Consider the following 72089-nt stretch of genomic DNA (forward strand, 5'->3'; position numbering starts at 1 on the left):
ATTTTCCTCCATCTTACAGCTGAAGAACTTATCGGAGACTTCATATCTCTCGATCCGGGCATGAGCTTGAAAAACCATTTTCAGCTCTTCGAACATCTCATATGCTCCATGTCTCTCAAAACGCTTTTGGAGCCCCGGCTCTAAGCTGTAAAGCATGCCGCACTAAACAAGGGAGTAGTCGTCAACACGTGTCTGCCAAGCGTTCATAACGTCTTGGTTCTGTGGGACGGGAGCTTCACCTAGCGGTGCTTGTAGGACATAATCTTTCTTGGCAGCTATGAGGATGATCCTCAGGTTCCGGACCTAGTCCGTATAGTTGCTGCCATCGTCTTTCAGCTTGGTTTTCTCTAGGAACGCGTTGAAGTTGAGGACTACGTTGGCCATTTGATCTACAAGACATATTGCAAAGATTTTAGACTAAGTTCATGATAATTAAGTTCATCTAATCAAATTATTAATGAACTCCAACTTAGATTAGACATCCCTCTAGTCATCTAAGTATTACATGATCCGAGTTGACTAGGCCGTGTCCGATCATCACGTGAGACGGACTAGTCAACATCGGTGAACATCTTCATGTTGATCGTATCTTCTATACGACTCATGCTCGACCTTTCGGTCTTCTGTGTTCCGAGGTCATGTCTGTACATGCTAGGCTCGTCAAGTCAACCTAAGTGTTTGCATGTGTAAATCTGTCTTACACCCGTTGTATGTGAACGTCTGAATAAAACACCCGATCATCATGTGATGTTTTGAAACAGCGAACTGTCGCAACGGTGCATAGTTAGGGGGAACACTTCTTGAAATTAGTATGAGGGATCATCTTATTTACTACCGTCGTTCTAAGTAAACAAGATGCAAAACATGATAAACATCACATGCAATCAAATAATGAACGTGACATGATATGGCCAATATCACATAGCTCCTTTGATCTCCATCTGGGGCTCCATGATCATCTTGTCACCGGCTTGACACCATGATCTCCATCATCATGATCTCCATCATCGTGTCTCCATGAAGTTGCTCGCCAACTATTACTTCTACTACTATGGCTAACGCGTTTAGCAATAAAGTAAAGTAATTTACATGGCGTTTCTCAATGACACGCAGGTCATATAAAAGAATAAAGACAACTCCTATGGCTCCTGCCGGTTGTCATACTCATCGACATGCAAGTCGTGATCCCTATTACAATAGCATGAACATCTCATACATCACATATAGATCATTCATCATTCATCACAACTTTGGCCATATCATATCACAAACCACTTGCTGCAAAAACAAGTTAGACGTCCTCTAATTGTTGTTGCAAGTTTTACGTGGCTGAATTAGGGTTCTAGCAAGAACGTCTTCTTACCTACGTTAAAGCCACAACGTGATTTGTCAACTTCTATTTACCCTTCATAAGGACCCTGTTCATCGAATCCGCTCCAACTAAAGTGGGAGAGACAGACACCCGCCAGCCACCTTATGCAACTAGTGCATGTTAGTCGGTGGAACCGGTCTCACGTAAGCGTACGTGTAAGGTTGGTCTGGGCCGCTTCATCCCACAATACCGCTAAAGCAAGAAAAGACTAGTAGCGGCAAGAAAGTTGACAAATCTACGCCCACAACAAATTGTGTTCTACTCGTGCAAGAAGAACTACGCATAGACCTAGCTCATGATGCCACTGTTGGGGAACGTTGCAGAAAACAAAAATTTTCCTACTCGTTTCACCAAGATCCATCTAGGAGTTCATCTAGCAACGAGTCATCGGATGCATCTACATACCTTTGTAGATCATGTGCGGAAGCGTTCAAAGAACGGGGATGAGGAAGGCGTACTCGACGTGATCCAAATCACCGATGACCAAGCGCCAAACGGACGGCACCTCCGCGTTCAACACACGTACGGGACGGGAGACGTCTCCTCCTTCTTGATCCAGCAAGGGGGGAGGAGAGGTTGATGAAGATCCAGCAGCACGACGGCGTGGTGGTGGATGCAGGGCGTCACAGTAGGAGGGCTTCGCCTATACTACGAAGGAGAGACGTAACGGGGAGAGAGGGAGGCGCCAGGGGCTGGGGTATGAAGTCCCTCCTCTCCCCCACTATATATAGGAGGGCCAAGGGGGGGTGCGCAGCCTAGGAGATCCAATCTCCTAGGTGCGGCTGCCAAGGGGAGGTTTCCCTCCCCCCCAAGGCACCTACTTCCACTAGTGGGACTCCTCCCCCATGGAAACCCTAGGCGCATGGGCCTAGTGGGGCTGATGCCCTTGGCCCATCTAGGCCAAGGCGCACCCCCTACAGCCCATGTGGCCCCCCGGGACAGGTGGCCCCACCCGGTGGGCCCCCGGGACCCCTCCGGTGGTCCCGGTACAATACCGATAACCCCGAAACTTGTCCCGATGGACAAAACAGCACTTCCTATATATAATTCTTTACCTCCGGACCATTCCGGAACTCCTCGTGACGTCTGGGATCTCATCCAGGACTCCGAACAACATTCGGGTTACTGCATATACATATCTTCACAACCCTAGCGTCACCGAACCTTAAGTGTGTAGACCCTACGGGTTCGGGAGACAAGCAGACATGACCGAGACGACTCTCCGGTCAATAACCAACAGCGGGATCTGGATACCCATGTTGGCTCCCACATGCTCCACGATGATCTCATCGGATGAACCACGATGTCGAGGATTCAATCAACCCCGTATGCAATTCCCTTTGTCAATCGATATGTTACTTGCCCGAGATTCGATCGTCGGTATCCCAATACCTCGTTCAATCTCGTTACCGGCAAGTCACTTTACTCGTACCGTAATGCATGATCCCATGACCAGACACTTGGTCACTTTGAGCTCATTATGATGATGCATTACCGAGTGGGCCCAGTGATACCTCTCCGTCATACGGAGTGACAAATCCCAGTCTTGATACATGTCAACCCAACAGACACTTTCGGAGATACCCGTAGTGTACCTTTATAGTCACCCAGTTACGTTGTGACGTTTGGTATACCCAAAGCACTCCTACGGTATCCGGGAGTTACACGATCTCATGGTCTAAGGAAAAGATACTTGATATTGGAAAACTCTAGCAAACGAACTATACGATCTTGTGCTATGTTTAGGATTGGGTCTCGTCCATCACATCATTCTCCTAATGATGTGATCTCGTTATCAATGACATCCAATGTCCATAGTCAGGAAACCATGACTATCTGTTGATCAACGAGCTAGTCAACTAGAGGCTTACTAGGGACATGTTGGTGTCTGTTATTCACACATGTATTACGATTTCTGGATAATACAATTATAGCATGAATAAAGACAATTATCATGAACAAGGAAATATAATAATAAAGCTTTTATTATTGCCTCTAGGGCATATTTCCAACAGTCTCCCACTTGCACTAGAGTCAATAATCTAGTTACATTGTGATGAATCGAACACCCATGGAATTCTGGTGTTGATCATGTTTTGCTCTAGGGAGAGGTTTAGTCAACGGATCCGCTACATTCAGGTCCGTATGTACTTTACAAATCTCTATGTCTCCATCTTGAACATTTTCACGAATGGAGTTGAAGCGACGCTTGATGTGCCTTGTCCTTTTGTGAAACCTGGGCTCCTTGGCAAGAGCAATAGCTCCAGTGTTGTCACAGAAGAGCTTGATCGGCCCCGACGCATTGGGTATGACTCCTAGGTCGGTGATGAACTCCTTCACCCATATTGCTTCATGTGCTGCCTCCGAGGCTGCCATGTACTCCGCTTCACATGTAGATCCCGCCACGACGCTTTGCTTGCAACTGCACCAGCTTACTGCCCCACCATTCAAAATATACACGTATCCGGTTTGTGACTTTGAGTCATCCAGATCTGTGTTGAAGCTAGCGTCGACGTAACCCTTTACGACGAGCTCTTCGTCACCTCCATAAACGAGAAACATTTCCTTAGTCCTTTTCAGGTACTTCAGAATATTCTTGACCGCTATCCAGTGTTCCTTGCCGGGATTACTTTGGTACCTTCCTACCAAACTTACGGCAAGGTTTACATCAGGTCTGGTACACAGCATGGCATACATAATAGAACCTATGGCTGACACATAGGGGATGACGCTCATCTCTTCTATATCTTCTGCCATGGTCGGACATTGAGCTGAGCTCAATTTCATACCTTGTAACACAGGCAAGAACCCCTTCTTAGATTGATCCATATTGAACTTCTTCAATATCTTATCAAGGTATGTACTTTGTGAAAGACCTATGAGGCGTCTCGATCTATCTCTATAGATTTTGATGCCTAATATATAAGCAGCTTCTCCAAGGTCCTTCATTGAAAAACTCTTATTCAAGTAGGCCTTGATGCTGTCCAAGAGTTCTATATCATTTCCCATCAAAAGTATGTCATCTACATATAATATGAGAAATGCTACAGAGCTCCCACTCACTTTCTTGTAAACGCAGGCTTCTCCATAAGTCTGTGTAAACCCAAACGCTTTGATCATCTCATCAAAGCGAATGTTCCAACTCCGAGATGCTTGCACCAGCCCATAAATCGAGCGTTGGAGCTTGCACACCTTGTCAGCATTTTTAGGATCGACAAAACCTTCCGGCTGCATCATATACAATTCTTCCTTAAGGAAACCATTAAGGAATGCCGTTTTGACGTCCATTTGCCATATCTCATAATCGTAGAATGCGGCAATTGCTAACATGATTCGGACGGACTTTAGCTTCGCTACCGGTGAGAAAGTCTCATCGTAGTCAACCCCTTGAACTTGTCGATAACCCTTAGCGACAAGTCGAGCTTTATAGATGGTCACATTACCATCCGCGCCTATCTTCTTCTTAAAGATCCATTTATTTTCTATGGCTCGCCGTTCAACGGGCAAGTCAGTCAAAGTCCATACTTCATTTTCATACATGGATCCTATCTCGGATTTCATGGCTTCTAGCCATTTGTCGGAATCCGGGCCCGCCATCGCTTCTTCATAGTTCGAAGGTTCACCGTTGTCTAACAACATGATTTCCAAGACAGGGTTGCCATACCACTCTAGTGCGGAACGTGTCCTTGTGGACCTTCGAATTTCAGTAGGAGCTTGATCAGAAGTATCTTGATCATTATCATTAACTTCCTCTCTAGTCGGTGCAGGCACCTCAGGAACATTTTCTTGAGTTGCGCCATTTGCCGGTTCAAGAGGTAATACTTCATCAAGCTCTACTTTCCTCCCACTTACTTCTTTCGAGAGAAACTCTTTCTCTAGAAAGGACCCATTCTTGGCAACAAAGATCTTCCCTTCGGATCTGAGGTAGAAGGTATACCCAATAGTTTCTTTTGGGTATCCTATGAAGACGCATTTTTCTGACTTGGGTTCGAGCTTTTCAGGTTGAAGTTTCTTGACATAAGCATCGCATCCCCAAACTTTTAGAAACGACAGCTTAGGTTTCTTCCCAAACCATAATTCATACGGTGTCGTCTCAACGGATTTCGACGGAGCCCTATTTAAAGTGAATGCGGCAGTCTCTAAAGCATAGCCCCAAAAAGATAGCGGTAAATCGGTAAGAGACATCATAGATCGCACCATATCTAATAGAGTGTGATTACGACGTTCGGACACACCGTTACGCTGAGGTGTTCCAGGCGGCGTGAGTTGTGAAACTATTCCACATTTTCTTAAGTGTGTGCCAAACTCGTGACTCAAGTATTCTCCTCCACGATCTAATCGTAGAAACTTGATTTTCCTGTCACGTTGATTCTCAACCTCACTCTGAAATTCCTTGAACTTTTCAAAGGTTTCAGACTTGTGTTTCATTAAGTAGATATACCCATATCTACTTAAATCATCAGTGAGCGTGAGAACATAACGATAGCCACCGCGAGCCTCAACACTCATTGGACCGCACACATCAGTATGTATGATTTCCAATAAGTTGGTTGCTCGCTCCATTGTTCCTGAGAACGGAGTCTTGGTCATCTTACCCATGAGGCATGGTTCGCACGTGTCAAATGATTCATAATCAAGAGACTCCAAAAGTCCATCTGCATGGAGTTTCTTCATGCGTTTGACACCTATGTGACCAAGGCGGCAGTGCCACAAGTATGTGGGACTATCATTATCAACCTTACATCTTTTGGTACTCACATTATGAACATGTGTAGTATCACGTTCGAGATTCATAAAGAATAAACCATTCACCATAGGAGCATGATCATAAAACATATCTCTCATATAAATAGAACAACCATTATTCTCGGATTTAAATGAGTAGCCATCTCGAATTAAACGAGATCCCGATACAATGTCCATGCTCAAAGCTGGCACTAAATAACAATTATTAAGGTTTAAAACTAATCCCGAAGGTAGATGTAGAGGTAGCGTGCCGACGGTGATCACATTGACCTTGGAACCATTCCCGACGTGCATCGTCACCTCGTCCTTTACCAGTTTCCGCTTATTCCGCAGCCCCTGCTTTGAGTTACAAATGTGAGCAACTGCACCGGTATCAAATACCCAGGAGCTACTACGGGCACTAGTAAGGTACACATCAATTACATGTATATCACATATACCTTTTGTTTTGCCGGCCTTCTTGTCTGCTAAGTATTTAGGGCAGTTCCGCTTCCAGTGACCGCTTCCCTTGCAATAAAAGCACTCAGTCTCGGGCTTGGGTCCATTCTTTGGCTTCTTCCCGGCAGCTTGCTTGCCGGGCGCGGCAACCTCCTTGCCGTCCTTCTTGAAGTTCTTTTTACCCTTGCCTTTCTTGAACTTAGTGGTTTTATTGACCATCAACACTTGATGTTCCTTCTTGACTTCTACCTCCGCTGATTTCAGCATTGAGAACAACTCAGGAATGGTCTTTTGCATCCCCTGCATGTTGAAGTTCATCACAAAGCTCTTGTAGCTTGGTGGAAGCGACTGGAGGATTCTGTCAATGACCGCATCATCCGGGAGATTAACTCCCAGCTGAGACAAGCGGTTATGCAACCCAGACATAGTGAGTATGTGCTCACTGACAGAACTATTTTCCTCCATCTTACAGCTGAAGAACTTATCGGAGACTTCATATCTCTCGATCCGGGCATGAGCTTGAAAAACCATTTTCAGCTCTTCGAACATCTCATATGCTCCATGTCTCTCAAAACGCTTTTGGAGCCCCGGCTCTAAGCTGTAAAGCATGCCGCACTAAACAAGGGAGTAGTCGTCAACACGTGTCTGCCAAGCGTTCATAACGTCTTGGTTCTGTGGGACGGGAGCTTCACCTAGCGGTGCTTGTAGGACATAATCTTTCTTGGCAGCTATGAGGATGATCCTCAGGTTCCGGACCTAGTCCGTATAGTTGCTGCCATCGTCTTTCAGCTTGGTTTTCTCTAGGAACGCGTTGAAGTTGAGGACTACGTTGGCCATTTGATCTACAAGACATATTGCAAAGATTTTAGACTAAGTTCATGATAATTAAGTTCATCTAATCAAATTATTAATGAACTCCAACTTAGATTAGACATCCCTCTAGTCATCTAAGTATTACATGATCCGAGTTGACTAGGCCGTGTCCGATCATCACGTGAGACGGACTAGTCAACATCGGTGAACATCTTCATGTTGATCGTATCTTCTATACGACTCATGCTCGACCTTTCGGTCTTCTGTGTTCCGAGGCCATGTTTGTACATGCTAGGCTCGTCAAGTCAACCTAAGTGTTTGCATGTGTAAATCTGTCTTACACCCGTTGTATGTGAACGTCTGAATAAAACACCCGATCATCATGTGATGTTTTGAAACAGCGAACTATCGCAACGGTGCACAGTTTGGGGGAACACTTCTTGAAATTAGTATGAGGGATCATCTTATTTACTACCGTCGTTCTAAGTAAACAAGATGCAAAACATGATAAACATCACATGCAATCAAATAATGAACGTGACATGATATGGCCAATATCACATAGCTCCTTTGATCTCCATCTGGGGCTCCATGATCATCTTGTCACCGGCTTGACACCATGATCTCCATCATCATGATCTCCATCATCGTGTCTCCATGAAGTTGCTCGCCAACTATTACTTCTACTACTATGGCTAACGCGTTTAGCAATAAAGTAAAGTAATTTACATGGCGTTTCTCAATGACACGCAGGTCATATAAAAGAATAAAGACAACTCCTATGGCTCCTGCCGGTTGTCATACTCATCGACATGCAAGTCGTGATCCCTATTACAATAGCATGAACATCTCATACATCACATATAGATCATTCATCATTCATCACAACTTTGGCCATATCATATCACAAACCACTTGCTGCAAAAACAAGTTAGACGTCCTCTAATTGTTGTTGCAAGTTTTACGTGGCTGAATTAGGGTTCTAGCAAGAACGTCTTCTTACCTACGTTAAAGCCACAACGTGATTTGTCAACTTCTATTTACCCTTCATAAGGACCCTGTTCATCGAATCCGCTCCAACTAAAGTGGGAGAGACAGACACCCGCCAGCCACCTTATGCAACTAGTGCATGTTAGTCGGTGGAACCGGTCTCACGTAAGCGTACGTGTAAGGTTGGTCTGGGCCGCTTCATCCCACAATACCGCTAAAGCAAGAAAAGACTAGTAGCGGCAAGAAAGTTGACAAATCTACGCCCACAACAAATTGTGTTCTACTCGTGCAAGAAGAACTACGCATAGACCTAGCTCATGATGCCACTGTTGGGAAACATTGCAGAAAACAAAATTTTTCCTACTCGTTTCACCAAGATCCATCTAGGAGTTCATCTAGCAACGAGTCATCGGATGCATCTACATACCTTTGTAGATCATGCGCGGAAGCGTTCAAAGAATGGGGATGAGGAAGGCGTACTCGATGTGATCCAAATCACCGATGACCAAGCACCGAACGGACGGCACCTCCGCGTTCAACACACGTACGGGACGGGAGACGTCTCCTCCTTCTTGATCCAGCAAGGGGGGAGGAGAGGTTGATGAAGATCCAGCAGCACGACGGCGTGGTGGTGGATGCAGGGCGTCACAGTAGGAGGGCTTCGCCTATACTACGAAGGAGAGACGTAACGGGGAGAGAGGGAGGCGCCAGGGGCTGGGGTATGAAGTCCCTCCTCTCCCCCACTATATATAGGAGGGCCAAGGGGGGGGGTGCGCAGCCTAGGAGATCCAATCTCCTAGGTGCGGCTGCCAAGGGGAGGTTTCCCTCCCCCCCAAGGCACCTACTTCCACTAGTGGGACTCCTCCCCCATGGAAACCCTAGGCGCATGGGCCTAGTGGGGCTGATGCCCCTTGGCCCATCTAGGCCAAGGCGCACCCCCTACAGCCCATGTGGCCCCCCGGGACAGGTGGCCCCACCCGGTGGGCCCCCGGGACCCCTCGGTGGTCCCGGTACAATACCGATACCGAAACTTGTCCCGATGGCCGAAAACAGCACTTCCTATATATAATTCTTTACCTCCGGACCATTCCGGAACTCCTCGTGACGTCCGGGATCTCATCCGGGACTCCGAACAACTTTCGGGTTACTGCATATTATATCTCTACAACCCTAGCGTCACCGAACCTTAAGTGTGTAGACCCTACGGGTTCGGGAGACATGTAGACATGACCGAGACGACTCTCCGGTCAATAACCAACAGCGGGATCTGGATACCCATGTTGGCTCCCACATGTTCCATGATGATCTCATCGGATGAACCACGATGTCGAGGATTCAATCATCCCCGTATGCAATTCCCTTTGTCAATCGATATGTTACTTGCCCGAGATTCGATCGTCGGTATCCCAATACCTCGTTCAATCTCGTTACCGGCAAGTCACTTTACTCGTACCGTAATGCATGATCCCGTGACCAGACACTTGGTCACTTTGAGCTCATTATGATGATGCATTACCGAGTGGGCCCAGTGATACCTCTCCGTCATACGGAGTGACAAATCCCAGTCTTGATACATGTCAACCCAACAGACACTTTCGGAGATACCCGTAGTCTACCTTTATAGTCACCCAGTTACGTTGTGACGTTTGGTATACCCAAAGCACTCCTACGGTATCCGGGAGTTACACGATCTCATGGTCTAAGGAAAAGATACTTGACATTGGAAAACTCTAGCAAACGAACTATACGATCTTGTGCTATGTTTAGGATTGGGTCTCGTCCATCACATCATTCTCCTAATGATGTGATCTCGTTATCAATGACATCCAATGTCCATAGTCAGGAAACCATGACTATCTGTTGATCAACGAGCTAGTCAACTAGAGGCTTACTAGGGACATGTTGGTGTCTGTTATTCACACATATATTACGATTTCCGGATAATACAATTATAGCATGAATAAAGACAATTATCATGAACAAGGAAATATAATAATAAAGCTTTTATTATTGCCTCTAGGGCATATTTCCAACAAATATTATCCCAAAAAACAGTAGAGTTGAAGTAAAAGCATGTCTAACCAACTTGTCGCGCTGTCGACGACAAGGCGGAGTGCGGCGCACCGATGGTCCTGTAGAGGGGAGGGACAACGCCCGCGAGCCTATGAGCTAGGGCATGTCTCTCTCTCTCTCTCCGCGTTTGTGCGGGGAAAGAATGAAGGAGTCGACAAATCAGACGGTCACATGGTGCAGGATCAACAATGGAGAAGGTGACTGATCTGGGCACCCCATCGATGGCTCTCTCTTTTTTGAAAATGCTGCTCTTTTTGTTTATGATGCCACTCCGTATACTCGTCGTTGTTTCCTAATTACGGATGAACACGAGGAATTGCAGAACGGGCAGGAAGCTGAAAATAGCTAGATGTTCAAATCTGACCGGGTTTAAATCGAAAAAGGTACTGCTGTGTCCGAATCGGAAAAAGCCACGCGCAATAATAAGTACAGGAGCCCTCCAAGTAGTACGTACAAAGCAGAAGCCCCACACGAATCGTCAAATCCTAACAGCTCAAACAAAACAAAACAACTCACGAATCGCCTCGCCGCGCCGCCGTTCCCCTCCTCCCGAATCGCCTCGTCCCCGTTCTCCTTCCCCGCTGCGCCAGTCGAACAATGTCGGCATCCCGGATCCCACCACGGACGATGTCGGCGTCGGCCTGCGCCCGGAGACCGCGCAGGGCACACACCTGTTCAAGATCGATGGCTACAGCCTGTGCAGGGGCCTCGGCGTCGGCAAGTCCATCCGGTCCACCACCTTCCGCGTCGGCGGCCACGACTGGTGCGTCTACTTCTACCCCGACGGCGTCAACGAGGACAGCAAGGACTACGTCTCAGTCTTCCTCGAGCTCAAGACCCAGAACGCAGAGGCGAGGGCGCTCCACCATATGAGGGTGGTCGACCAAGCCTGGCCGCCGCCGCCTTTCACGTGGCCGATCCCTAGCCAGTACGAACCGCTGGTGTTTAACTCTACTGATAACTATCACCGCTGCTCGGGCTACACCCATTTCATGAGGAGGACGGAGCTGTGGTCGTACATTCTGGAGGACACCCTTATCCTCGAGTGCAATCTTGCCGTCATCGAGTTGAAGGACGCACAAGAGGCTGATGTCAAGGTTAACTTTGAGGCCCAGGCGCCGCCGTCCGAATTGGTTGATAACCTTAGCAGCTTGCTGGAGGCTACGGAGGGATCCGATGTGTCTTTCAAGGTCAAGGAGGAGGTTTTCCCAGCTCATAAGATCATCCTCGCAATGCGGTCGCCGGTCTTCAGGGTGAAGTTCTACGGCCCGATGAGGGACGAGAATAGCCGCAGCATAACTGTCGAAGACATGCAGCCCGATGTTTTCAGAGGACTGCTTCACTTCATCTACACTGATTCGTTGCCTCCATTGGATTACCTGGATGACGATGAGTATGAAGAAATGCTTAGGCATTTGCTAGTGGCCGCAGATAGGTACGCCATGGAAAGGATGAAGTACATGTGCGAGATCAAACTTTGTGAGGTTCTTCATACCGGGACTGTTGCGACCACCTTAGCTTTAGCCGACCAGCATCATTGCAGCAAGCTCAAAGATGCATGCATTGGATTCATCAACTCTTCAAATAGAATGGTTGGTGTGATGGCAAGTAAGGGGTATGAGTCCCTGAAAAGGACATGTCCTTCTCTCATTGCTGATATATTGGAGAAAGCAGCTAAGACTCGCAGAATTTAGTATGCTGACCGTAGATTAACTTGAGAGTATAATTAGTTCAGTTGAGACCGTAGCAATCTGGGATTAGTCTGCCTATTTCTTGTGTTCTTATAGATCTTTTGTAAAAGGGTAAGTTTCTCAAAGTGTATGTCTTCGATGTCATTGGGCCACCCTATATATGAATCTATGCTAGATCAGTAGCGTTGTTCTACTGTGTTGACTTGACTAGCAGCAGATTTATTGTTTTTCGAAATTCCTTTTATGCAGTCATTCCATTTCTCTAAGTAGAACTAGCCACCATGACCACATCTATTTTGAAATCTTGTGAAACGTTGGAAATAGAAATAATAAGTTACTCCCTCCGTATAAAAATATAAGACATTTTTTGATACTTCGTGGGAGTATTTGGCAAAATAAGTGATCAATGCTGAATGTTCATTTTATATGGAACTTCATAACACCATATTCCTCATGTGTCTCTTATACAATACCAATATCTTTTTAAAAAATCGTCCTTCCCCAACAGAGGCATTGCCTACACCCATTACCTGCCATCGTGTTGTTTGTAACATAATGCCACAAAGCCTAGGCAGGAAGATGGGCTGCCCTTCGATTGTATTTAAAGAAGTATTGATCTCCCATTAGAGTGTAAATCATTTTTTTTGGTGTATCATTTCAAGATTTTGCCTCCAATTTTTTTATTTTTTTGAAACTGCCGGGGGGGGGGGGTTGCTCCCCAACTGAATTCATTTAATTTTTTTACTCCAGTTTATAAGGAAAACCAGATAAAAAACTGAACATAATGGCCTAAGTTTATGAGGAAATCAAGCCGAAAAACCGCGCAAGCAACTAAGCCTCGTCAAGCACAGACAGAAGACCAAAGTCGCGCCAAACACACATCGCCGAATTCAGAACTGCCGCTCCAACTTGGTCCGCACGTACTCGAGCTGCATCGCCGCACAAACAGACGCCTTGTAGCCCATGCTACCCAAGACGACCACCATAGACCACGAATGATGCGCCAAAGATGTCCAAGGCCGCCGCCTTGGCATACCAGCCCGACCAATCCCACGGATTGCGTCAACTGGGCAGACGAACTCGCTAACCACGTAGCACCAAGTCGCCACCCACCCATCGTTCGGAGCCGCCGCTCCAACGCCCACCACTTGCACATGATCCACAACGTATAACTCGGACGCAAGTAGGCCACACCGCACGACTTGGATATGCATAGGAAGGTGGCGTTGTCTGGCGTCGTGGTGGTATCGACAGCGGGTCTGGCAAGGTCGATGCATCGGTACCTGCTCTAAATATGGATCGATAGAACATGGTGGCGGCGAACTCTGCAGCGGGTGCATGTGATGCCCGCTGAGAGTGCGCTGGACCGGTGTGTGCCCCAGACCTGGCGATTGCGGCTTGGTTGAGGTCTTCGATTCTAGATGTTGAGTTTGGTGTGAGGTCCGGCCAGTCGGCCCCAGCAATACGCACCCCATCATCAATTAAATAGGAGTAATGACAGATGTTGTCAAGATAATGGCTTCAGACTTATTGATGTATTATTTTGTAAGATTTTGATGAATAATTAATAAAATGGCTGTATGCATTGCCCTGATGCAGAGACCGGAGATAATCTTCCTTTTCGAAAAAAGTTGTCTTGTTATGTTGCACCTCGCCTTGTTAGCCATAAAATGTCTTCGTTTTATTTTTACAAACAAGAGGGCTTCCCGCTTTGCAGGGGCTCTGAGACCGAGTAGGGTGGTGATTTGGTGAGACAAGCCGATAGGCCAGTCCATGCATGCTATCATCCTTGTAACCTAGCATTCTTGCACTTGGGCTGAGCAACCCCTCCTCTGCTCGTTTGTCTCTCTCCGTTGCGCCTCTTGGCATACATAGTGTGAGATTCATCGTAATCCCTATTATTCTATTTCACATATCAATGAAATGATACGCATCTGATGCGTATTTGTAAAAAAAACTGGTGATGGGTGATTTTGTACAATCACGTTGATTGTGTTTTTCAAGATTGAAACACACGGTAGAAACGGTGCTATAAAAATAGCACCAACAGGGAGAACCAGGCTAGTGGAGGTTCAAAGCTAGGACGAAATGGGCCACACCCATTGTCCTCGCATCCTGCTCAATTGGTGTCGGGCCATTCTCCCAATGTTTACAAAATTGCCTCGAAGGTGGTGGCAAATAGATTGAAACTAGTACTGCCAGACATTATCTCTGAAAAACAGTCTGCTTTCATACCGGGAAGATTGATAACGGACAACATTATTTGTGCCTATGAGTGCTTACATTTTATGAAGCGTAATAGGTCGAGAAACAATAACCATTGTGCTTTGAAGTTAGACATGATGAAGGCCTATGATAGGCTCGAATGGCCGTACCTGAAAGCTATTATGGAGAAGTTGGGGTTTGCGCTGTCATGGATAGATACAGTGATGGCAATGATCTCGAGTGTTTCTTTTTCAGTCCTATTCAATGGAGAAAAGCTTGAAAGTTTTGAACCATCCAGAGGAATTCGGCAGGGAGATCCTTTCTCCCCTTACCTTTTCTTGATCGCAGCAGAGGGCCTTTCGTGCCTCCTGAAATCCAGTTCTCAGTCATCGTTGTTGGCAGGTATTAAGGTGGCCGCCGACGACCCCAGCCGTTAACCACCTTTTGTTTGCAGATGACAACCTGTTGCTTTTCAAGACTAGTGTGGAGGGTGCAGAGCGAGTTTCCAACCTGTTGGAAGTATATTGCAATGCGTCCGGCCAAAGAATTAACAATGCAAAATCTACCATATTTTTCAGCAAAGGGTGTTCTCAGATCGTAAGAGATGGAGTAAAAAATCAGCTCCAAGTGCAGAACGAATCCTTCAGCGAGAAATATTTGGGCATGCCAACTGATGTGGGACATTCGAAGAATGGAACATTCAAGTATTTGAGAGACAGGGTGTGGGAGAAAGTGAAAGGCTGGATGGAAAAGTTGTTATCTGCTGCTGGGAAGGAGGTTCTTATAAAAAGTGTGGCTCAGGCAATTCCAGTTTACTCGATGTCTTGTTTCAGACTACCGAGAGGGCTTTGTGACAGTGTAACATTTATTATCAGGCAATTTTGATGGGGAAGCAAGCAAGGAAAACGCAAGCCAACATGGGTGGCATGGGACGTTATGAGTCAACCGAAGTTTATAGGAGGTATGTGATTCAGAGATCTTGAACTTTTCAATCTTGCACTTCTAGCAAGGCAAGCATGGAGGTTGCTGCATGATCCATCTTCTTTAAGCTCGAGAATTTTGAAAGTTGTCTACTATCCAACTTGCTCATTGTTGGAAGCAGAGTTGGGGTCACACCCATCTCAAATATGGAGAGCTATCCTGGATGGCAGGGACGTCATGGCCCAAGGCATCATTCGGAGGATTGGGCATGGTGAGTCAACACACATTTGGGAGCAAAACTGGATACCTAGGGACAGCTACAGAAGGCCGTTACACTCGTTGATCCCGAATCCGCCACGGAGGGTTGCCGATCTCATTCATATAGTTACTGCCTCCTGGAACGAGGAGCTGATATGGTCTGTGTTCATCCCGTTGGACGTGGAAGCCATTCTTAAAATTCCACTTTGCACGAGGCGGATAGACGACTTCTGGGCCTGGAGTGAGGAACCCCGTGGGAACTTTACTGTCAGCTCCGCTTACATAATGCTTGTCCGAACAAAGATGAACCGGGAAGACTGGTTAGAGGGGAGACATGAATCTTCTCATGTAGCGGCAGAAGGGAAGACATGGATGGAACTGTGGAAACTTCAGGTACCATCGAAGCTTAGGGTTTTTATCTGGCGTTTGGCAAGGAACTCTGTACCAGTGGGAGAGCTATTGAATCATCGTAACATGTCAACAACGGCAGCCTGTTATCTTTGTGGAGCTCATGACACTTGGAAACATGCCTTACCGGAGTGTCCTGTATCAAGGAGCACCTGGGCGTTGTCTTCTGAACCAATCATTGATCAACTCAGCATAAACCGGGAGGAGTGCCCAAAGAAGTGGATCTTTCCTATGCATGATGCACTGAGCTCACATGAATTCATTAGATTTGCAATTTCATTATGGCAATTTGGGGCGCTCGCAGAAAAGCTATCTATGAGGATATATACAAGAGCCCACATGCAACACACATTTTCATCAACACTTACCTGACGGAGATTCAAACAACAACACAAGATAGCCATGGTAGTGAGCCAGTCCAATCGCCCCCTGCTAGATGGATAGCACCGCCGGAGAACCATGCAAAGCTAAATGTCGATGCATCAGTAAGCAGAGGAGGCAGCTTTGGAGCAGTTGGAGCAATATGCGGAGATCATGCGGGGATGTTCTTGGGTGCGTCGACAATGCGTTTCAGACTGGGAGACCCAGCTACCCTTGAGGCTCTAGCCATTAGAGAAGGACTGGACTTGTGCAGGGACTTGAACTTGCATCATATTCATGCTGCGTCTGATTGTCAAGGAGTAGTCCAAGAGGTACAAAAGGGCAGTGGAGCGACTTATGGAGCGATTATCCAAGAAATCAAGCAACAATTCTCTTTTTTCACTTCATGTAATTTAGTTCATGAGTCTAGGAGATCGAATGTCGATGCTCACAACTTAGTGAAACATGCACTGTCACTAGCATCGGGACGCCATGTGTGGTTTGGCCAGCCCGACAGGATTCCTTTCGTCCTTGTAAATAGTGTGACGAGTTAAATAAAAATTTCGCGAGGTTGTCTAAAAAAATAGAAAGACAATTTCAAATGTTTAATATTTTCGAAAAAATTGTGAATGTTCCCAAGACATGTGGCCATGACCTCTAAAAGTTCAGATATAAACTCGAAACAAACATTGAGAAACAAAATAGAAACAAATTCAGCATGAATAATGTCACAAAAGACAAAAGCAAAAAAGGACACACTATTCACATGAAGATTTCTCTTTTTGTTTCTCGATGCTTATTTTGATTTTGGATTTGAATTTTCTAGCGGTTGACACAATTTTGCCCGGCAGTTGTTCGGCTGCATGCCTGCATCACGAGTAATGGACATAAATTCAAGTCCATCACTCCCCCGCAAAAAAAAAAATTCAAGTTCATCACTAGAGGAGGGTTGGATGGGTCTCCACCAACAGATCATCGATGGACGTCAGTGGTATCCCTTGTACTAACGGTTGTGCCTTCGCCCATTGGTGGAGACCGATCACCAAATAAGGTGTATTCTCGCGCAGTGCCACGTCCAATTTTCCTTCCAAAACATGCAGAGATGAGCAATCACGCTGCAGAAGTCTAATTGCAACTACATCAAGTCTCACCTGTAGCTCAAGGAACGCACACATGACTACTTAAACTAATCTAAGATATAGAGTTGTGGATCAGTAATTACATAGGTTCATATCGCCCCATACGACAGCCAACGCAGTGGCCACGCTACTAGTACCCCAGCTAATACCAGCTACGAGAGCATCGACGATCGGTCTCATCCGCACGCGGTGAAGCAGAGCAGCAGGGCGGGGTGGTCGTATGACTCCAAGGTGGCGGTGGTGATCGGTGACTCCATCTCCCTCAGTTTGCAGCAGCGCTCACTTGCTGACCTGCTTCATTTGTTTCGCATCGGGGCAAGGCACAAATTAGACCGAGCTCAACAACAAAATTGGATGACATTCTGATTGACAGTAATGTAGGGTAGATTGATTTTGGGAAAGGCAGAAACGCACCTGATGCTGCTGCTGGTGGCTGCGGCAGCTACGCGTTCCCGGTGCCCCTCTTCTTCCTCCCACGGACGCACGCGATTACCGCGGCGACCAGCGCGAGCAGCATGCCGGCGCACAAGGTTATCAGGACGGGATCCTCTGCAGCCATTTTATGAGACCCACTTTATTTAGCAGGCTGCTCTGCGGCGCGTCGATCAAAATCACAAGCAACAGACTGGGGCTCGATGCCACTAACTAGCAAGAAGTACATCAACGTCCAAGAATTAGGAAGGGGAAGGGCTATACTCACTCATATATTTCGCCACGGGCATGGGCCAACCCGTCGGAACTGAGGTCTCGATCCGTAGGAAGCAGTTGTAGCCGAGCACGTCGGCCACGCGCTCGTGCTCGCCGTCGAGGCCCCAGCCGCACGCCCGCACCTCTCGCGCCGAGCCCCCCAGGCACCGGGCGCAGTCCGCCGCCGCGGCGCGGTCCCTCGCGCACTGCGCCCGCAACGTCACCGTGGTCTTCCCAGTGGCGTTGCTCGAGAGCGCGGCCGCGTCGGTGACGACGCGCGCCCCCGAGCTGTTGGCCGCGCCGCGCCCCGCCAGCGACTGCGCGAGCGCGACGAGCGCCCGCGTGTCGAAGCACTTGGGGTTGGAGGGCGGCTTGCCGTCGTCGAAGGAGATGACGGCGGGGAAGACGTCTTCGCCGAAGGAGACGACGTCGCGGAAGACGTCCTCGTGCGGAGAGGAAGCGTTGCCGTCCGCGTAGCCCATGAAGCAGCCCTCGCCCCTCCAGACGCCGGCGCGCCTGCTCGCGCCGCAGCCGGTGAGGTTCTTGGCGGCCGCGGCGAGGCACGCGAGGCACTCCTTGAGCGCGGAGCCGCCCAGGCAGACGCCGCGGGTGAACGCCCCGCCGCTGGACTGCAGGGACGCGAACCCCGTCGGCGCGGCGGCAGCGGGCAGCGCGGCCAGGAGCGGCAGGAGGCTGTCGAGGAAGGCAGCAGCGGCGGCGTCCGAGGGCGGGGGCGGGGCGCAGTCGACCACCACGTAGCCGGTCGGGACACGCAGCTGCAATGCACCAGCGATCAGCAGGAGGAGCGTGAAGAGGATGGTGGCGAGGATGGCTAAGGTGCTGAGCGCGCAGGTGAGCCTCATGGACGCGGCAACAGCGCGCGCCGTGGCCATGGCGGTGAGCCGGTGGAGGAGACGCTGCGCAAGGGAGCCACGAGCACCAGACTCAGTTCATATGCACTGCACCGGGTCGGGCTGGCTGCGTGGAGGAGACGCTGAGCAAGGGAACTACGCTCTTTCCTCTGCCATGCAATACGGTGTGGATGTGTTCCATCGATTGCTAAACTCTGAAAACTGTGATCGCTGCGTGGTTGGTACTGAAATAGAATGTGTTCTCCTTTCCCACCACCTTTCTTTTTCTCTTCGGAAATATGCTTTCACCCCACTTTATAAATAAAACCAACAACAGGTTCATACAATAAATTCAAAGGCTACAAAATAAAATAGTCTGTTGGAACAAAGACAAAAGAAAAAGGGTAAATAAGACCACCAAGTGGTAGCAAGGGGAGGGAGCAGTATACAATTATCCACCGTTGATTTTGTGAGGGTGGTTTGGTCATCTTTCTGGTGATTTCAGCCCATCAGGAATGGATCCATTTGTTGTTACTTATTAGAAGAGGAAAATCGATCGCTCTGTTTGGGCTGTCATTCTGCTTTGACACCCCCCTAAACCCCCCCCCTCCCCCCCCCCCAGCACCCGCTTGTTGGCACATCGCCCTCGGTTCTGGGGACGGTTTTTCGCCCAGTCGTCGCCCCCATCTCGCCCCCAGGCGCCGAAATTGGCCCACTTTGCAACCCAATTTCGGCGAATAAAGGGCCCATATGGGCGAGAATAGGCCCATATTCGGCGTGATTACGCCGTGTCTCGACGTTCAATTATCAACACAATTATTTCTTATCACATATTTCATCACAGAAAAATCAAATACTTCAACAAAATAGTACAACAACAAATAGTTCAATACAAATTATATAGTTCAACAAATAAAAACTCGTATTTCATCACACGGCGTCCCCCTTGAGCCTCCATAGGTGCTCAATTAGATCTTTCTGCAGTTGATGATGCACTTCTGGGTCTCGGATCTCCTGACCCATACTGAGATAGGCAGTCCAAGTTGCCGGTAGCTGGTGATCAACTTCGGCTAGAGGACCCTACCTGTAGTATGGTTCAGTGTCAAACACTGGATCTTCTTGCTCGCTCTCGATGATCATGTTGTGCAAGATGACACAGCAAATCATAATCTCCCACATTTGATCTTTGGACCAGGTCTGAGCGGGGTACCGAACAACAGCAAATCGAGATTGGAGCACACCAAATGCCCGCTCGACATCCTTCCTGCAAGCCTCTTGAAGCTTCGCAAACCAGGCGTTCTTGCCTCCTGCCAAAGGGTTTGAGATCGTCTTCACAAATGTCGACCATCTCGGATAGATGCCGTCAGCTAGATAGTACCCTTGTTGTATTGGTGCCCATTGATCTCGAAGTTCACCGGAGGAGAATGGCCCTCAACGAGCTTGGCAAAAACAGGAGAGCACTGCAGCACGTTGATGTCATTGTGAGTTCCTGGCATACCAAAGAAGGAGTGCCAAATCCAGAGGTCCTGTGTGGCTACCGCCTCAAGCACCACACTGCAATCGCCTTTGGCACCTTTGTACATCCCCTGCCAACCAAATGGGCAATTCTTCCATTTCCAATGCATGCAGTCGATGCTTCCAAGCATCCCAGGAAATCCTCTTGCTGCATTCTGGGCTAGGATCCGAGCAGTGTCTTCCGCATTGGGTGTTCTCAAGTATTGTGGTCCAAACACTGCCACCACTGCCCGACAGAACTTGTAGAAACACTCTATGTTGGTGGACTCGGCCATGCGCCCATAGTCGTCGAGTGAATCACTGGGAGCTCCATATGCAAGCATCCTCATCGCTGTCGTGCACTTCTGGATGGAGGTGAATCCAAGAGCGCCAGTGCAATCCATCTTGCACTTGAAGTAGTTGTCGAACTCCCGGATGGAATTCACAATCCTGAGGAAGAGCTTTCGGCTCATCCGATAACGGCGCCGAAATGTTCTCTCGCCATGAAGTGGAGCATCGGCGAAATAGTTGGAGTAGATCATGCAGTAGCCTTGGAGACGATGCCGGTTCTTTGCTTTCATCCGCCCCGGCGCCGAGCCACCTCGCCGCGGCTTTTCATTGCTCGCCAGCAGCTGGCCGAGGATGGCGAGCACCATGAGATGCTCTTCTTCCTGGATGTCGGCCGCGGCTTCCTCCTCCAGCAGCGCGGTGTAGGATCTAGAAGTAGATGTGTCTAGAGGGGGGGGTGATTAGACACTTCGTGCTAAAGTTGCAATTTTTAAGCCTTTTTGGTTAAGTGGAGTTTAGGCACAATTTCAGCGCACACAATACATATCAAGCAAGCAAGCAAAGAGTACATGAGCAGCAGAATGTAAAGCATTTAACTTGCAACAATGTAAAGGGAAGGGTTTGGAGATTTCAAACGCAATTGGAGACACGGATGTTTTTCCCGTGCTTCGGATAGGTGGTGCTATCCTACATCCACGTTGATGGAGACTTCAACCCACGAAGGGTAACGGTTGCGCGAGTCCACACAGGGCTCCACCCAAGGGCAACGGTTGCGCGAGTCCACGAAGGGCTCCACCCACGAAGGGTCCACGAAGAAGCAACCACCCACAAAGGGTCCACGAAGAAGCAACCTTGTCTATCCCACCATGGCCAACGCCCACGAAGGATTTGCCTCACTAGCGGTAGATCTTCACGAAGTAGGCGATCTCCTTGCCCTTACAAACTCCTTGGTTCAACTCCACAATCTTGTCGGAGGCTCCCAAGTGACACCTAGCCAATCTAGGAGACACCACTCTCCAAGAAGTAACAAATGGTGTGTAGGTAATGAAATCCTTGCTCTTGTGCTTCAAATGATAGTCTCCCCAACACTCAACTCTCTCTCATAGGATTTGGATTTGGTGGAAAGAAGATTTTAGTGGAAAGCAACTTGGGAAGGCTAGAAATCAAGATTCATATGGTATGAATGGAATGTCTTGATCTCAACACATGAGTAGGTGGTTTTCTCTCAGAACATATGAGTAGGAATGGTGTGTGTGTTCTGATGGCTCTCTCATCGAATGAGAAGGAGGTGGAGGGGTATATATAGCCTCCACACAAAATCCAACCGTTACATAGATTTCCAATCTCGGTGGGACCGAATGAATAATCTCGGTCTGACCGAAGTAGTAAACCTAGTGACCGTTAGGAATTTCGGTGGGACTGACATGCAACTCGGTAGGACCGATTCGGTTAGGGTTTGGGCATAACGTAATCTCGGTGAGACCGATTACACAAACTCGGTGGGGCCGAGAATAGTGCAATGGGTAACAGAGAGTTTGCAACCCCATCTCGGTGGGACCGAGATCCTTATCGGTAGAACCGAATTGCTAGGGTTTGGCAGTGGCTTATGACAAGTGAAACTCGGTGGCGCCGGATAGGAAAAATCAGTAGGGCCGAGTTTGGCTTAGAGTTTAGGTCATATGGGTTTAGGTCATATGTGGAAGTGGGAAAGTAGTTGAGGGTTTTGGAGCATATCATTAAGCACATGAAGCAAGAGGCTCATTAAGCAACACCTCATCCCTCCTTGATAGTATTGGCTTTTCCTATGGACTCAATGTGATCTTGGATCACTAAAATATAAAATGAAGAGTCTTGAGCTTTTGAGCTTGAGCCAATCCTTTGTCCTTAGCATTTTGAGGGTTCCTCTTTCACATCCATGCCATGCCATTGTTGAACTTATCTGAAACATGCTAGATAGAAGTGTTAGTCCAACACGAGATATGTTGTCATCAATTATCAAAACCACCTAGGGAGCACTTGTGCTTTCAATCTCCCCCTTTTTGGTAATTGATGGCAACATACATCAAAGCTTTAGATAAAGATATAAAGAACAACAAGTAAAGCTTTGGAAGGACATGTAACAAACATAAGCTCCCCCTACATGTATGCACTCATGCAAATATGGAATATAGAGGCATGTGAGAGCATAAACATGACAGAGTAGGCAATGTGTTACATGTATCTTGGCCATATGCATCAGAGCCAAAGATTATCAAGAAAAATACCTTCATGCTCATGAGTCCTTCTTGCAAACAGTATGTACATAAGCAAGAACTCCTCATACTCATGATCTTGATGCATATACTTACCTTGTGGTCTCGAGTTGGCTTAGGATGGAATGGACCTGCAAACAAGGTTAGATAACACAGGTACGTCCACTAGCCAGAGCAAACAAAAGAAACCACAAGAATGCCAAGACTGGGATGACATGTAGAGAGTGAGTACAAGGTACCACATTGGATTCAACATGTCCCCATGAATAAAGATATGCAATGAATTTGGCTGATTTCTTCTCCTTTAGGTGTCTTGCTCCCCCTGAATCTTACATGGGATATTGGGAGAAGATAGGAGACAGAAAATCAGAGCTGAATAGAAATTAATTCAAATGAGTTCATATGAACATGTCTTTCCCCCAAAAGACATGTGGCATCTCTCCTCTTGAACATCTAGCATCTGGGATCCTTGAGTATTTTTCTCTCCCCCTTAACAACATCTGGGATCCTTGAGACTTTCTCTCCCCCTTAACACTTTTTCTCTCTTGGTGTGATCTCTCTTTCCTACAGGCTTTGATGTGATCTCTCTCTCCCCCTTTGACATCAATTTCCAAGAAGCTTTTTTCTGGAATCCGTCGAAATAGGTTTGGTCCTTGAGATTCAGCACAAAGCAGAGGATAAAATTGTGATGCTTGTAGAGGACAAGATTCATTGAGTGGAGCTGGATCCGAAGAGATGTAGAATAAGTGGCAAATTGGTTTTCTGATTGCAAAGTCGGTGGCACCGAGTGGTATATTTCGGTGGTACCGAAAATATTCGGTTGGACCAAAATTTGCAAGTCGGTGGTACCGAGTTTACACATAGAAACACACTTGTCACCTCAGCTTACTAGACAAGTAAGATCTCACAAAGATTTGCAATGAATTACCTGAAGGATTTGCAAGGAATTAAATGCAGAAAATGCAGAACAAACACAAAGAGAAAAGAAGAAACTGAAAGATCTAGATGAAGTTTTTTTTTGTTAAATGACAGAAACTAAACATGCATGAGACAAATGCAATAACACAGAAAAGAACACAAGAGAACTTCATCTAGAGTTGGGCGGTGACACAGTCACCTATGTTAGAGTATATTGACTTAGGAGTCAAGTGAGAACACTTGATCATAGGTCATACTCATCGTTTTAAGCTCAAAATGGGGTTACCATTTTTCGTTTAAGCATCTTGATGTATTCACATCTTGTTGAGTTGCTTTGACTCATGTCTTGGAGTAAAGCTTCTCTAAGATGGAATAACATACCTTGGGTGGTGGTGTGATTCTTGCTCATGTAGTTGAACTTGTGTGGGTGCTCAAGGTTGATGTAGCTCATCAAGAGTTGGGAGCACCACTTGGAGTTTGAGTTCATCTACCTACATGGGTTAGTTCTTGCAAGGAAGAGCACTTGTGTATCCAAAAATGACACTCATGAAGCTCATCATAGAATTTGTCAAAGGATATGTTTGAATGGTTTTGTGCTTCCTTGTCTTCAACCACCATTGTGTAGAGTCTTGGTGATGTAGAGATTGCTCAAGATGTGAGTGAGTCGCAATCTCATGGAATTAGATTCAACCAAGAACCTACATGGGTTAGACAACATGCAAGGTACAAATATATCCAAGACATAAGATAGTCATCATAAGAGATATATCATGGATTAGTCATAAGCTCATGTCTTGCATGTATCCAATGGAGTTTCTACTCCAAGTTCGAAGCATCAATGATGTTCAATTCTCCTCTCAACCTGCAAAACACTTTCTCATCAAGCGGTTTAGTGAATATATCCGCTAATTGTTTATCGGTGCGAACATGCTTAAGATTGATGTCACCCTTAGCAACATGATCTCGAATGAAATGATGACGAACTTCAATATGCTTAGTTCGAGAATGTTGTACAGGATTATGACCAATTTTGATAGCACTTTCATTGTCACAAAGCAGTGGAACATGTTTCACATAAATCCCATAATCTTTAAGAGTTTGGGTCATCCAAAGTAATTGAGCACAACATGAACCAGCGGCAATGTATTCCGCTTCGGCGGTGGATAAGGATACCGAGTTTTGTTTCTTGGAAGACCAAGACACAAGAGATCTACCAAGAAATTGACAAGTACCCGAAGTGGACTTTCTATCAACCTTGTCTCCGGCATAATCTGAGTCGGAATAGCCAACAAGATCAAAAGAAGACCTCTTAGGATACCAAATGCCAAAATTTGGTGTATGGATTAAATATCTCACTATCCTTTTCACAGCCTTAAGATGACAATCTTTAGGAGTAGCTTGATATCGAGCACACATGCACACACTTAGCATAATATCGGGACGTGAAGCACATAGGTATAACAATGAACCAATCATAGAGCGATAAACCTTTTGATCAACGGGTTCACCATCTTTGGTCAAATCATTATGTCCACTAGTAGGCATGGGTGTAGACATACCTTTGCATTCTTGCATGTTGAACTTCTTGAATAAGTCCTTGGTGTACTTTGTTTAAGAGACAAATGTACCTTCCTTAGTTTGCTTGATTTGCAATCCAAGAAAGAATTTGAGTTCACTCATCATAGACATCTCAAACTTCTCTGACATTAGCTTTCCAAACTTTTCACTAAAGAGAGGGTTAGTTGAACCAAATATGATGTCATCAACATAAATTTGGCATACAAAAAGTTCTCCATTAACCTTTTTAGTGAAAAGAGTAGAGTCAATTTTACCAATTTCAAAACCACTTGTAGTAAGGAACTTGGTCAAGCATTTATACCATGCTCTAGGAGCTTGTTTAAGACCATAAAGAGCTTTGTGAAGTTTGTAAACATGATTTGGTTTCTTAGGATTGACAAAGCCGGGAGGTTGTTTGACATAAACTTCCTCCTCTATTTCTCCATTTAGAAAAGCACTTTTAATGTCCATTTGGTACAAGGTGATATTATGGTGATTAGCATAGGCAAGTAAGATGCGAATGGACTCAAGTCTAGCAACGGGAGCATCTGTCTCACCATAGTCCATACCTTCGACTTGTGTGTATCCTTGGGCGACAAGACGTGCTTTGTTGCGAACCACTTGTCCATCTTCATCTTGCTTGTTGCGAAACACCCATTTGGTACCAATGATGTTGTGGTTGTTGTCGGGCTTCTCAACCAATGTCCAAACTTGGTTTCTCTCAAAATTGTGTAGCTCTTCATGCATAGCGTTTATCCAATCCAGATCTTCCAATGCTTCTTCAACCTTCATTGGTTCAATGCTCGAGATGAATGAATAGTTTTCACAGAAGTTAGCTAAACGAGTTTTTGAGCGAGTGATTCTCCCGGTTTGTATATCATTGAGAATTTGCTCGACGGGATGATCTTTGGCAATTCTTGCTCGAACTTGTGAGAGCTTTTTCTTGGGTCTTTGTTGAGCATCTTCTTCATCTTGTTCTTCTTCTTGGCCTTCTTCATTGTTGACTTCGTCGTTCTCTTGTCATGGTGGAGAAGGAGGTTGTTGATGTTCATCTTGACATACTTCCTCGTTTTCTTCATCTTGGTGTGTCCCACTTGTGGATGCTTCCGTGTCGATCCTTGGTTCACCTTGTTGTGAAGTAGAAGCTTCCACTTGGACGGATGAAGTACTCTCCTTCACCTCCGTTGGACGAATTTTGCCAATGGACAAATCTCGAATTGCTTCTAAAGGGTCTTTGTCTCCTACATCAATTGGCAATTGCTCTACTTGCGAGCCATTAGATTCATCAAACTTCACATCTACCGTCTCTTCAACCTTTCGGGTGAAATTGTTGTAGACACGGTAAGTGTGAGAGTTTGAGCCATAACCAAGTAGAAAACCTTCATGAGATTTGGGAGCAAACTTTGAACGACGATGCTTATCAAGAATGTAGCACTTTGATCCGAATACTCGAAAGTATCCAACTTGAGGCTTGTTACCGGTGAGGAGCTCGTATGCCGTCTTGCCGAGTAGCTTGTGAAGATATAAGCGATTTGTTGCGTGACAAGCTGTCTCAACTGCTTCTGCCCAAAAGTGCTTTGGCGTCTTGTATTCATCAAGCATTGTCCTTGCCATTTCAATGAGCGTCCGGTTCTTCCTCTCAACAACTCCATTTTGTTGAGGTGTGTATGTAGCCGAGAACTCGTGTGAAATCCCTTCTTCGTCAAGAAAGGTGTCCACATTTGCGTTCTTGAACTCTGTTCCGTTGTCACTCCGAACCTTCTTGATCTTCACATCAAACTGATTTTGGGCTTTCCTAGCGAAGTTTCTGAAGATCTTCTGGACCTGCGATTTGTCATTGAGGAAAAATACCCACGTAAATCTTGAAAAATCATCAACTATAACTAGACCAAAGGAATTTCCACCGAGACTCTTATAGGCATTGGGACCAAAAAGATCCATGTGAAGCAGCTCAAGTGGCCTCCTTGTGGTCATGATGTTCTTCACTTGATGTCTTCCTCCAACCTGTTTACCTGCTTGACAAGCACTGCAAAGTCTATCCTTATCAAATATGACATCGTTAACTCCAAGGATATGATTTCCTTTAATAAGCTTGTCAAGGTTTCTCATGCCAACGTGACCTAGTCGTCTATGCCACAACCAACCTTTTGAGGATTTAGCAACAAAGCAAGTTTTAGGTTGTGCCTTTTTAGAGAAATCGACGATGTAAAGATCACCTCTACGCATACCGGTAAAGACCATTTTATGATTGTCCCGACGAAATACTTGGCAATCTACCTCAGTAAATAGGACATTCAAACCGAAATCAGCAAGTCTAGATACTGAAAGTAAGTTGTAGCCAAGAGATTCAACGAGCATGACATTTTGAATGGAGCTATCATGTGAGATGGCCACCTTACCAAGGCCAACCACTTTACCCTTTGAATTATCACCAAAGGTGACATATTTTTGAGGACCGTTGTTTTCAGCAAGCTCACGAAACATCTCTTCATCTCCGGTCATATGATCAGTACATCCACTATCAAGAACCCATTCCTTTCCTCCTGATTCATATCCCCGAAGATTTGCCATAAGACCAAAATGTCTCATTGCATCGTCGAGATCGAAGTCACTATCATCATCATCATAATATTCATGTTCATCATGATCTTGTGACTCATCATTTCCTAGAGAGGGTAATTCATTAGATAAATGATCAAAGTGGTTACTTTTATGAATTCTCATAGCTTTGAGTATGATATCATTAATGATTCCAACATCCCCTTTAGCATGCTTAAGATTGGCAAGTTCAAGAAGACATTTACCAAAACTAGGATCACTAGAGTTCATCTTACTCAAGGCAATGGATTTATGGAGAATTTCATCCAAAGTTTTCAAGGAATGATTGGGAAATCGATCCTCAAGAAATTTCCATATAGTATAGGCACAATCTTGAGTAGGCAAACTAGCAATCAGATCTTTGGGCAATCCTCTAATGATGAGCTCAATAGTTCTAAGATTGCGAATCATGTCAATATCTTCATCTAGGGTAGGATGCAAGGGATCAATATGGGGTGCACAAGGGCTAGCAATATACTTGTTCAAATGATATTGACTGAAGATTACAAGCATCTCATTTTTCCACTCATGAAAATACTTTGCATCAAGAATAGGCACTCTATGTCTAAGACTCCCTAGAGTAGACACATCCATCTTCCTCCAATGGTGATTAGACCAAGGCAATGGAGACCAAAGCTCTGATACCACTTGTAGGATCTAGAAGTAGATGTGTCTAGAGGGGGGGGTGATTAGACACTTCGTGCTAAAGTTGCAATTTTTAAGCCTTTTTGGTTAAGTGGAGTTTAGGCACAATTTCAGCGCACATAATACATATCAAGCAAGCAAGCAAAGAGTATATGAGCAGAGGAATGTAAAGCATGTAACTTGCAAGAATGTAAAGGGAAGGGTTTGGAGATTTCAAACGCAATTGGAGACACGGATGTTTTTCCCATGGTTCGGATAGGTGGTGCTATCCTACATCCACGTTGATGGAGACTTCAACCCACGAAGGGTAACGGTTGCGCGAGTCCACACAGGGCTCCACCCAAGGGCAACGGTTGCGCGAGTCCACGAAGGGCTCCACCCACGAAGGGTCCACGAAGAAGCAACCACCCACAAAGGGTCCACGAAGAAGCAACCTTGTCTATCCCACCATGGCCAACGCCCACGAAGGACTTGCCTCACTAGCGGTAGATCTTCACGAAGTAGGCGATCTCCTTGCCCTTACAAACTCCTTGGTTCAACTCCACAATCTTGTCGGAGGCTCCCAAGTGACACCTAGCCAATCTAGGAGACACCACTCTCCAAGAAGTAACAAATGGTGTGTAGGTAATGAAAATCCTTGCTCTTGTGCTTCAAATGATAGTCTCCCCAACACTCAACTCTCTCTCATAGGATTTGGATTTGGTGGAAAGAAGATTTTAGTGGAAAGCAACTTGGGAAGGCTAGAAATCAAGATTCATATGGTATGAATGGAATGTCTTGATCTCAACACATGAGTAGGTGGTTTTCTCTCAGAACATATGAGTAGGAATGGTGTGTGTGTTCTGATGGCTCTCTCATCGAATGAGAAGGAGGTGGAGGGGTATATATAGCCTCCACACAAAATCCAACCGTTACACATGTTTCCCAATCTCGGTGGGACCGAATCAATAATCGGTCGGACCGAAGTATAAACCTAGTGACCGTTAGGAATTTCGGTGGGACTGACATGCAACTCGGTAGGACCGATTCGGTTAGGGTTTTGGGCATAACGTAATCTCGGTGAGACGATTACACAAACTCGGTGAGACCGAGTTTGGTAATTAGCTAACAGAGAGTTTGCAACACTCGGTGGGACCGAGACCTTATCGGTAGAACCGAATTGCTAGGGTTTGGCAGTGGCTAATGACAAGTGAAACTCGGTGGCGCCGGATAGGAAAAATCGGTAGGACCGAGTTTGGCTTAGAGTTTAGGTCATATGTGGATATGGGAAAGTAGTTGAGGGTTTTGGAGCATATCATTAAGCACATGGAGCAAGAGGCTCATTAAGCAACACCTCATCCCTCCTTGATAGTATTGGCTTTTCCTATGGACTCAATGTGATCTTGGATCACTAAAATATAAAATGAAGAGTCTTGAGCTTTTGGGCTTGAGCCAATCCTTTGTCCTTAGCATTTTGAGGGTTCCACTTTCACATCCATGCCATGCCATTGTTGAACTTATCTGAAACATGCTAGATAGAAGTGTTAGTCCAACACGAGATATGTTGTCATCAATTATCAAAACCACCTAGGGAGCACTTGTGCTTTCACGCGGCGAGCTCTTCCTCCTCATCCGAGTCCATCGTCGAGGCAGGCAAAACGCCGAACACCTTGCGCTCGGTGGGCGTGTACCCGTCGTTAAACCGCGCCTCCGTGGCCGGAAACGGCGGCCGGAAATGCCCAGCTGCTGTGGGAGGGGCTGCCGCGGCAAAGCGCTGCTATTTTCCGGCGGGGAATGGCTATCTAGCGGAGTAGGGCGGCGGCCGTCGCTGGGATATAGCTAGTGGTGGCCGAGGGCGCGGGGGTGCGAGGCGAGTCGGGGGAAGAAAACCTTGACTTTTCCCCTATCGGTGTGGGCTAGGTGTGCTTTTCCCTAGCGCCGAAGCCCCCAACTACTCCCCAGCGCGCCGGGTTCGGCCTGTGACCGCCGGGCGGAAAAAAGGTCCGAACCGGCGATTTTCGGCGTCCTGGGGGCGCGACTGGGCCGTTTTTTCGACGCCGACGTCGAAAAAGTGACCTGGAGGGCCCTGTTGGGGGCGCGGCTGGAGATGCCCTGAAGAAGAGGTGCATGTTGGACTCGGACAACTATGTCATACGGCCATACCGCCGGAGTGCCCGGCCATGAGCATGGCCGAGGACACGGACACGGGCTCCGGGACGAAGGTGAGATGCAATGACGGCTGCCAGCGGAGAAAGGGATCGAGGTGTCATCGAAGAAGATGATGCAGGAGCGCAACGGCGTGGTGGTGACGAGCACGACCGAGAATAGGGAGGCAACCAGGCAGATGTAGGAATCCTGATGGACACGTGAGTGCACCCACGCGAGGTAGGCTAATATTTCTCTCTCCCTAAATTACCCTCATGGGGCGTGTACTGCTGCACGCAGAGCAGATGGTGCCACTGATACTGCAGGCTATGTTTTGCTCGTCCAGTGGAGCAGTATAGATCGATTACCATCCTTGAATTTCGAGGATAGACGACCCATATTGATTAGCGGGTAAAGTAAAAGAGCTCAGTCTCCAAAAGCCCACAATGAGAATAGCCCATGAGCGCCAGCATAAGTCCCAAATGATCGTGGCTATGGTGACTAGACGGAGGGTGCCAATGCTGCAGAAAGATAAGGAATTTGAAGAAAGAGTCAGAAGCTCGTGAAAGGAAGACCTTCTCAATCAATGACGAAGCTTTCTTAGAGCCAACCTGGGCCATCCCCCCCCCCCCTCCCCAGCTTGTGTAGTTTTGTTATATTGTTAACACATAAATAGACATGAATAATGCTGGTTTGCCCAATCTTTGATTGAATGGCCACTCCTACATGGGTTAGCCCCTCCTACAATTCCGATCAAGCTCTATCACTGTTTTCAATCATCATCTTATTATATGTTGTCCATAGGATCTAAACTAATATCGTAAACACAAAGCCAAAACAATCGCCTCTTCCTACCCGTCCGGTTGGCCTTGGTTTAGAGAAACTCGGCCACGTCCCAGGCCTCCTAGTTAGGCCCCACAACCCACAGACAAAACTCCAAAAAGCTCTTGTTGCCGTGCAAGAGAAGAAGATATGGGTTCCTGTCTCCAGGAGACCACACAAGAGGCACAACCCGGTCCCCGTGTCGTGCCTCTTGAGCACCTCAGTCCTATATGGAAGTCGATCCCACAATAATTACCACATAAAGATTTTGATCTTCAGTGGCATTTTGAGAGAAAACTTCGGCCACCTAAGCATTTAGCCATATAACTTTCCCTCCGTAACCAAATGAACTACACTTGCACATGCATGTGCCAGCCGCTGGCGTTTTCATAATGCTAAACCTCTCTTTTGCCAATGTTTTCCAAAAAAATCCAATGAAACACTGTAATCCGGAGTGTGTATGTATTACCGTGAATTATGATAATCCAGCTTATCCAACTTTTGTCTATTTTAGTGCTCCAACTTATGTCAAGTTCCGTGCATAATTTTCCGCAGCACAGTCAAACGTAGAAGAAATACAACGCAAGACAGTTCAAAAAGAGCCAAAATATCCGGGTACACTCAGAATTCAGATCAGGCTACGGAATACATTTCCGGTGTCCATTTAACTATTAATTATTCATGATGCCAAGTATTTTTAAGAACACACTTTATTCAACTAAGAGCAATTTTAATGGGTCGATCCATTTCGTCCGTCTGCATTCGTTTGGATCGGCGCGAACAAAAGTGGCGGCCCAACGCGCGGACCGAAACCCAAATCACGTCCGCGTCACGTCCGCGCCGACGCATTTGTGGCCCAAATTTGCGCCCCAAATGCGTCGACGTGGACGCCGAACGGATGCTTCGCGCGCCTTTTCGCTATCCGCCGCGTCCCCACATGACGGCCGTCCAACTACCTGCTGCCCACGCGGTCAGCTTAATTTATGACAATGGGCACACGCGTCAGCGACGGCGTTCGTCCTTTTTTAAGCCGACCGTGCGGCGGGGCCGTCCTCATCCAAACTCGCCGTCCATATCTGCCATCCTCGTCGCCGGCAAACCCTAGCCACCACAACCACAGCGAGATGGGCCTCTTCTCCAGCGCCAGCGGCAGCAAGGCCAAGGGCAAGTCCCCCGACACCCCTTTCCCCTCAGAGTTCCTCCCGCCTCCGCCGGCGCCGGCGCCTCACCGGCAGAGGCAGCGTGTGAGCGTGCCAGTGCACCAGGCGGAGTGGCACTGGCAGCACCGTCAGCATCTGCCGTATCCCGACGTGACGCTGCCGCACGACTGTCATCTGGATCCAGATAGGATCCCAGTGCCGGCAGCGCCGCGGTCGGCTCGTGCTCACGCGGAGAAGGTGTGGCGCCGGCGGGCGCTGCAGCGCCACGAGGCCGCCTACGCAACCGACTCGCCCAATTGGGTGAGGTGGTTCGCCTTCGAGCACGAGGAGGCGAGGCTACAGGGTGTGCGCGAGGTCGACCGGAGGTCGCCGCCACCAGCGCTCGTTGTCCGCGAGGAGGACCAGGCGGCGGAGGACGCCTACCAGGCGGCACTTGCGGCAGTCTTTCGGGAGAGCGAGGAGGACGAGCGGCGCAGGGCGGAGGCGACGGAGGCGGAAGAGGAGGCTTGGTACGAGGCGGCAATGGCGCAGGCCCTTGCCCTCTCCACGGCGGGCGACACCGTGGTGCCGCCGATGGCCCTGCCGTCCCCTATCAAGCCGGAGCCCGAGCCCGAGCCGTCCCCCATCGAGCGCTACTCCTGGATGGGAGTAGTGCGCGAGTGGGTACGCGTGCCGCCGGTCTGGATGGGAGCGATGCCGGCGCAGGAGCAGGCGTACCTCGAGCACTGGCGCAAGATCAGGGTGGCTATGGAGCGCCGCGACGGCGAGTACCTCGAGATGCTCGAGCGCGACCTCGAGTAGGAGTAGCGCGAGGCCGAGGAGGAGGCGCGCTAGGCCGCGGCTGCACAGGCGGCCGCACAACCCCCGCGCCGGCACAGCCCGACATGACGGCGCTTTGAAACACGGCGTTCGCCTCGGCCGGGCCGGCGCCGACGCTCATCGACCTCACAGACCCCGAGGATGATGACGAGGACGCCTAGAACAGCGCGCCGCCTCATAGTTTAGGCTGTTTTTTTAAATGCAAATATGGACGCGTGGACTCTCGCACCTTCATGGCCGGTTTTAATGTTTAATTAATGTTGTTTCTCTTTTTTAATATGCATACGTTTATTTATTTTTTTGCACCGTCAAAAATGGATTCAGGTCAATGTTGGGCGCATGCGCCGATTCAAATGCGAAACCGAACATCCATGTCCGTCTGGCTAACCCAAACGGATAAAAAACAGACGAAATCACCGCTCATTTGGATCGGTCAGTTGGAGTTGCTCTAATGTTTAGAGGAATATGAAAGTGATTTTGGGAAGATCTGAGAGCTACAGACGTGTTGTCCATGCATATTTGACATCCCCACGAGAAGTGTCACGGGCGACGACTACGAGCATTGGACATCTTCAGTTTAGTTCCGAGTGTCCCTGCTATGCTCAAGTTCCTGTATGTTCAGATACTCGTTGAGCGTCTGGCAAGTTCAGATAATGTTTAATACAGCGACCGTCCTGTTGTTCATGAAGATACATCGGTTCAGCAAGTGGCGAATCTAAAAACAAAATGGTGGATGGGCTCAAAGTTAACGCTAAGAGAACTAAACATCATTTTAAAGAACCAAATCATTGCTTCATAAACCCGTGGTTCAAATAAGCTTCATTTTTTCCAGATTAGTATCGGAAACATGTATTTTCTACCGGAAGTTCTTAGATTTTTTGAAAATATGAAAATTTTAACCAAAGTTTGAATTACATATGCACAAGCTGGGATAGGTTCAGAACTAGTTGCAGAACTATGCATATACTCGTATGTTTTCTCCTCAATTTTTTTTGCGAATCTGCAAATAGTTTCATTGAACACTAAATTAGTTAACGTGCATCCGGTTCAGTTACCCAGCCAGCAGCCGTCCAGCTCGTCCCTGGCTCCCTCCCGTTCACAACATGCACCCCACACATGTCGGCAGGCCGGCGAGCTCCTGCATCCCCCGCCTAAATCAGTTGTGGCTACGGCTAAGCTCTACCACAACCATCTCCCTTGGCGGCACCCTGGTCCCCCGTGGGCGGCACTAGGGTTGGAGTATGAGTATGAAAGCATGGCTGCCGCCGCTGTGAGTCGCCAGTTCTGTTCTGGGTGTGCGGCGTTGTTTGTTCGCTACTCGCTAATACATAGGCTGAGAAGTTGGGCTATTAGGTTGGGACGAGATTAGTTTAGTAGTAAAATAATTTTTTGTTTTTCTGGAGGGTAGGCTTCATCCTGTTGAAGCCTCCCTGGTAGACTCGCCGCTTTCAGCCTAGTGCCCTATAGCAGCCCTGCTAAAATTGTTGTTCTGTTTATTTAGGACTTTATTTGAGATATCAACAATCACGCTGCAAGTCTAAATTGCGACGACAGTAAGTCTCGCCTGCAGTTTTAAGGAACGCATAGGCACACACATGGCTGCTGGAACTGATCTAGGACATAAAGTTGACAATCAGTACATGGGTTCATGTTGGTATCACCCAGGACGACAGAGCCAAAGCAGCGGCCAATTCCTGGCCACACCCACACCACCAGTTCAGCTACTAGCTACGGAAGCATGGATCTCAAACCAGAAAAAAAAACATCGACGACCGATCTCCATCTCCGCACGCGGCGAAACAGATCAGCAGGGTGGTCGTATGACTCCAAAGGTGGTGGTGACCGGTGACTCCATCTCCCTCAGTTTGCAGCACCGTTCACTTGCTGAACCTGCTTCATTTGTTTCGCATCGGCGAGGCACAAATTAGACCGAGCTCAACAATCAAATCGGATGACATTCTGATTGACAGTCAGGCATGAATGTACTCCAGATTAATTTTGGGAACACGTACGTAGCCGAGAGACAGAAGACGCACCTGCTGCTGCTGCCGCCGCCGCCGCCACATTCCCGGTGCCCCTCTTCTTTCTCACGCACGCGCTCACCGCTGTTACGACCAGCACGAGCAGTATGGCGGCGCACAAGGCCAAAACCACTGGTTGCACTGCACGTTGATGAGACGCACTTGATTAGAACTGGAGTACAACGCATACCACACCACACATGCTCGATGAGTCCAAATCTGCATGCCGATCATCTTACGCACAGATGGCATTGACTACCTAAATGCTCCATGAAATGCCAAACGTTGCGTTCATTTTTTTATTTGCCGGAACCAAACATTGCATTCATGGTGCGTTCATTCCAATTTCCAAATTTTGCTTTCTCTTTATCAGATTTCTTCTGAGAAGAGGAAGTACTCACTGATGTATTTCGCCACGGGCCGTGGGGGGACGGAGGTCTCGATCCGTAGGAAACAGTTGTAGCCGAGCACGTCGGCCACGCGCTCGTGCTCGCCGTCGAGGCCCCAGCCGCACGCCCGCACCTCCCGCGCCGAGTCCCCCAGGCACCGGCCGCACTCCGCCGCCGCCGCGCGGTCCCTCGCGCACTGCGCCCGCAGCGTCACCGCGTTCTTCCCGGTGGCGTTGCTCGAGAGCGCGGCCGCGTCGGTGACGACGCGCGCCCCCGAGCTGTTAGCCGCGCCGCGCCCCGCCAGGGACTGCGCGAGCGCCACGAGCGCCCGCTTGTCGAAGCAGTTGGGGTAGGAGGGCAGCGTGCCGTCGTCGACGGAGATGACCGCGCGGTAGACCTCCTCGCCGAAGGAGACGACGTCGCGGAACACGCCCTCGTGCGGAGAGGAGGTGTTGCCGTCGGCGTAGGCCAGGAAGCAGCCCTCGCTCCTCCAGACGCCGGCGCGCCTGCTCGCGCCGCAGCCGGTGAGCTTCTTGGCGGCCGCGGCGAGGCACGCCAGGCAGTCTCTCGGCGAGGGGTCGCCCAGGCAGAGGCCGCGGGCGAACGCGCCGCCGCCGGACCGCAGGGACGCGAACCCCGTCGGCGCGGCGGCCGCGGGCAGCGCGGCCAGGAGCGGCAGGAGGGTGTCCCGGAAGGCGGCGGCGGCGGCCTCGTCCGAGGCAGGGGGCGGGGCGCAGTCGAGCATGGCATAGCTGGCCGCGAAGCGCAGCTCCATGGCGCGGCTGAGCAGCAGGAGGACGTAGAAGAGGATCGCGGCGAGGATGGCTATGGTGGTGAGCGCGCAGGCGGACGCCATGGACCTGACAGCCTCGCGCGCCGGCGGTGACAGCGGCACAGCCGGTGGAGGAGGGACGCCGATCGGAGGCAGTGGAACAAGTGAACCACTGCCCGCACCGATTTGCAAAAAAAAAAAAAAAAAACTTAGGTTCGGGCTCGCTGCTGCGTAGTTGTTACGGGCGTTCCTTTTCTGTGCAACACTGCCTACTGCGCGCCTCGTGAGGTGTTGGATCGATAACTGAAAATCGGCTCTGATGACCTGTAGCGCTGTTGATACTAAAATATGAGGTGTGTCTCTTTGCGAATTACCCACAGAAACTTCCTCACAACTTCAGTCGTCTTTTTAGAGCAAGTGTAATGTGATAGGGTGATGTAAGCATGCCATAAAGATTTGAATATTATTTTTATGTTGAGTTGAATGAGAGAGAAATATAAATAGGGTTGTAGATAAACAGTCAACTCTAAAAAACTTTATGAGAGTTAGCTGGGCCAAACATTAATAAAGCAACGACATATAGCCTGGTGTTAGAAGGGAATAGAGAGGGATTGACGCAATATGATGGATATTGTATCTAGGTGTACAGACTTGGAGGGTAAGAAGTCTCTCCTAGAGATAAGTTAAGAGACAGATTACAAATCCTAGACTACCAAATACATGCAACTCAAATATATCTCTAACACCCCCTACAGTCGTAGCGGTAGCGTTGCGAACAATAAGAGCGTCGCGGACGAGCAGACTGGAGAGAATAACAGCCAACGGGCTGACATGCGCCCGCAGTCGTAGCGAAAGCGTCGGGGACGGTGTCGCATCGCGGACGCGTGGACTGTAGAGGAAGCCGATGAGTTGCTCAAGCGAGGTGATAGCCCTTTGTGTCATTGTCTAGGTAGCCGAGAGCGTGGGTGCCGTAGCCGTGACGAGGTAGCCGTGCGAAGAATGTCATAGTCGATGTCGAGTCGGGGTGGCCGGTGTCGAGGAAGTCGTCATGGAGCCGTGGACGCAAGGAGGCGCCGAGTTAGTCATGGGCGCAGTGGTGTCGAAGTAGTGGTGCGCCAGGAAGAAGTCGGTGTTGACAAAGCATCGCGCCGAGTTTCCCAAGCCTGAGGACACATTCTCGACGAAAGCACGCATCGGTGTTGCTAGCACCGGGCATGCGTAGACGAACGAAGTCGATGTTGACGATGCGCCGCTCCAGACTTGCCAGGCCTAGGAACACACCAAGGACGAAGGCACGCGTCGGTGTTGCTAGCATCGAGCATGCATAGACGGGGACCTGCACGAGCTGTATGCCATGTCGGAGAAGACGGAGGGGCTAGCAGAGAAGGACTCGACGACGGTTGTGGCGCCAATCGGCGCGAGGCCGATGTCGCCAATGGTGGTCGGAGTAGACGGCGGCTGCGGAGATGGTAGGTGATGCAGGAGCCCGTTCGGAGCAGGATGGCGACGGCCAATGCAATGTGACCAGGGGCAGACGCACAGCTAACGACCGCGAAGGCCGCCACATTGCGTGAGGTTGTCAGGTCAGAGTAGGGGCGGTTACGGCCGGCATAGACCGACAGGCAGCAAAACACGGACGACGGCTGTGATAGGCAGGCATGTTGCGCGAGGCCGTTGGGTCAGAGTGGAAGCCAGGGGGTCGCGCCGATGTTGGAGTAGAGGCGCGCGAGGGTCGATGGTAGTGGTGGGTGATGCAATCTGATCTATGATCGGTGAACCAAAAAAGAAAATACCAGCAAAAATGACCGATGGAGAGAAAACCGATCAAGAGATCGAAAAAAACTCACCAGGGCAGCCGATCATAGATCGGCGCACGAACCCTGCTATGGGCCGCGTGGCCCCGGTGAAGATCATTGAGATCGACCTTCCCAGGGGCGGCGCGGTGCCAAAGCATGCGGCAACTAGGTCTAGGAACTTGCGACTGATACCATGTTAGAAGGGAATAGAGAAGGATTGGCAGAATATGATGGATGTTGTATTAAGCCTCACGGGCGAGTATATATAGGAGTACAGACTTGAAGAGAAAGAAGACTCTCCTAGAGATAAGGTAGGAGACGGATTACAAATCCTAAACTATCAAATACATGTAACCCAAATATATCTCTAACACCTTTATATACTATCTCTTACCATGTAAGGTCATATCCTACGTTATCCCCTCAAATGGACACAGTATCAATCGACGGACACAGATACGGAAGCCGACCATCCAACCACAACCCGTAAACGCCCGGACACATTTCAGACAGAATTGAACAAACTGTACAAATTTCATATAAAGCAAACAAAATTCATGCAAACTGGATAAATTTCATAATATTTTTCGTTTTACATAGCACAAAGTTAACCGAGCCTAATCTACGCTTCGCCGGACATTGGCATGTTCGTGTCCCACGTCCTACTCTTTGCCGGAGTCCGTCGCCTGGTCATCGACGTTGCCGGTGGAGGTGAGGTCGATGATCGACCTGGATGGCCTCGCCTCCCAGTCGTTGCAAGCCAGAGCGAACGAGGACCCCCTGAAGCTGGTGGTCACCACGTCTCCATTCGCAATCGCATTCCTTATCTCCGTTGTGATCACGTTGTAGGTTGCACGCTCCTCCGTGTTGAGGATGTGGAGCCACCGTGCGTACTAGTCGGCACGAGAGCCACGCGCGAAATCGAAGAGCGCCCACTGCTAGTCGACGAAGCTCGGGTCATCCGCGACCATGGCCGCCACGACTGAGGGAGTCCTGGACTAAGGGGTCCTCGGGCGTCCGGCCTATTGGCCATGGGCCGGACTGATGGGCTGTGAAGATACGAAGACCGAAGACTGCACCAGAGTCCGGATGGGACTCTCCTTGGCGTGGAAGGCAAGCTTGGCGACTAAATATATATATTCTTTTCTTTGTAACCGACCTTGTGTAATCCCAGATCCTCCCGGTGTCTATATAAACCGGAGGAATTAGTCCGGAGGGAGGAGATTCATTATCATAGTCATACAGGCTAGACTTCTAGGGTTTAGCCATTACGATCTCGTGGTAGATCAACTCTTGTAATACTCATATTGATCAAGATCAATCAAGCAGAACGTAGGGTATTACCTCCATAGAGAGGGCCCGAACCTGGGTAAACATCGTGTCCCCTGTCTCCTGTTACCATCGACCTTAGACGCACAGTTCGGGACCCCCTACCCGAGATTCGCCGGTTTTGACACCGACGTTGGTGCTTTCATTGAGAGTTCCACTGTGCCGTCCCCAAAAGGTTCGATGGCCCCTTCAATCGTCAACAATGACGCTATCCAAGGAGAAACCTTCCTCCTCGGACGGATTTTCGTGTTCGGTGGCTTCGCACTGCGGGCCAACTCTTTTGGCCATCTAGAGCAGATCGATAGCTACACCCCTGGCCATCAGGTCAGGTTTGGGAGCTTGAACTACGTCGCGGACATCCGTGGAGATTTGATCTTCGCTGGATTCGAGACCGCGGCGATCGCTCCTGGTCACCTCAATGAACATGACCTAAATCTGTCATCGGACCACATTCAGGAGATAGCTCCTGTAATTGCTCTGGCCTTAGATCCGGAGCATACGACGCCATCTAAGGACTGGAGGTTCAACCCCACCACGGAGGCCACAGATTCCCCGGCGTTGGAGCTGCACATGGACTTAAACTCACACAATATTTGTGTCACCGGAACCCCGGACTTGTCTCTGGGTGTAAGTTCCGAACCCGTGAGTCCACAGATGCCGAACTTGATCGTTTATCGATCTTCGAGTTCAGTGCCGCAGACATCTTCCAGGACTCACCCTTGGGCGATGTGCTAAGCTCATTAAATAGCTTGTCCTTGGCAGGGGACTCACAGATGAACTATATCCGGTTCGAACTAGAAGCTGATGACAGGGAATTTCGCTCCCCACCCGCCACCCACTTTATAGCCACAGTCGAAGACTTAACTGACATGCTCGATTAGGACCCCGATGACATTGATGGTATGGACGACGATGCCGGAGAAGAAGAGGCCCAGGACCCGCCGTTCACCGGACGTTGGATGGCCACTTCCTCGTACGACGTGTACATGGTGGATGCACCAAAGGAGAATAGCGGCGATGACAAAGAAAATCTAGTTGAGAATTAACCTCCTGAGACACAGCAAAAACGCCGACGTCCTCGGTGCTGCTCTAAGTCACGTCGTTCAAAGGACAACAATACCGGCACCGGAGAAGACAATACTCCGGACGATGCCGAAAACAATGAAGACCTTGCTGAGGTAACATCCGAACAGGAGGAGCAAGAAAACGGGCAAGCCAGCCCCGACGAACAGGCCAGGCCTAACGACTCGGAGGACGGTAGTTATCATCCGCTCTCTGAGGATGAGGAAAGCCTCAGCAAGGAAGATTTCATCGTGCCTGAGGAACCTCTCGAGCAGGAGCGCTTCAAGCGCCAGCTAATAGCCACCGCAAGGAGCCTGAAAAAGAAGCAGCAGCAGCTTCAAGCTGACCAAGATCTGATCGTCGACAGGTGGACTGACGTCCTGGCAGCCGAAGAATACAGCCTCATATGCCTAGCCAAGAGTTACCCAAAGCGAAGGTTGCTACCTCAGTTTGATGAAGAGCGCGCCGGAGCCCATACTTCCCTCGTGTAATGCGGCCGACCGAACACTACCTGGTCAGGACAGTGCGGCGAACCGACCACCTCGTGGTCGGGATAGAGCGGCAACTCAAGCCGAATAGCAGCCCGCCCCGCCGCCACGAAAAAACAGAGACAAAACAGTTCGGGGTCATACACACGACCTCCGACAGACCCTGGATAGTAGAGCAGGATATACCCGATCGATTTACGGATCATGAGGACGTTCCTCAACACGTGATGATGGCTACCTATTCTGACGTGACAAACCTAGTCACACCCGAGCCGACAACCACAGACGGACTCCATCGGAGCTACATCATGACGCGGCCCGATATAGGGGCGCCGCACACCCTCTTTGCTTCACATATGAAGTAATGGATCACGAATTCCCCGAAGGGTTCAAACCCGTTAACATTGAATCATACGATGGAACAACCGACCCCACGGTATGGATCGAGGATTTTATTCTCCATATCCACATGGACCGCGGAGATGACCTCCATGCTATCAAATACCTCCCACTAAAGCTCAAAGGGCCAGCTCGGCACTGGTTAAACAGCCTGCCTGAAAACTCTATCGGCAGCTAGGAGGACTTGGAAGAAGCCTTCCTTGACAACTTCCAAGGTACATATGTCCGGCCACCAGACGCCGATGACTTAAGCCACATAGTCCAACAACCTGGAGAGTCAGCCAGGAAATTTTGGACTAGGTTCCTAACCAAAAAGAACCAGATCGTCGACTGTCCGGATGCCGAAGCTCTAGCGGCCTTTAAACATAGCATCCGCGATGAATGGCTCGCCCGCCACCTCGGCCAAGAAAAGCCGAAATCTATGGCAGCCCTCATGGCACTTATGACCCGCTTTTGTGCAGGTGAGGATAGCTGGCTGGCTCGTAGTAAAAATACGGCCAGCGACGCAGGCCCCTCTAAGGCCAAAAACAGCAACAGCGAGCTCCAACGTAATAGACACAAACGCCAAAGCAATGGTAATAATACCGACGACACTACAGTCAATGCTGGATTCAGCGGCTCCAAGTCCAGCCAGCGGAAGAAACCATACAAGAGAAACAATCAGGGACCATCCAGCCTGGACCGCATACTCGACCGTCCGTGCCAAATCCATGGCATCTCAGACAAACCGGCCAACCATACCAACAGAGATTGCTGGGTTTTAAAGCAAGCCGGCAAGTTAAAATGCCGAGAACAAGGAAAAGGGATCGCAGAGCAAGGACGATGACGAGGAGCCCCTGCAGCCAAATACAGGGGGACAGAAGAAGTTTCCCCCTCATGTCCAAATGGTGAACATGATATATGCTACACACATCCCCAAGAGGGAGCGCAAGCGCGCACTCAGGGACATCTACGTGATAGAGCCAGTTGCCCCAAAATTTAATCCATGGTCATCATGCTCGATCACTTTTGATCGCCGGGATCATCCGACCAGTATCTGCCACAGCGGTTCAGCCGCACTGGTCCTGGACCCAATAATTGATGGATTCCACCTGACGCGAGTCCTGATGGACGGGGGCAGCAGCCTCAACTTGCTCTATCAGGATACAGTGCGCAAAATGGGCATTCATCCATCACGGATCAAACCCACAAAGAGTACCTTCAAAGGAGTCATATCAGGTGTAGAGGCCCGCTGTACAGTCTCAATCATGCTCGAGGTTGTCTTCGGATCCCCGGACAATTTCCGAAGCGAGGAGTTAATCTTCGACATAGTCCCTTTCGCAGCGGCTATGACGCACTGCTCGGACGGACCGCATTCGCCCGATTCAACGCAGTGCCGCACTATGCTTATCTCAAGCTCAAGATGCCCGGTCCACATGGCGTCATAACAGTCAATGGAAATACGGAATGCTCCCTCCGTACCGAAGAGCACACAGCTGCCTTAGCAGCAGAAGTACAGAGCGGCCTTCTCAAGCAGAACCTTAATTCGGCTGCCGAGCCCTCGGACACCGTCAAGAGGGTCCGAACTACCCTGCAGCAGGATAGCTTGGCTCGTCAGGAGCTAGACTAGCAATTCGGCTCCGTCTCAGTCCTGGTCAAGTAGTGGCATTCGCACCACGCGTACATAACTACGCACTTAAAATTCCATGAGCATCGATGGAGGCATAGCTAGTTTATGATCCGCAATTCGGCTAGACCGCCCCGGACACTCATACTTTCACTATTCCCCTTTTTTCTTTTATTTTTCCTTTTTTACAGGCCTTTTCTGGCAGCTTGACCATCGACTCTTTTCGAAGGATAAAAACACCAAGACACCAAGAAGCATGGACGTATTGGAAAACTCTTAGGTGGTCTCTTTAACGATCCCTTTACCTATCTTCAGGACCCATACGCAGCTCTCTCTTGGTGAAGGCATAGTAAATAGCCTTTCTGCTTATTGCACTACCTGTATAAATGCGCTTTAATGCACCAATGAAATTATAATAGAAACAATTTGCGGTCCAAATTTTCACGGCTCTAGCTTACCACTGTTTCTTCTTTTTCTTTATTTTTGTCTTTTCCTTTTTGGTAATTCTATCAGGTAACACCTGTCGTGGTTTTGTCACGGCAGATGTCCTCATGAAAGGACTTAGTCGTGAAGCCATCGCTACGGGTTAGCTTAAAGGGGTTAAACTGGACAAGGGACACGAGAGTTTTATACTAGTTCGGCCCCTTCGATGAAGGTAAAAGCCTACGTCTAGTTGTGATGGAATTGTAGGGGTTTCGATGACCAGGGAGCGAATCCGCTTTGCCTGGCTCTCGAGTTGTTGTCTGTTGTGTTGTCCCTAAACCGCCGCCGGGTCGTCCCTTTATATACATAGGTTGACGTCCGTCGGTTTACAGAGTCCCGAGGCCGGATCATTAACGTGTTCAACTCGGTCTCTATCCTTTTTATCTTACAATGCAAGTTATATGAGAAAGTCGGTTTAGATCTACAGGCCTTAACCCGCCTTTGGGCCTTGGGCCTTCGTAAAGCGCCACCATCCTCACGTCTTCATGGGCTTCTAATCTTCATAGAGTTAACCCGGCTACTCCTGGCCGGTTTACGTCCAGTAGTAATATCCCCAACATTAGGCTCCAGATTGATTTGAACTTGTTCATGTCAATCTTCAACACTTAGAAAAATTCTTGCCCTGGCACCTTCACATGGATCTTGTAAACCGCCTGACATCATCCTTCAGATCCGCAGTAAAACCACCATGATGTCACCTATTCATTTAAGCCAAAGATACCCTTTATTAATGAGCATCCAACCATCGAGGCGACAACTTTATTAAAGATCCATTTTTGAGCTCCTCGATTCTCCCGTCTGTCGCTTATCTCTTCGCCTTATAAATAGGGCTGAGACCCCTTTTTTCTGTTTCCTCCGCTACCTCTTCATCTCTTATTCCTCCTCGTGACGTCCCTGCGCCTGAACACCGCCGCCGTCGTCGAACTTCGCCCCTGCATCACCGTCGGCCGCTGCATCGACCTGGTCGCATCAGAGAGACGCGGCGCACCTTCGCTACCTCAACAGCTGCTGTAAGCCTTTCCTTCTTTCTTCTGTAGATCCATTAGGGTTCATACGGGTTCATGCCTCTCTTCTCGTGTTCTTCGTGAGTCCATAGATAGCGGAGCTCGATCTTGACGTGTTCTGCACAGTAGCTACGCTACTCCTTATCTCGGCCATTTAAACCAAACCTTAAATACCTAACAACTTGATCTGGACCTTTTGTGAACTGCTTCGGGACCAAACCTTTTTAAGTCTCAATATTTTTCCTTTTATCGACTTACGGTAGATCCAAAATTTCAATGCAATCTTGTGAAACTGTTTTTTCCTTACTTAGTCATTCTTGCCTTAGATCTGTATCTTCCTTATCCGCATAGGCGATTTATCCTTGTAGAAAATAATCTATCATATACCATTAGTCCCCTTGTAAACCGCCAATCCCTTTATCTCCATTGTCATACTCCGGTTTAATAATATGTGTATACCTCTGTTTCTGCTTATCGCTTTATCATTCATAATTGCATCAGCCTCCGGTTTATTGATTTCACATACTTGGATTCCTTTTCCCTGTTGTACCTTATGCATCACCATTACTGAATCATAAACCGACATTATTTTCTTCCCAGCTTTTCACTTGCAATGGCCAAGCAGTTTTATTCCTGCAACTGGGTCCCCTCCCGGGTTACAGAGGAGCAACTGAACGGAATGGTCAAGATTGGTACCTTACCAAAGAAAAATGAAATCCGGTGGTGAGTTCCTGGGCCGGAGAATCCTCCTACCCCCAAGCAAGGTGAAGTAGTGGTGTTTGTTGATCACATAGGCCATGGCTTTAAACCGCTCGGATCGAAGTTTTTTCGAGATGTACTTGCCAGCTTTCAGCTCCATCCTCAAGATATTGGACCCAACTGGGTATCCAATATATGCAACTTTCAAGTTTTTTGTGAAGTGTACCTACAAGAAGAACCAACTGTCGAGCTGTTTCGGGATTTCTTCCATTTAAACCGGCGCACTGAATTCATAGACGGACCCAATACTGAACTTGGCGGCGTCTCCATTCAGAAAAGGAAAGAAGTTGAGTTTCCTCATGCCAAACTTCACAGTCACCCAAAGGAGTGGAACCAAACTTGGTTCTATTGCAGAGACACCTCTCCCGAAGATGAGAACCCTCTGCTGGGTTATCGTGCACACCGGCTCGCTAATAATCATCCACTTCCGCAACGACTAAATGCCCAGGAATGGGCCTTGTACGCACCTCAACTCGCCAAGCTTAGAGCCTTCCTGGCCAACGGTTTAACAGGCGTGGACTTCGTCTGTTACTGGATATCCTGGAGCATTTTGCCGTTAAGTCACCGCTCCGGCTTAATGTGTGAGTATACTGGTGATGTACAAGACTCTCAACGTCATATCAATATTCAGCTAACAGATGAAGAAGTCACTGAGCCTGTGAAGAAAATGTTGAACGAACCGGAAGCTGTCTGCAGCAAGACCGGGTTAAGTCCCTTTTACACGCAAAACAAACCGCCCGCTGTAAGTATTGTTTGTGCTTTCGCTTTACACCTGATATTTTTGTACTGTGCAATCTTTGAATACCCTCTGCCCATTCTTAAACAGGGTGATGATCCATTCTGGAAAAAGAAACCTCAAGAGAAAGCGGTGAAGCCTTCTCGTCCTAAAACAAAAGCCATCAAGAAAACCACCAAGAGGAAGGCACCTGCACCCATCGGTTTAGAGCTTGATGACGACCCGGATGAACCGGAAGCAGAGGTAGAACTTGACTCACTTGGTTCACTTTTCATGCATCTCATTGACAATGATATTTATCAGGAGGACGTTGAAGGTAGCCAATCTGACGATGCAGAGGTAATTATCCTTTCCTCCGGTTCAGATCCTCTGCCAACACAAAAAATCCGTCAAGCAGTCCAGAAAGTAAGATTTTCTCACCCTCTTGCTCACTTGGATCCAACATTTATTTTGAAGAAGCAGCAGCACGAGGCTCGCCGCACAACTCGGCACAGCGGCCAAAAGGTCACTTCGACCGGTTTACCGGACACCCCGGTTCGAAAATGCCGATCTGAGGTCTCACCCACTTCTGACACTTCTTATCCCAAGGCAGGCTATTTCCGACAACCTCTTAATCCGTCCGATTTGAATTATCAGGTGACACCTCCTTCATCCTCTGGCGAGTCAATAGCGACACAACTCCCTCCTCTCAAAACCGTGGCTGGGTAAGTATTTCAACCCAATATTTTGATGTTTCACACTTTATATGCTATGCTAACCTTTGCATCTTGTTCTGTTTAGAGCCAAAGCCAGACCCAGTAAGAAGGCTCAGGTGAACAACCCGCCCGAAGACCATGTGGTTATTGAATCGGAGCAAACTGCAGAACCAGAGGGTCCAAATACTGAGGCCACATTTGATGAACCGCCCCCTCAAGATCATAATGTTGATGAACAAGCAGTAGTTGATACTGCTGTGCCAGATGATGAACCGGCAAGTCCAGTCCGGACTGATGACATACCTTCTAGTCCAGTGAGGACTACTGACATTCCATCAGCTCCAGAAAAGGCTGCTGGAGACAAAGAAGGTGAGGTTATCATTACCGGGATTAGCCACACCTCTCTTGGCCATCCTATTATATTGGCGAGACATAGTGCCAAGGAAGAGTGTGCTGCCATGGAGAAAGGCAAATGGAGCACCGATTTATCAAGCTATGTCCATTTCAGTGCTCAAGAACTCCACTCTAGTTTTCTAAACCGTCTGCACTCAAACCGTGACTATGAAGCTGGTTTGGTGAATCTGATGAAGGAGCGCTATGATGTATTTTCATCACTTTTCCTTTCTTAAATCCAATTTGTAAGTACCAACTCAAGCAGCCCTCAAGGGCCGGTTTATGATGGCAATCATAAATCGGGACTTTGTAATATCTCAACCCTTGCATACTTATCCTCCATATGTCAGGTGTCCTTTGAAATAAACCGGTACTTTATCGTTGTATTCCTGTAGTTTTCCTCTGTGTAGCCCCAAGGGCCGGTTTATCTTTCCAAGGTGAACCGGGATTTTAACCAATGCTCTGATTTGAACAAATGACATTAGCCCCCAAGTGTCAAGGATAATGCTTGCATTGTACTTGAGACTTGCAAAAATTGTTGATGACAGAGCAAATAGGCATTAGCCCCCAAGTACAAAGTGCATAACTTGTTATACGCTTGGTACTTCAAATATACATAGCCCATTGATGATATATCTTGCCTTTGTAGGCTGAGCTGAGTAAGAAGGACACTCAAATCGCTGACCTTCAGGAGAACATTAAATCTTAGCAAGCGGAGGCTTCCAAGGCCAAGGAACAACTGACTAATGCCTTAGCAGCCATGGAGAAGCTGAAAGAAACCTTTAATAAAGAGCGTGCATACTGGGAGACAGAGAATGCCCGTTTAACAAAGAAGGCCGAAGACGCAGAAGCAGCCCTGAAGCCGGTGGTTGAAGAACTGACCGGCTTAAAACGACAGATTAATGCCATGACCTTGCTATATTTGGTGAGTATTCGCATATGAAGTTTTTCCAATCCATAATATCTTATCAAAGGCCGGTTTACTGATGCTTTATCATGACAAGGACCCGCATTACTCATCTGGGCTCCAACATGCGGATGAAGCTTAAAGTGGCCTAAACTTTGATAGAACAACTGTATTCTGGATCCCAGCGAGCCATTTGCACTGCAGCTTATAACAAGCCTCCTCCAACGCTGATAAAAGAAACCATCGAAAAGCTGGCCATGCTGCCTGCCCGGTTGGATGAACTGAAGAGATCAGCCGCAAGGTCAGGTGCACTGGCCGCGCTAATCCGGGCCAAGGCGTGGATTCCAGATCTTGAACCGGCAGATATCGACCAAGGCTACCCCAACATGAAGGAAGATGGCACAAATTTCAACAACGATGATCTCCGAAGGCTGACAAACGAAATGCGGCCTATAGCGAGTAAATTGGCAGATAACACAGATCTATCTCATTATCAACTAGTTTATGATGTTGAGGGGAAAAGTGTAACACCTCGGATATAATTTTCCTAATTTGTAATCCAACTCTTGCCGTTTCCGGCGTTAAGTTATTTTATTTTCTCGGGTTCGGGTTTTTGTCTCCGTGCGTTGTTGTCATTTTCATGCATCTCATATCATGTCATCATGTGCATTGCATTTGCATACGTGTTCGTCTCATGCATTCGAGCATTTTCCCTGTTGTCCGTTTTGCATTCCGGCGCTTCGTTCTCCTCCGGTGGTCATTTCTACCTTTCTTTCGTGTGAGGGGATTAAACATTTCCGGATTGGACCAAGACTTGCCAAGCAGCCTTGGTTTACTACCGGTAGACCGCCTGTCAAGTTTCGTACCATTTGGACTTCGTTTGATACTCCAACGGTTAACCGAGGGACCGAAAAGGCCTCGTGTGTGTTGCAGCCCAACACCCTTCCAATTTGGCCCAAAACCACCTAAAACCTCTCCATCATCTGGAGCGTTCGATCACGATCACGTGGCCGAAAACCGCACCTCATTTGGACTCTCGTAGCTCCCTCTATGCCTATATATAGACCCCTCATTCCAAATCTCGGATCCCCTCCCCGAAACCCTAAAAAATCCCAGATCCGTCGCACCGGACGTGTCCGGCCCGCGCCGGACAACGTCCGCCGGCAACCGCAGCCAACCAGGCGGCGCCACGTGTCGCCGCCGCACTCCCACCGCCGTCGGCCCGCTCGGGCCCGAGGCCGGCCCCCGCGGCCCGCCTTTCCGCCGCCACCGCCCGCGGGAGACCGCGCCCCCGCTGCCGTCCTCCTCCCGTCCGGCGCTGCCGCCCGCCATCTCCGGCTGCCTGGAGCTCCGCCGCCCCGCCGCGCAAGGCCGCACCTCTGGCCGCCCCTCGCCGCGGACGGCAGCCGCGCCGCCCCACGCCCGAACCTCCTCCGGCGAGCCTCCCCATAGCCCCGGCGTCCTCTTCCTCCGGCGAGCCCGCGACGAACTCCGGCAAGCTCGACGAACTCCGGCCGACGAACCTCGTTTTCCGTGCAGCCCGGATCTGGATCTAGATCCAAACTCGGTTGACTTTCCGTCCCTAACCCTAATATTTTTGCTCCTGTTCATCATGCTATAACTCCGCAACCGTAGCTCCGTTTTGGGCATATAGCATATCAAAATGTTCGTCTCAGAGAGTACATCATTTCATCTCATTGCATCATTTTCATTTGAGTTCATCTTGATGCCCGAAATGCTGTTAGAAGAGTGCTATTTGAGATAATTGTCAGATCTGCTGCTCCAATTAGATATTTGTCATTTTTGCCATGATTATTGTGTGCATGATATGCCCATGAGCTCTACATGTGTTTTGTTAAAGGTTTTGCCATCTTTCCAGAGGTGCAACCCATGTATTTTTGTGATGTGTGTGGTGAATAGCACAAGCTTGCAAGTTGAGGCATTTGTTAATGCTGATTTCAGGGACTTAGCATTTCCACTAAGTCCTTGAGCTGTTTATCTCATATGGCCATATGTTCATGTTGTTTCCTAGTGATCCGTGCCTCTTTTGAGGATGATCAGTAAGGATGTTTTGTTAATCTTGTAGTGCTCTATCCATCCATGTCTTTGTTTTTAATTATGGAGCACCCTAGCTTGAGTCAATCGAGCTCTACTTTTGTCATTTCGTGAATCTTGGCAGATTGTCTACTTGTTAGCGATTTTGCCGATGATGTTGTAGTTGATCCGTGCATGCTATGCTATTGTTCTTGCCATTTCTAGCTTGCATTTTGTGTATTCTTGATGGGTGTATGCTTAGATTGTCATGACTTGCTCTGTAGTGAGTGCATCGAGCTCGTAAACATGCCTACTTGATATCTGTTTCAGCATGCTCCAGTTTTCACCAAGTCTGTGATCTGATTATGTTTTTGCCATGTTCACATGCTTGCAAATGTATTTTCTGATCCCTTTTGGCCCAAGGTCATTAAGGGAATTTTGTTAAGCTATTTGAGTAGCTCCATGCCATGCTTTAATTTGCCATGTTCAGATCCTGTAGCATATTGTTTTCATGCTCCGAAGGGTGCTATCTGATCTGAAATTCCAGACAAGTGTTAATTTCACCAAGTCTGAGATCTGTTTGCCAAATGCAGTTTTGCCATGCTTGTTTGAACCTGTTAATGGATGAATTGGCCGTAGCTCAGTGCTAGACTTTTGTTAAGCATCCTGAATGCATCCCTGCCATGTATTTTTTTGTCATGTTTGGGTGCTGTAGCATGTTCATCTTGTTGCATTTAGATGGCTACTTGCAGTAAATCGCAGAACGTGGTCATATTTGAATTGCTTGCCATTTCCAAACCGTAACTCCGATTCCGGCGTTCTTTATATCGTTTTCAAGCGATTTCATCTCATCTTTCCAGTGGCACCCTTGGATTTCCATGTTGAGGCCAGGTTCATGCATCCCTTGTCAAATCTTGCATATGCATCCCGCATCACATCCCACATAGCATACCATCCTTGCATCATATTGTTTGAGCTTTGCACGTGGTTGATTGTGTTCCGTTTTCTTGTTTGTCTTGTTTGGGTAGAGCCGGGAGACGAGTTCGCTAACGAGGAGCCCGTTGAGTTTGCTTTCGAGGATCCAGTCAACTCTGACAACTTTGCAGGCAAGATGATCATACCCTCGAAATCACTACTATCTTTACTATGCTAGATGCTCGCTCTTTTGCTATGCCTACGCTACGATGCCTACCACTTGATTTCATGCCTCCTAAATTGCCATGTCAAACCTCTAACCCATCATGTCCTAGCAAACCGTTGATTGGCTATGTTACCGCTTTGCTCAGCCCCTCTTATAGCGTTGCTAGTTGCAGGTCAAGATTGGAGACCGTTCCTTGTTGGAACATTATTTACTTGTTGGGATATCATTATATTGCCATGTTTTCTTAATGCATCTATATACTTGGTAAAGGGTGGAAGGCTCGGCCTCTCGCCTAGTGTTTTGTTCCACTCTTGGCGCCCTAGTTTCCGCCATATCGGTGTTATGTTCCCGGATTTTGCGTTCCTTACGCGGTTGGGTTATAATGGGAACCCCTTGATAGTTCGCCTTGATTAAAGCTTTTCCAGCAATGCCCAACCTTGGTTTTACCATTTTCCACCTAGCCTCTTTTTCCCTTGGGTTTCCGGAGCCCGAGGGTCATCTTATTTAAACCCCCCCCCCCGGGCCAGTGCTCCTCTGAGTGTTGGTCCAACCTAGAGCCCCTTGCAGCGCCACCTCGGGGAAACTCAAGGGCTGGTTTTAGTTGTACGGATTGCTTATCCGATTGTGCCCTGAGAACGAGATATGTGCAGCTCTTATCGGGATTTGTCGGCACATTCGGGTGGTGTTGCTGGATTTGTTTTAACCTGTCGAAGTGTCTTGAAGAACCGAGGTACCGAGCCTGATCGGAACGTCTCGGGAGGAGGTCTATTCCTTCGTTGACCGTGAGAGCTTGTCATGGGCTAAGTTGGGACTCCCCTGGAGGGATTTGAACTTTCGAAAGCCGTGCCCGCGGTTATGGGCAGATGGGAATTTGTTAATGTCCGGTTGTAGATAACTTGAACCTTAACTTAATTAAAATGAATCAACAGTGTGAGTTACCGTGATGGTCTCTTCTCGGCGGAGTCCGGGAAGTGAACACGGTGTTGGAGTAATGCTTGTCGCAGGATGCCCTCTAGTTACTCGTTCGCGCTTTGCCTCCTCTTCTCTCTCTCTTTTGCGAACAGGATAGCCACCATATATGCTAGTCGCTTGCTGCAGCTCCACACATTTTACCTTGCCTTACCTATAAGCTTAAATAGTCTTGATCGCGAGGGTGCGAGATTGCTGAGTCCCTGTGGCTCACAGATTACTTCCAAACCAGATGCAGGGCCTGATGATTGCGCTCTAGGTGACGCGCTTGAGCTCAAGTGGGAGTTCGACGAGGACTCTCAACGATACTATGTGTCTTTCCCTGATGATCAGTCATGGTGCCCAGTTGGGGGTGATCGGGACCGTGTCGCATGTTGGGTTATCTTTTATTTTGGCTCCGTAGTCGGGCCATGAGTGTTTGAATGTTGTAATGCTATTTATGTACTTTGATTGACGTGGCGAGTGTAAGCCAACTATGTATCTCCCCTTTATTATTTATATTACATGGGATGTTGTGAAGATTGCCTAACTTGCGACATTGCTTTCAATGCGGTTATGTCTCTAAGTCATGCCTCGACACGTGGGAGCTATAGCCGCATCGAGGGCATTACAAAAAGACAGCCCGCGCCGATTCATGATGCAGAAGATCTTGTTCCGCCGATTCATAAGCATACTTATGCCCCTGACATTGACCCTTCCAACCTTATTCATGAAGAAGCCGTTTTTCAAGCCTTAACCGGAACCGATTGGTCAACGATTGATTTCCAGCGACTGGGTAGGGATGAGGAGAATGCACCCGCTCAAGATGACCCTCAATCTTCAAGCCGTCCGGATGAAGAATCTTAATCCGGAAGCCGGTTTAATCATTTCCCAAACTTTGTTGAAACAATTATCCTATGTGGGCACTAAAGCGCCTTGTAATAGGCTAGTGCAAATACTTATCTGCTTATGCCATTGAGCATACTTGTTTTGCTTGACATTGATAACTCGCCATGCTTTCGGGATCTATTATATGCATAATCCACGGTGGTTTTATTTAGCTTATTCCTGCAAAAAAATTGAAAGTGTCCTAGCGGTTTACCGCTGGACGGGTCATGGTACCCAAACATATATATAACCTGGATGCTGAACCAAGGCTGTAATATGTAGATATAAAATAGATGATACCTGTGGTATATCTCGTTTGGCTTAACAACTGTTGTTATAACAAAAGGTGATAACACCAATCTGGAGTGTTGATGACTCCTTGCATCCTTGTCGGTTCATACCGAAATCTTTCCGGGTGATGGTAAACACCGGTTTATGCATATAATTGTGGTGACCTGTAGTCAAACCAGACCGGAGCAATATTATTACCGCATTAAAACTGACCATGTACTGACAACTTAGCGTTGAAAGCCATGCCGGGTTGTAATAAACACCGGTTTATCAGAAAATATTCATAAATCCCTTATCAAAAGATGTTTAAAACAACAAATACAAAAGAAATATGCAAGGCTTTTCATGGGCTGCCAGGCCCTAAATCAAGTCATGGGATGCCAGGCCGCTGAGTTAAACCATTTTTCAAAGCCTTTTAAGATGGACCTCAATCTTTAACCAATCATCATTTTAACTTTGACAAGTTCAGGGTCTATGAGATTGACTTGTCAAACGTTCGATGGGTCATACCAGGTTTACCTGGACGGAGTGGCTTACTTAAAAAGGCAGGATAACCCGGGGTTTTAGGTGAATACACCTGGCTTCCAAGCCTGGCTTGATAGCCTATCACAAGGGTGCAAGATCGTTGTTCTTTGAGAAGCAAGGAGCCCCCAAGTAATATTTGAGCTATGCTCAGTGGTTACCTATGTTTGAGTTGTGCTTTATGCAACAGACTCTCTTTGGTTCCACATAACTTCCTTTTGGCTTTAAGCCTATCAAAAGGTGTAGCTATGGTGTAAATACAACCAAGCCCCCTAGTGATTTCCCTTTGTGGTCTTAAGCCGATCAAGAGGTGTAGCTATGTTTCGAATACGAACAAGCCCCCTAGTGATTTCCTTTATATCCGTGTGGCTTTATAGGCCGGTTTAATAGAATTCCGCTTTGTAAGTAGAAGCCCCCATGTAAGCACACATGATGTAAAAAAGAACAGAGACCCCGCTTTAGCTGAGGCTCCGGTTTATTATATAATATATACATTGTCATAAGTATGTACATAAGAAGAGCCTGTGGCTCAAGTATAGTAAGGCCGAAGAAGAGCTATATTCCATGGCCGCTGTGTCTCCTCCTCCGATTTGCCTGAGTCTTTGTGCTCTCGAACATCGATAAGGTAGTATGAACCGTTGTGTAGGTTCTTGCTGACCACAAAAGGTCCTTCCCAAGGTGGGGATAACTTGTGCATATCAGTCTGATCTTGGATGAGCCGGAGCACCAGATCACCCTCTTGAAAAGTTCTGGTCTTAACCCGGCGCCTGTGATAACGTCGAAGATCTTGTTGATAAATCGCCGACCGCGCCGCTGCAAGATCACACTCTTCATCTAACAGGTCCAGTGAGTCCCGACGTGCCGTCTCATTTTCAGCTTCAACGTAAGCCGCCACACGTGGCGAGTCATGACAGATGTCACTAGGGAGAACTGCCTTCGCTCCGTAAACCATGAAGAAAGGCATGTAACCCGTAGATCTGTTTGGTGTGGTGTTGATACTCCATAATACGGAAGGTAACTCCTCCACCCAACAACCCGGCGTTCGCTTTAAAGGAACCATAAGCCGGGGTTTAATACCTCTCAAAATTTCTTGATTTGCCCTCTCTGCTTGACCATTAGACTGGGGGTGAGCCACTGACGCTACATCAAGCCGGATGTGCTCACGTTGACAAAATTCCTCCATATCACCCTTGGACAGATTAGTACATTATCAGTTATAATGCTGTGTGGAAAACCAAACTGGAATATCACCTTTTTGATGAATTGGACCGCCGTGGCTGCATCACACTTACTGACTGGCTCTGCCTCTACCCACTTGGTAAACTTATGAACTGCCACCAACATGTGGGTCTTTTTGTCCTTGGACCTCTTAAAGGGTCCAACCATATCTAGCCCCCAGGTTGCAAACGGCCAAGTGATTGGAATCATTCTCAACTCTTGAGTCAGAACATGAGCGCGGCGTGCATATTTCTGACAACCGTCACACCTTTTTACTAAATCCTCAGCATCAGCATGAGTTGACAACCCATAGAAGCCATGACGAAAAGCCTTAGCCACCAAGGACTTTGAACCGGCGTGGTGACCACAATCTCCTTCGTGGATCTCACGCAAAATCTCACAACCCTCTTGAGGAGACACACAACACTGAATCGCCCCTGTCACGCTGTAACGATGTAACTCCCCATTGATAATGGTCATTGACTTGTATCGCCGGATTATTTGCCGGGCCAAGATTTCATCATCCGGTAACTCGCCCCGGTTCATGTAAGCCAGGTACGGGACTGTCCAATCCGGTATAACATGCAAAGCGGCCACCAACTGGGCCTCCGGGTCAGGAATAGCCAACTCCTCCTCTGTGGGTATCTTGACCGACGGATTATGAAGTACGTCGAGGAAGACATTAGGTGGCACCGGTTTACGCTGAGAGCCTAGATGACTTAAAGCGTCCGCCGCTTCATTCTTTCGCCGGTCTATATGGTCAACTTGAAATGACCAGCCACTATGTCTACCTCTCGTCGATATGCAGCCATGAGTGGATCCTTAGAATCCCAAGTGCCAAATACCTGCTGAGCCACCAGGTCCGAGTCACCGAAGCACTTAACCCGGCTTAAGTTCATCTCCTTAGCCATCCGCAGACCGTGGAGTAAGGCATCATACTCAGCTGCATTGTTAGTGCAAGGGAACATTAAGCGGAGAACATAACAAAACTTGTCACCTCGTGGGGAAGTTAATATGACTCCAGCCCCCGAGCCCTCCAACTGTCTAGACCCATCAAACTGAACGGTCCAATTTGTGTTATCTGGCTTTTCCTCCGGTGCCTGTAACTCTATCCAATCATTGATGAAGTCCACAACTGCTTGGGATTTAATTGCTGTGTGAGGTGTATATTTTATCCCGTGAGGTCCAAGCTCAATAGCCCACTTGGCAATCCAGCTAGTTGCTTCTCTGTTTTGAATGATATCACCTAGAGGGGCTGAACTAACCGCTGTGATAGGATGACCGTGAAAATAATGCTTGAGCTTTCAGCTTGCCATGAAAACCCCATACACCAGCTTCTGCCAATGCGGATACCTCTGCTTTGACTCGATAAGAAACTCACTGATATAATAAACCGGCCGTTGAACCGGATACTCCTTTCCAGTCTCCTTGCGCTCCACAACAATAGCCACACTAACAACGGCATTAGCAGCCACATATAGCAATAAGGGCTCTTTATCGACCGGAGCCGCAAGGACTGGCGGCTCAGCTAACTGTCTCTTCAAATCCTCAAACGCTTTATCAGCCGCGTCGCTCCAAACAAAGTCATTCGTCTTCTTTAGCATCTAATATAAAGGGATAGCCTTCTCCCCAAGACGACTGATAAACCGGCTCAAAGCCGCAATCTGGCCTGCTAAATGTTGAACGTCATTGATACATGCCGGTTTAGCCAGAGAGGTGATAGCTATGATCTTCTCCGGATTAGCCTCAATGCCCCTGTTAGACACCAGAAAACCCAAGAGCTTGCCTACCGAAACACCAAAGACACATTTGGCCGGATTAAGCATCATCTTATAAATCTGGAGGTTATCAAAGGTTTCCTTCAAGTCATCTATCAATGTTTCCTCCTTCCTAGATTTCACCACAATGTCATCCACATATGCATGAACATTGCGCCCAATCTGCTTATGAAGACAATTCTGAACACAGCGCTGATAAGTCGCCTGGGCACTCTTGAGCCCAAAAGTCATAGATACATAGAAGAAGGCTCCAACGGGAGTTATGAAAGCTGTCTTCTTCTAGTCTTTAACTGCCATTTTGATCTGATGATAACCAGAATAAGCATCCAGAAAACACAAACAGTCACACCCCGCGTAGCATCAATGATTTGATCAATACGAGGGAGAGCAAAGGGGTCAGCTGGACAAGCCTTGTTCATGTCCGTGTAGTCCACACACATCCGCCAAGTGCCATTTTTCTTAAGAACCAGCACCGGATTAGCTAGCCACTCTGGGTGAAAGACCTCCATGATAAACCCTGCGGCCAACAGCCGAGCTACCTCCTCACCAATAGCCTTACGCCTTTCTTCGTTGAAGCGCCGGAGAAACTGCCTGACCGGTTTAAACTTAGGATCTATATTAAGTGTGTGCACAGTGAGTTCCCTCAGTACACCTGGCATGTCAGAAGGCTTCCACGCAAAGATGTCCCGGTTCTCACGAATGAACTTGATGAGCGCGCTTTCCTATTTGGGATCCAGGTTAGCGCTAATGCTGAACTGCTTGGATGAATCGCCAGGAACAAAATCAACCATCTTAGTGTCGGTAGCCGATTTAAACTTCAACGCCGGATCATGCTCCGTAGTTGGTTTTTTCAAAGAAGTCATGTCTGCCGGATCAACATTGTCCTTATAAAACTTCAGCTCCTCTGTGGCACAAACCGACTCAGCATAAGTCGCATCACCCTCTTCACATTCCAAAGCAATCTTCCTGCTCCCATGTACTGTGATGGTCCCCTTATGACCCGACATCTTAAGCTGTAGGTAAACATAACACGGCCTCGCCATGAACTTGGCATAAGCCTGTCGTCCGAACAGGGCATGATACGGACTCTTGATTTTCACCACCTCAAAAGTCAATGTTTCTGACCTTGGGTCATGATCATCTCCAAAAGCCACCTCTAGGGCTATCTTTCCCACTGGATATGCCGATTTACCAAGCACCACACCATGAAAAATGGTGTTCGATGGTTTAAGACTCTTATCTATCAGTCCCATACGGCGGAAGGTATCATAGTAAAGGATATTGATACTGCTTCCCCCCATCCATAAGCACCTTGGTGAACTTATACCCCCCAACTTGAGGTGCCACCACTAAGGCCAGATGACACGGATTATCAACCCGGGGTGGGTGATCCTCTCGACTCCATAAAATGGGTTGATCAGACCAGCGGAGATACTGAGGCACCGCCGGTTCAACAGAGTTTACGGCCCTTTTATGAAGCTTCTGATCACGTTTACACAAGCTAGTGGTGAAGACATGATACTGCCCACTATTCAACTGCTTCAGATTACTCTGATAACCCGATTGTTGCTGCTGTTGATTCCCCTGATGGTTATAACCTCCCTGATTTACCTGTTTGCCTTGATTACCATGTCCGGTTTGATTGCCTTGGAACCCTGAACCAGAGCTGTTACCTCCATAACTCGGCCCATGAAATCCACCTCCTGAACTGCCGGGCGGGACATTGTCATATTGAAATAGATTGGAATTTTTGAACTCCCGCATAATTGAGCAATCCTTCCAAAGATGCAAAGCTGGCCTCTCCTTCGATCCGTGTTTTGGGCAAGGCTAATTTAGCAGGCGTTAAAGATTAGGACTAATTTAGCAGGCGTTAAAGATTAGGACCTGACCCTCCACCCTGTTGGGCGGTTTACCCTTGCGGCGCTGACCGTTATCCTGGGCATTGGTGTTAGCCACAAAGTCTAAGCTATTGTCTGCCTTGCGCTTACCATTGTTCCCATGACCTGCCGGATTATGCTGCTGCCCCTTGGGCATTGCCGTTTCCCTTCCGGCTTGTTATTAGACTCAGGGTCTTTTGGTACTATCCTGAATCGGCATATTTCACCCAAAGCAGCCATGGGTCGACATGTCATTACAGTGACACTTTGAGTTTTTGGCATAAGACACAAACCAAAACTGTTGTATACGCGTTGATGTGGTCTGACGAATGCAGAATAGCCGAGACTCGCTCACCCAATGGGTTTGTAGACTCCCCATCCTCTTGAAAACAAGCAGCCAGGTTCCACAATCGACATAGGCTGCTTACACATATCCTTAAAATTCTGGATTAAACCGATTTTTTTAACTCGGCCACCGACCCCAAACGGAGTTAGCGTAAGCTCTTTAAAACCAAAGTCGAGCTGTCCCCCTCCCAACAATCATGTGAAAGTACTTAGCACAACATCCGCTTTCATCCACATCCTGCATCTCCATCGCCAATCTCAACTCTCAACCCATTGATTCATGGGGGTAAAATTGGCATTGTAATTGGGCAACCTTACGAGGGCCCTTTAAATCTTTGGTAGGTCGCACGTTACAACAAAGCGGGGGTGAGACATGGCACCAGTAAAGAACTGAAGACCACACTAGCTCCACTGAAGACGGTAGGACGAGCCGCCATGTTGTGCTGCTAACCTCAGCTCTCGAGTGGCACGACCATGATTCCACCACATCCTGCGCATTAGCAACCACCACCCCGCCCGGGTTATGCCTCGCGGCGAGTTACAGTGACGTGCACTGCTTACATGGGGCTCATCAATGCCTGCTGTAGCTCTGACTTGGACGGGGGTGGAGTGAATCCTCTCGCGACTATGCGAATAAGCCTGCTGCTGGGGTTAAAAGCTGTCTAAAGGAGCCACCTCTGGCCCGTCGTGTCTCAAATCGCCACCGTGACTCGCCCGTCGATTGGAGAGCTGCCAATCGTGAAGCTGGCTACTAGTTATCCAACGGGTTGGAGTAATGCTGGGGGCGTCGAAACGTGCTGTGGACAAAATGTGTTCTGACCGAGGGCGGGTCTATTTGTGCGTGGCCGAACCGGCGCTCCTGTTACAGGTGCCTCCGTGCAGTTTTTATCACTGCTGGTTTACTGGTTCCCGCTGCTGGCATGTGAAGAAGGTTTCTTGGCTCATAACCCAGCGGGAGGTGCGACCGGGTATCTCCTCCTCAATGACATCATCTGAGGCACTCTGATCCAAGCTAAGCGGTAGGCCTGAGCTTCTAACCTCGGCCGTTTTGTAGCCATCCTGGCGTTCTCCTGCTGGCCAGGTCCACTTTAGCCCGAGTTATCTGATCTTTCACCTTTGCAATCTCCGTGTTGTGCTGAATCTTTGGTTTTGCTGCATCCACCTCTGCTGCCAGCAATGTTGCTAAAGCATCGAACAAGTCAGACAGAACCTGAGCCAGAGGCGGCGTAGAGCCCCCTGCCCCCGCCGGCGCTGCTGCTGCTGGAACGGAGGTGCCGCAGCTGTAGAAGAGTGCTGTGTTAGCTGTGTACCGGCAATGAAGACCGCGACCCAGTTTGGCAGATCAAGGGGGTCCGGAATACTGTTGCCATCGGAACCTCCACTAATCCGACCATCCTGTAACTGGTATAGCGACTCGGTCTCTCCGGTTGAAGACTCGTCATCGGAGCAGACAACGGTTTCGCCACCAGATACCGATCCATCCACATATTCCGCTTCGTGGATGACACCTACGAAGACATGCCTTATGGCGGGCTGAACCGGGGCAGAGCTTGCATGCTGAGCCGTCTCGGGCCCGGTTCGCCGATCTTGCCGATGAAGACGTGAATTCCACCAAAGGGGACCTAATACGTCTCCAACATATCTATAATTTTTGATTGGTCCATGCTATATTATCTACTGTTTTGGACATTATTGGGCTTTATTATCCACTTATATTATTTTGGGACTAACCTATTAACCGGACCTAGCCCATAATTGCTGTTTTTTTGCCTATTTAGGCTTTCAAAGAAAAGGATATCAACCGGAGTCAACCGGATGAAAACTTCGGGAACGTGATTTTCTCAGGACCATGATCCAGGAGACTTGGACCCTACGTCAAGAAACAAGGAGGAGGCCACGAGGTAGGGGGGCGCGCCCATCCCCCAGGCGCGCCCTCCACCCTTGTGGGCCGCTGTTGCTCCACTGACGTACTCCTTCCTCCTATATATACCTACGTACCCCTAAACGATCAGATACGGAGCCAAAACCCTAATTCCACACCCGTAACTTTCTGTATCCACGAGCGCATCTTGGGGCCTGTTCCGGAGCTCCACCGGAGGGGGCATCGATCACGAATGGCTTCTACATCAACACCATAGCCCCTCCGATGAAGTGTGAGTAGTTCACCTCAGACCTACGGGTCCATAGTTATTAGCTAGATGGCTTCTTCTCTTTTTTTGGATCTCAATACAATGTTCTTCCCCTCTCCTGTGGAGATCTATTCGTTGTAATCTTCTTTTTGCGGTGTGTTTGTTGAAACCGATGAATTGTGGGTTTATGATTAAGTCTATCTTTGAACAATATTTGATTCTTCTCTGAATTCTTTTATGTATGATTGGTTATCTTTGAAAGTCTCTTTGAATTATCAGTTTGGTTTGGCCTACTAGATTGATCTTTCTTGCAATGGGAGAAGTGCTTAGTGTGGGAGTCCTGGATTAGGGGGTCTCCGGACAGCCAGGACTATCTCCATTGGCCGGACTGTTAGACTATGAAGATACAAGATTGAAGACTTCGTCTCGTGTCCGGATGGGACTCTACTTGGCGTGGAAGGCAAGCTAGGCAATACGGATATGGATATCTCCTCCTTTGTAACCGACCTTGTGTAACCCTAACCCTCTCCGGTGTCTATATAAACCGGAGGGTTTTAGTCCGTAGGACACAACAATAACATACAATCATACCATAGCTAGCTTCTAGGGTTTAGCCTCTCTGATCTCGTGGTAGATCTACTCTTGTACTACCCATATCATCAATATTAATCAAGCAGGACGTAGGGTTTTACCTCCATCAAGAGGGCCCGAACCTGGGTAAAACATTGTGTCCCCTGCCTCCTGTTACCATCCGGCCTAGACGCACAGTTCGGGACCCCCTACCCGAGATCCGCCGGTTTTGACACCGACATTGGTGCTTTCATTGAGAGTTCCTCTGTGTCGTCGCCGTTAGGGCTTGATGGCTTCTACTATCATCGATAGCGATGCAGTCCAGGGTGAGACTTCTCCCCGCAGATCTTTGTTTGGCGGCTTTGCACTTGGGCCAATTCCGCTTGGCCCATCTAGAGCAGATCGAAAGTTACGCCCTGGCCATCAGGTCAGGTTTGGAAGCTTAAACTACATGGCCGATGTCCGTGGAGACTTGATCTTTGACCGGGGAATTCAAGCCTCTGCCTGTTGCGTCATGCGGTCACGATGAAGTACTGATTTAGCTCTACCAATCGGGGACAGTGTCAGGAAATCGCACCGGGCAGCCGCTCCGACTCAATTCGGAGCCAGTTGCCGCCTTCCGTGGGCGGGGTGGATGACCCCGCCATGGAAGGCCCTACCCCTCAAGCGGCGATCGAGCCGAATATCGACCTTACCTTTGCACAAGAGCCGTGTTGATAAACCACCGGATCCTTCTTCCGCCATGGACTCCGAACCGCCTGCGCCGTTCCTATTTCGAATCTGATTGGGTCCCCATCAATGGAGTTTACCTCACGGATAATTTTTTTCAGCACCTCGGCCCTTTGCGACACTACCTGACTCGTTAAGGTCTCCTCTCCTTGTCAGGAGATCCTGGGCTCGAACTATGTCCGGCAGGACTGGGATGCGGACGACGAAGAAATTCATGACCCACCCACCACCCACTTAGTAGCCACTGTGATGACTTAACCAACGTGCTCGACTTCGACTCCGAAGACATCGACGGTATGGACGACGATGCGGGAGACGAAGAGGAACCACTGCCCACAGGGCACTGGACGTCCACCTTATCACATGACGTATACATGGTGGACACACCAAAGGAAAACGATGACGAGGAACGGAAGGACGCAATGAAGGGTTGTCCCCTCGAGAAGCAGTCAAAGCGGCGGCGTAAGCGCCGCCCCAAATCCCGCCTCGACAGAAATAACGATCATACAGACCCAGCGTTAGAGCAGGGTGAACCACTGCCGGACCACGGCAACGCGGAGAAATCAAACCGACAACCGACTCTGTCAAGATAATAGTGTCGATGACATAAACACTGGACAGACACCCGGAGCAACAGAATGCCCTAAAGGCTTGTTGCCAACGCGAGGAGTCTAAAAAAGGCAGAAGCAAGCTCAAGGCTGCACAGACACACTCCAAATCAGATGGAGAAAGTACTCACACAGCAGCGAAGTATGGTGGTAATCCCCCACCAAGAGCTACCCGAAACGAAGTTGCTACCTGAATTCGATGAGGAGGCCTTAGATCCCCGCAACCAAAAATTAAAACGGCCACCTGGCCGGATAGACGACCTCACGGCCAACATAGAGCGGCAAACAATGCCGCACATAAGCCAATACGCGATCCACGCGAGGGCTCGCATCAAAAGGACGGCCAACCAGATCCATCTATGGACCACGCAAGCGCGCTCCAGCATACGATGCAACACAACAAACATCCGAACACCACGGCACGCCCAGATACAGGGGCTGCCGCACACCCCCTATGTTTCACCGATGAGGTGCTGGACCATGAATTTCCAGAGGGATTCAAACCCGTAAACATGTGAGGATAGCTGGCTAGCCAGATGCAGCACCAGCGACCCTAGTACATCCGAAGTTAGAGATGGAAATGGGAAATCACGTCGCAACAACAATAACAAACGCCGGAATAAAGAAGACAACACGAAGAGCACGGCAGTAAACGCCGGATTCAAAAGCTCTCGGCCAAGTCAGCGAAAGCCACCCTTTAAAGGCGCCAGAGACGAACTATCCAGCCTAAACAAAATTCTGGACCAAGTATGTCAGATCCATAGCACCCCTGGTAAACCCGCTAATCATACCCACAGAGAATGTTGGGTCTTCAAGCAGTCCGGCAAGCTCAACGCCATACATAAGGGGGAGGATACACCAAGCGAAGACGAGGATGAGCTCCTCAAGCAAGACGCTGGGGAACAAAAGAAATTTCCACCAGAAGTCAAAACAGTAAACGTGTTACACGTGATCAAGGGGAGAAGCAAAGCGGCCCTCCCAGATAAATACGCCCAAGGGCCTCTCACCGTGAAATCCTGCCACTGGTCGTCTCAACCGATCACTTTCGACCATCGTGATTACTCAGCAAGTATCCGGCGGGCAGGATGGGCTGCCCTGGTATTAGACCCAATAATTGGCGGATACCACTTTACACAAGTCCTGATGGACGGTGGCAGCAGTTTAAACCTGATATACCAGGATACAATCCGCGAAATGGGGATAGACCCAACGAAAATTTTCCATAGCAACACTACCTTTAAAGGAGTAACGCCAGGCCCAGGGGCTCACTGCACGGGCTCCCTGCTACTAAAGGTTATATTCGGCTTCCCCGATAACTCCCGTAGCGAACATTTAACCTTCCACATCGCTCCGTTCCAAAGCGGTTATCAAGCACTACTTGGACGCGAAGCTTTTGCTCGCTTTAATGCAATACCGCATTACGCTTCCCTCACGCTCAAGATGCCCGGTCCACGTGGCATCATTACAGTGAACGGAAACATTAAGAGATCTTTGCGCGCTGAAGAGAATGCGCCTGCCTTGGCAGCCGCACACTAAAAACGGCCTCACCAACTAAAGCATTTGATAGGTCGTCAAGACCACGGACGTGGTTAGACGAGTCCGGCACTGCTATATGTAATTTGTACCGGATTGATGGTCACACCCCTATTACAAATACAAGGGGGCTCAATGCGCGCAGACAAGTGGCAATTTCTACTCATTTTTAATTATACATGGTTTCTTTAAAAACTACCTTTTTGCACGACAACTTTTTCACCTAAGTTCCTATCTTTTACAGATGATCATCGTGCTACACCCGTCCAGGATACGGCACAACGGAGACACAGGCGCAGACGTGCAGCAGGGACCCGCTCCAAGGATTCTTTTTAGATTAAGACCCTGCATAAACCTTTTTTACTGTCTCTTGTTGATACACATCCCTCGAATTCTCAGTACAATTGAGAAGGATGCTGACGTCTTGGCATGTGGCCACGTCAGAATAATGCACGTACCTGGACACAAGGGGCTTCTTACAAAGGGCACTATTTAGGCCCGGTTTATACCATAAAGACCGAATACCTTAGGGAGTGTTCGGCGTCACGAGTTTGGCCTTATATGCATCAGCTCCGAATCATTGTCTTTGGTCAAATGTTGGGTTTGCCCGGCTCATATGTTTTGGTGCCTTACATTCCACTTTATCGGCTAAGGCAGCACCAGGAGAACTACTGCGATTGTGCCCTGGTTCATCCGGACGAGCACCTCAATAGAGAAAGCCGAAAACTGACTATCATGATATAGCGTGAGACTGGTCAACCACTCGATGACCTATCGGAATGTTAGAATTCCTCCGCCTTAACGAAGGGCCATTTTCCGGCCAGGCATGTACGCACCCCGAGATTGGGAGAGTGCGGAGCCACCAGGGGCTATCTAGTAGCCCCACTGTCAAACTCCTATGGCTAAGTGAAAGTGTTAAAGCATTATAGTCCGGTTGCCTCGTTTGCTACGCCATCACCTCCTTAATAGGACCAAGACGTTGGTTAAGTGTGAACACACGTTTTTTGCAAGCACCTCCGCATTATATGCGTGGGGGTTGAAGCCGACGACTGCAATCTTTTAGGTTATACACATGTATACATAAATGGCCGCACAGGAGGCATCATATTACTTTTAGGCAAAAGTATAAACACAACCTTAATAAATTTCATAAAAACATTGAGTTTACAATGGGAATACATGTCACTCAAACATAATATTCTTCGAGCACTGGGACTCTATCAAATGAGCACCCTCGAGAACCTCTTCGAAATAGTGCTCGACAGCCACTCGGCCTATGGCCGAACCCTATGCCGCAATAGTGGTAGCATCCATATCTGCCCAGTATGCTTTAACACGGGCAAGGGCCATCCACGATCCTTCTATGCACGCCGACCTCTTCATCGCGTTGATGCGTGACACCGCACCAAGGAACTGCTGCACTAAGCTGAATTAGCTGTTCGGCTTTGGCTTCTCCGACCACAAATGATCTACGACGGACCTCATGGCAAGTCCGGACAACCTATTAAGTTCGGCCCATTCGGCTAGTCGATCAGTCAAGGGAAGCGGACGCTCTGGAACGTTAAATTGCGACCAAAACAGCTTGTCCACTTCACGATCTGTCTGATCTCGGAAGTATTCGACCGCATCAACAACGCTTGCCGCCAAGTCCATATATGCGTCTGCCGAACTCCACAGCCGATCCAGAGGGGCATACCGCGGATCTCCGAACTTCCTCTGCAGCAAAAAGTGCTTCCCAGCCGCAATATCCCCGGCTTCGCGCAGCTCCTCCTTCTTCGCCCTCATAGCAGAGCGAGTGTCTTTGGTCACCATCGTGGCCTTTTCAACATCCGCTGCCTTCACTCGGTTCTCCTTTTCAAGGAACTGGCAACGGTCGGCAGTGTCTTTTAATTCTACGGCCATCTTGGCCATCTTCTCTTTGCTTTCGCAATGCGCGGCCTTCTCGGCTCTTAACTCTTCGGCCGCCTTCAAAGCAGCCGCATTACTAACTCTTGCTTGTTCCTTGGCTCGGGCAAGTTCCGCCCGAAGGGTTTCCACTGTGGCAGCTCTGTCTGCAATCACAACATATTAAAGATACTGGCATCATGCTGCTCTTATTATGTAACATTCACCAGGAAAACATTACTTACCCTGTGACTCGTCAAGCCGCCTGTTAACAAGCTCGATGTCGGCGTATGCCGCATCTAGTTGCCACTTTAGTTCGGCAAACTCATGAGTCCGGCTAGCCACCGGAGCTCCCATTACCTGCACATTAAAGCGGTATGGTTATTGCCTGGGACTACGATCCTCTGTTCGCCGCCGTTCTCGACGACAACCAGAGTCTCAGGGGCTACTGTCTACACAGGGCACACCTAACATGTGCGGTACTATCAAAAGGTATATCATTTCACGTAGCTCAAAGCCCATCAGTAGACTCATAAAAGCTTCATGCAATCCGCTTTCGACGGATGAAATTCTTTCCATCACCGTACTCATTAATGTATGGTGTTCCTCTAAGACGGTTTCCCGCTCCAACAGCTCCCTCAGTATGTCCGACCGCATACCAGACGGTGCCGGACTCTTTTGTTTGCTCTCTTCAAGAGCCGGACGCTGAGGACTTTGGGTGGCTACAGGATTATCTTCTGGCCTCACCAGATCCGGAGAGTCCCTCCATGACGACACTTCAAGGTCACCCGCTTCTTGAGCGGAGGAGTCCGGGGGAGGCGTTTTGCTCTCCATCATCTCCGGAAGAAGATCCCCCGAAGATGAGCTCTGCTGAGAAGGGCTAAGATCCGAACTGCGAGATAAATACTTCAGTTATTTTCCTCAGAGGTAAGGTAATATATCTTCACTATTGAAGTACTTTCTAATTACTTACAGCTCGTTGGAGGGCTGATCCTCGCGCGGACTTTGTGCGGCAAAAGCACCCTCCAAGGCAGGACCCTCTAGTGGGGATTTCTTCTCCCATTTGGAAGCCTCGGTTTCCGGATCTTCAGAGGCAGTCCTCTTCCTTCCCTGAAGCGAGAGAAGGTCGGATTCTTCTCCTCGGTTATCCTCCTTCACGGAGGTGCTCATTCCCTCGGTTGGAATTGGTAGCGATGGGGGCCCGCTCTCGACCTCATCATTCCCCCTTTATCTTCCTTTGAGGGCTCCGGGCAGGGTGCTAGCTCGAGCATCTTTTCCAGTACGGGATTCTCCAAACCCTCAGGAAGGGGGTCCGAACACCGAATCATCTTCGCCTTTGTTAGCCAGTCCTGGTCAAAGGGTGACTTCTCAGAATGACGTCATGGTAAATAAAAGACGGTGTGTTCGGCCAAAGGATTACTTACTTGGTCGACGGTACGGTTGCTGCTTAGGCCCACGTCCTCGGTAGTATCCGGACACTCTATTTGGGGTCCGAAGAATGATTTGTACATCTCCTCGTGCGTCAGGCCGAGGAAATTCTGAATTGTACGCGGCCCTTCTGGGTTGAACTCCCACATGCGGAGGGGCCGGCGTTTGCATGGCTGGATTCATCAAACCAGCATGACTTGCATTACCATAATCAAACTGAAATCTCCTTCGAAGAGATTTTGGATGCGGCTTTGCAGTACAGGCACGTCGTTGGCGGGACCCCAGCTCAGCCCTCTGCTAATCCATGACATCAGTTGTGGTGGAGGGCCCGAGCGGAAAGGAGGGCAGCCACCCACTTGGCACTTCTGGGAGCCGTGATGTAAAAGCACTCTTGTTGCCATAATCCGGACACCTCTGGAAAGGAACCTTTCAACCATGGAGCTCCGGCCATCTTGCTTATTGACGCGCCTCCGCACGCTGCATGTTGCCCCTCGATCATCTTCGGCTTCACTTCAAAGGTCTTGAGCCACAGGCCGAAGTGAGGGGTAATGCGGAGGAAGGCCTCACACACGACAATAAATGTCGAGATTTGGAGAACGGAGTCCGGGGCTAGATCATGGAAGTGTAGCCCGTAGTAAAACATCAAACCCCTTACGAAGGGATCCAGAGTGAGGCCTAGACCTCAGAGGAAGTGGGAGATGAACACAACGTCTTCGTTGGGTTCAGGAGTAGGGACAACCTGCCCTCGGGCAAGCAGCCGATGCAAAACCTCGGCGGTCAGGTATCTAGCCTCCCTCAACTTCTTGATGTCTTCTTCCGTAACGAAGGAGGGCATCCATCGGCCTTGAAGACTAGATCCGGACATGATTGAAGGTTCGGAGCACCTGACCTGGGATTCGGGTGTTAGAACTCGAGGCGGGGGAAGGGTTCGATTGAGCACGGGAGGGAAAAGTAAAAGCCTTGTCTCTTTATAAAGAGGGTGAATATCAAGCGTCCTCTCCGTAGCCGTTTGGACTTGCCTATAATCTAGGAGTCCTAGACACGGTTGGGTTACCCACGACCGTATTAATGAGAATCCTGTAATTATGGGAACACGATATCTACTTTGACAAGACGTGTCAAGAAGCCGCCTCGCGTTATGTGCGGAGTTGGTTGAGGAAAAATGGTTCGAACAAGCACCGAGCCATGGCATGATGTCATGTTGCCAAAACGTGTCAGCAGATTAAAGATTTGTGGAAATATTATTCTCTCTACAGTGGTATGTGGAACTTGTTTTGCAGGGTCGGACACTATCCTTATATTCAAAATTCTTCCGTGGTGTATTCGGAGGAGGAACCCGCCTTGCAACGCCGAAGACAATACTGCGCGCCGGACTCATCGTCATTGAAAGCCTGGTTTAGGGGCTACTGTGGGAGTCCTGGATTAGGGGGTCTCCGGACAGCCGGACTATATCCTTTGGCCGGACTGTTAGACTATGAAGATACAAGATTGAAGACTTCGTCTCGTGTCCAGATGGGACTCTACTTGGCATGGAAGGCAAGCTAGGCAGTACGGATATGGAAATATCCTCCTTTGTAATCGACCTTGTGTAACCCTAACCCTCTCCGGTGTCTATATAAACCGGAGGGTTTTAGTCCGTAGGACACAACAACTACAACATACAATCATACCATAGGCTAGCTTCTAGGGATTAGCCTCTCTGATCTCGTGGTAGATCTACTCTTGTACTACCCATGTCATCAATATTAATCAAGCAGGACATAGGGTTTTACCTCCATCAAGAGGGCCCGAACCTAGGTAAAACATTGTGTCCCCTGCCTCCTGTTACCATCCGGCCTAGATGCACAGTTCGGGACCCCCTACCCGAGATCCGCCGGTTTTGACACCGACACTTAGCTTTGGGTTCAATCTTACGGTGTCCTTTCCCAGTGACAGTAGGGGCAGCAAGGCACGCATTGTATTGTTGCCATCGAGTATAACAAGATGGGGTTTTCATCATATTGCATGAGTTTATCCCTCTACATCATGTCATCTTGCTTAAGGCGTTACTCTGTTTCCATGAACTTAATACTCTAGATGCATGCTGGATAGCGGTCGATGAGTGGAGTAATAGTAGTAGATGTAGGCAGGAGTTGGTCTACTTGTCTCAGACGTGATGCCTATATACATGATGATACCTAGATATTCTCATAACTATGCTCAATTCTGTCAATTGCTCAACAGTAATTCGTTCACCCACCGTAAAATGCCTATGCTCTTGAGAGAAGCCACTAGTGAAACCTATGGCCCCCGGGTCTATCTTCATCATATTAATCTTCCAATACTTAGTTATTTCCTTTGCTTTTTACTTTGCTTTTATTTTACTTTGCATCTTTATCACAAAAATACCAATAATATTATCTTATCATATCTATCAGATCTCACTCTCGTAATTGGCCATGTAGGGATTGACAACCCCTTATCGCGTTGGTTGCGAGGATTTATTTTTTTTGTGCAGGTATGAGGGACTCACGCGTAGCCTCCTACTGGATTGATACATTGGTTCTCAAAAACTGAGGGAAATACTTACGCTACTTTGCTGCATCGTCCCTTCCTCTTCGGGGAAACCAACACAGTGCTCAAGAGGTAGCAAGAAGGATTTCAAGCGCCATTGCCGGGGAGGTTCGCGCAAGTCAATATTTGACTCCCAACAACGAGCCATTTCTGGCGCCGTTGCCGAGGAGTCTATGCAAAAGTCAATATACCAAGTACCCATCACAATCCTTATCTCCCGCATTACATTATTTGCCATTTGCCTCTCGTTTTCCTCTCCCCCACTTCACCCTTGCCGTTTTATTCGCCCTCTCTCTCTATCCTCCCTCTCTTTCTATATTTGTCTCTTTTTGCTCGCTTGCTTTTTGTTTGCTTGTGTGTTGGATTGCTTTCTTGTCACGTTGGCTCAAGATAACACTAAATTGTGTGACTTTACCAATACCAACAACAATGATTTTATTAGCACTCCGATTGCTCCTCTTACCGATGCTGAATCTTGTGAATTCAATGCTGCCTTGTTAAATCTTGTCATGAAAGATCCGTTTTCCGGCCTTCCTAGTGAAGATGCCGCTACCCATCTAAATAGCTTCGTTGATTTGTGTGATATGCAAAAGAATAAAGATGTGGATAACGATATTGTTAAATTGAAGCTATTTCCTTTTTCGCTTAGAGATCATGCTAAAGCTTGGTTTTCGTCTTTGCCTAAAAATAGTATTGATTCATGGAATAAGTGCAAAGATGCTTTTATCTCTAAGTATTTTCCTCCCGCTAAGATCATCTCCCTTAGAAACGATATTATGAATTTTAAGCAACTTGATCATGAACATGTTGCACAAGCTTGGGAGAGGATGAAATTAATGATACGTAATTGCCCTACTCATGGTTTCAATTTGTGGATGATTATACACATTTTTTATGCTGGATTGAATTTTGCTTCTAGAAATCTTTTAGATTCGGCCATGGGAGGCACTTTTATGGAAATCACTTGAGGAGAAGCTACTAAACTCCTAGATAATATTATGGTTAATTATTCTCAATGGCATACTGAAAGATCTACTAATAAAAAGGTGCATGCGATAGAAGAAATTAATGTTTTGAGTGGAAAGATGGATGAGCTTATGAAATTATTTGCTAGTAAAAGTGTTTCTTCTGATCCTAATGATATG

The 72089-nt window shown here is 48.3% G+C and overlaps 2 protein-coding genes and 1 pseudogene across 3 annotated transcripts; 1 reads left to right on the plus strand and 2 right to left on the minus strand.

Moving 5' to 3' along the window:
- Nucleotides 1-11059: 11059 nt before the first annotated feature.
- On the plus strand, nt 11060-12126 carry LOC125544946 (annotated as a pseudogene).
- A 5216-nt stretch (nt 12127-17342) lies between these two features.
- On the minus strand, nt 17343-19171 carry LOC125544949. 2 transcript variants are annotated; one of them, XM_048708750.1, is made up of 3 exons: nt 18115-19171; nt 17829-17963; nt 17343-17708 (listed from the first exon to the last, which is right to left on the minus strand). In XM_048708750.1, the coding sequence occupies exons 1-2, from the start codon at nt 18992-18994 to the stop codon at nt 17857-17859; spliced, it is 987 nt and encodes a 328-aa protein (XP_048564707.1). In that variant the 5' UTR covers nt 18995-19171; the 3' UTR covers nt 17343-17708; nt 17829-17856. The 2 variants fall into 2 exon arrangements, with proteins under 2 accessions (XP_048564707.1, XP_048564706.1); XM_048708749.1 differs by having other exon boundaries at nt 17343-17705; nt 18115-19170.
- A 16061-nt stretch (nt 19172-35232) lies between these two features.
- Nucleotides 35233-37029, minus strand: LOC125544948 (cysteine-rich repeat secretory protein 38-like). The gene is made up of 3 exons (XM_048708748.1): nt 36052-37029; nt 35666-35791; nt 35233-35519 (listed from the first exon to the last, which is right to left on the minus strand). Exons 1-3 carry the CDS (start codon nt 36893-36895, stop codon nt 35434-35436), a joined length of 1056 nt encoding a protein of 351 aa, XP_048564705.1. The 5' UTR covers nt 36896-37029; the 3' UTR covers nt 35233-35433.
- Nucleotides 37030-72089: the final 35060 nt, after the last annotated feature.

The sequence above is a fragment of the Triticum urartu genome, chromosome 3 (assembly GCF_003073215.2).
Source record: "Triticum urartu cultivar G1812 chromosome 3, Tu2.1, whole genome shotgun sequence".
Taxonomy (NCBI): domain Eukaryota; kingdom Viridiplantae; phylum Streptophyta; class Magnoliopsida; order Poales; family Poaceae; genus Triticum; species Triticum urartu.

Bases quoted from the DNA above. Each gene is read 5' to 3' on its own strand.
- LOC125544949 (XM_048708750.1), bottom strand. From the start codon at position 18,994: ATGGCCACGGCGCGCGCTGTTGCCGCGTCCATGAGGCTCACCTGCGCG. The intron at 17,964-18,114 runs GTGAGTATAGCC...AAATGGCTGCAG, and splicing joins GCCCGTGGCGAAATATATGA to AGGATCCCGTCCTGATAACC.
- LOC125544948 (XM_048708748.1), bottom strand. From the start codon at position 36,895: ATGGCGTCCGCCTGCGCGCTCACCACCATAGCCATCCTCGCCGCGATC. The intron at 35,792-36,051 runs GTGAGTACTTCC...ATCAACGTGCAG, and splicing joins GCCCGTGGCGAAATACATCA to TGCAACCAGTGGTTTTGGCC. The intron at 35,520-35,665 runs GTGCGTCTTCTG...CAAATGAAGCAG, and splicing joins GGCGGCGGCAGCAGCAGCAG to GTTCAGCAAGTGAACGGTGC.